The 60,948-nt window shown below is 38.6% G+C and overlaps 3 protein-coding genes across 10 annotated transcripts; 1 reads left to right on the top strand and 2 right to left on the bottom strand.

Moving 5' to 3' along the window:
- Positions 1 to 1,143: 1,143 nt before the first annotated feature.
- RWDD2B (RWD domain containing 2B) lies at positions 1,144 to 12,472 on the bottom strand. 2 transcript variants are annotated; one of them, XM_029215057.1, is made up of 6 exons: positions 12,351 to 12,472; positions 7,877 to 8,051; positions 2,800 to 3,026; positions 2,610 to 2,677; positions 2,122 to 2,484; positions 1,144 to 1,548 (listed from the first exon to the last, which is right to left on the bottom strand). In XM_029215057.1, exons 3-6 carry the CDS (start codon positions 3,004 to 3,006, stop codon positions 1,302 to 1,304), a joined length of 885 nt encoding a protein of 294 aa, XP_029070890.1. In that variant the 5' UTR covers positions 3,007 to 3,026; positions 7,877 to 8,051; positions 12,351 to 12,472; the 3' UTR covers positions 1,144 to 1,301. The 2 variants fall into 2 exon arrangements, with proteins under 2 accessions (XP_029070890.1, XP_029070892.1); XM_029215059.1 differs by having other exon boundaries at positions 2,803 to 3,026.
- A 132-nt stretch (positions 12,473 to 12,604) lies between these two features.
- On the top strand, positions 12,605 to 43,238 carry USP16 (ubiquitin specific peptidase 16). 7 transcript variants are annotated; one of them, XM_029214547.1, is made up of 18 exons: positions 15,765 to 15,924; positions 19,495 to 19,596; positions 21,252 to 21,430; positions 24,576 to 24,679; positions 25,450 to 25,553; positions 26,460 to 26,644; positions 27,209 to 27,304; positions 27,889 to 28,019; positions 28,330 to 28,417; positions 29,464 to 29,542; positions 30,892 to 30,983; positions 31,336 to 31,392; positions 32,307 to 32,483; positions 34,627 to 35,287; positions 36,930 to 37,024; positions 38,192 to 38,278; positions 42,120 to 42,276; positions 42,393 to 42,824. In XM_029214547.1, exons 2-18 carry the CDS (start codon positions 19,536 to 19,538, stop codon positions 42,515 to 42,517), a joined length of 2,478 nt encoding a protein of 825 aa, XP_029070380.1. In that variant the 5' UTR covers positions 15,765 to 15,924; positions 19,495 to 19,535; the 3' UTR covers positions 42,518 to 42,824. The 7 variants fall into 7 exon arrangements, with proteins under 7 accessions (XP_029070384.1, XP_029070380.1, XP_029070378.1 ...); XM_029214545.1 differs by having other exon boundaries at positions 15,799 to 15,924; positions 26,457 to 26,644; positions 42,393 to 43,237; XM_029214550.1 differs by lacking the exon at positions 15,765 to 15,924 and adding an exon at positions 20,041 to 20,093 and having other exon boundaries at positions 19,550 to 19,596; positions 26,457 to 26,644; positions 42,393 to 43,236.
- A 732-nt stretch (positions 43,239 to 43,970) lies between these two features.
- On the bottom strand, positions 43,971 to 58,260 carry CCT8 (chaperonin containing TCP1 subunit 8). The gene is made up of 15 exons (XM_029215449.1): positions 58,119 to 58,260; positions 55,639 to 55,729; positions 54,831 to 54,910; positions 53,236 to 53,385; positions 52,592 to 52,772; positions 52,418 to 52,479; positions 51,370 to 51,507; positions 50,038 to 50,216; positions 49,250 to 49,316; positions 49,085 to 49,172; positions 48,880 to 48,995; positions 48,023 to 48,094; positions 47,779 to 47,943; positions 47,347 to 47,466; positions 43,971 to 44,198 (listed from the first exon to the last, which is right to left on the bottom strand). The coding sequence occupies exons 1-15, from the start codon at positions 58,176 to 58,178 to the stop codon at positions 44,121 to 44,123; spliced, it is 1,647 nt and encodes a 548-aa protein (XP_029071282.1). The 5' UTR covers positions 58,179 to 58,260; the 3' UTR covers positions 43,971 to 44,120.
- Positions 58,261 to 60,948: the final 2,688 nt, after the last annotated feature.

Raw genomic sequence — 60,948 nt, 5'->3', positions numbered from 1 at the left:
GTGCTAGCAATTAGTAAATATTTAATAAACACTTTGGAAACTGATTTATGGAGGGCCTCAAAATCCAGAGAGTGTGTTTATTTGACTCTAAGTCAATTTGCTGAAAATAAATATACAGAAAGCTACTTCCAGAGAGAAAAATTTGTCAAAATCCAATTTTCCAAAAACAAATGCTCTAAATTACCAGTTTGATGAATAGTTGAGGCCTATTAAAAAGTCTGAGCTCTGCTCGTGCTTCAAAGCCTTCTGTGAGGTGAGCCAAGGAGCAGAGGCAGAGCATGAGTATACAAAAATAGAGATGAACTGAAAACTCCGTTTAAGAAAAATTTCACTAATCTTTGTATCAAGTGCCTGGGGCAGATGCAAAACTAATGCTTTGAAAAAAATCTATTTGGCAAACTCGCTTTTAACTGCTAGTAACAGACACAGAAATATAAATAAAACTGGTTTTATTTCATAATAAGCTGTCTAGAGATAGGCAGCGGCTAGTGTCCGATCAGTAGTTTAACAGCTTAAGGACTGGCATCTCTGTGGCTCTTTTGGCCCATCCTTCCCTCGTGGTTGAAAGGACTACTGCAGCTCCAGCCATCACTTTGGTATTTCGGACAGAAAGAGAGGGAAGAGGTGCCCTAGCTGCATCTATCATTTTAATCAGGGAAGCAAAAGTTTTCCCAAAGGTTCCCTGGCCACCCCACCAGCTGCAAGAGAGCCTGGAGAGAGTGAGCATTAAGCTTTCCCAGGTTCTTAGTGGAGGCAGATAAAGGGGAAGGGGATTGGGAATAAGTGGCAAGTTAACACCAACTCTATTGTCCTCAAATATAATTAACTTCTCTTTCAAAATAGGTAGTTTATATGTCAAGACATGTCTATCAACACTTTTAAGATTATAATTTAAAACTCAGTTCTGGGCTTCCCTGGTGGTGCAGTGGTTGAGAGTACGCCTGCCGATGCAGGGGACACGGGCTCGTGCCCTGGTCCAGGAAGACCCCACATGCCGCGGAGTGGCTGGGCCCGTGAGCCATGGCCACTGAGCCTGCGCGTCCGGAGCCTGTGCTCCGCAACAGGAGAGGCCACAACAGTGAGAAGCCCGCGTACCGCAAAACAAACAAACAAACAAAAAAAACCAAACTCAGTTCTGCATTCAATCATGAATATTTTTAACAGATGCATTTCAGCTATACTACTTTTCCTCTTTTTCTCCCCCTTAACATTTTAGAATGGGACTAAAGGGAAATTACTTAATCTTTCAAGAAAGAGTCGGGGAGAAAGTCAAAAGACCAACAGTAGCAAAACACTTTCAACTACTCTTCTGCTCCTTGTCCTTCCACACCAAAGAGCATCTGGAAAACATCCCCACATCCTTTGGCATTTAAAAACTGATACAGTTGACCAAAGTCCATGTGGTTTCCTCTGGCTCCATTAACACTGAATACTTTTTCTTCAAAAACTGAAAATTTTCTTTGTCTTTCCATTTCCTCATTTGTACCATCAAAAGCAATGTCTTCTCGATGGCGAATTAAAATTCTCTTCCAGTTTAATTTTCTGAGTCTGAAAGAAATTTTCAGAGTAGAAATTTTGAAAATGTGTTGTGTATTCTAAGGCACTGAAAATAGAAGTTATGAAACAGATTTCTCAGTGCCTTTTCCTAGAAGTAAAGAAATCTACTTTTATCTCACATGGATTTTATTTTAATCAAATATGATTCTGGTTATAATCCCACCCCCAAACTCACTTATTGCCATTATCACTGCCTTGTATTAGCATTTTAGAAATGTGGAAATTGCTGAATCTCGACCTCCCAAAGGGACTTCTCAGAAATGAGAAGATTAGAAACCCCCTTGTTTCACAGGGTTCACACAATTTACAGCATCACTAAGATGAGGGGAGAATCAGATCCATAGACATGGAGGGGACAGTAGACACCATTTTGGGCCGGGGCTCGATTTAACATCTATCTACAGAACATCTTCTTTGTGCCCTGTATCAGGTGAAGGGAGTGATGCTGATCATATGTGAGTGCTGTTTTAGACTGAGTCCCCATACATACTGATTTCCACATCTCTAGTATCGTGTTTAGTACTAAAATTATTGACAAGGCATACAAAAGTTGTGAAAGCCAACCTTGACCAGAATTCTTCACAGGCACTTTGTGGGCCTTCCACACAAACAACACCAGGTTTCCCAGGCATGCTAAACCCAGATAGGGAAAGCTCCTTTGCCCACTCTAGAATGTTCTTTCTTTTGCATTTGTTGTAGATGTGATGGCTGTAGATCCAGAGTCTTGTGAGAATGAGGTCAACTGGCTGGACTGTACTTCCTGGAACAGGGGAAGGTGTGTTGTCTTTGCTGACATAGTCAGAAGCGTGTTCTCTAACCCACTCTGTGGCATTCAATATACAGACATCTCCAAGACAATTCTTTTGTAGGTATGTGGTCAGATCTGTATTCAGCTGAGCCTGCTGGGATCTACTTAATAATACTGATCTGATGGAAAAGATACGGGATTAAAAAATTAAATCAATTTTCTTGGAACAGAAAACAAACTTGAGAATTGCTTTTATTCTCAGATTAGTTTTGACCTCTAGAATTGGCCAGTTTCTGTAACATACCTGACAGTAATTTCAGGCAGAACTGCAGGGTATTTAAAGGGAAGAACACAGGCCAGAGAAAACATCACCTGATAAAAAAAAAAAAAAAAGAGAGAGAGAGAGAAAAAAAAATGCCGTAAGGGCTGTTTTAAGTTGAGACATGTTTCAAAAGTAAACATGAAACATGCTTCCAAAAGTAAAACTGAATTACCACTGCTTCCTCAGATATGTCCAGGTTCATAGTGATAGTAAAGTAAACTTTTGAAGATCGTCCTTCCATTGTCCTCTTTTCAATACAATCTTTTAGTTCTGCTAAAGCCAGCTGGTCATTCACTATGAGCTCATTCACACCTGGGAACATACTGGCTAGCAGGTCTAACTCAGAGAGCTGGGCCTCTGCCTGTTCAATCTCAATCATTTTTGGATATCTGTAGGGTTCTAGGAAGATAGGATAATAGAGACATTTACAAGTATTATACAATCTTGGGAGAACTCAATATGGGTACTTACTGAATATGGAAACTTATTGAAAATTTGATTTCTTCATAAAATATGAAAGTTAATCAGAATACCTTCTGGCTATTCTACTTTCAGATGTAATATGCTAAGGACCCAAAGAACAGGACAATCCAATGAGAGCCATAAAACTCTAATAATAAGCAGGCACCAAATTCTTCTGTTTCTAGATAGTTGATGTGGCATCTTGAGCTGCCACAATGAGCAATTACATTGAAGTAAACTAATTATGTAGTCAAACGCCATATCAATGATATAACAAGGATAGAGGCTCTGACTGGTTACCTTGGAAAATTAGAATGAAAAGAATAAGTAAGAGAGTTAGTTATGTGGACGGTTAATTTTTCCTTCTTAACTTAATATTCGTTAGTTTTTTTAAAAAGTAGAAGAATGTGAAAAAGGGAGAATAAAGGCTAATTATCCCACAGCTCAAGTAACCCATGTTAACATTACAAAAAAAAAGTACAAGATTATAAAATTCAAATGGCAGAGAAAGGTTATAAAATGAAGATACAGTTTGCTGCTGGTGACTGCTTCCCCTATCTGTCCAAGTCCCCGATCCAAGGCAGAGTTTTAGGTGTTTCAGAAACAGAAAACATTTTAGGCATTATACATATATAGAAAACACATGTTGGTATAATGTGTAAATAAATGTAGAGAATTAAATATATAATTAAAATGTATCTACAGGGATCATATATACACATCTTTTTTCCTTACTTCCTATCCCTCTTCCCCCCAAATATATTTTGCAGATCTATTCACTGTCAGCACATATTGTTTTATCTCATTCTTTCTAGTGGTTGACTGTCATACTGAATCATGTAGATATGTCATAATTTATTGCGTCTGTTATCTACTGATGGGCACTTGGGTTGCTTCCAGATTTTTTCTATTATGAATACTTCTATAATGGTAGTTTATATATATATATATGTGCATGTTGAACTGTGAATACTGTATATTCAAGAATCAGTCTGTAGAGGTGGCTGGTTGGTACAGCATTTAAAAATTTTGGTAGATATTGCCAAGTTGCCTTCCAGAAAGTTGCTACATGGAAGTTTAAAATTTTTACACAGTCCCCTCCTTTAAAAAAAATTCTTAATACATAGTCTTTTTATGGTGTTTTGTGTCTGTGTGTGCCATTCATGAGTTTTTATTTTTAAGGAGGCAAACTCACCAGCCTTTTCTTTTACAGATTCTGGACTTTGAATCTTTGTTAGAAAAGTCTTCCCCACTCCAAGGTTATAAAGGTTACCAATCTGCTAATCAAAATATGATTTAAAAAATTTTTTTAGAATTTGATAAATTGATTTTAATTTCATTTGCAAGACAAAGTGTGGGGCTTTCTAATAAAACACGAAGGCTGAGCACATGTATTTATTTCTCTTTCTCTATTTTTCCCCCATTTAAACTAGAGTAAAGGAACAGATTCTTAAAGACAAAGGGAGAGGAAATAATAGATAAAAGCTGTCAACAAAATTCTGGAAGATGGAAAGGGGTGAATGAATTATAACTGACAGATTTCAGCTTTCTTCCCTCTGTTAACTTCTTGGTCAGGTGGGGAAGGGAGCTGTAGAACTTCAGAAAGGCTCAGTACTGTCAACACCAGCTACCTTGGAAAGCAGCAGTGTGTATGCAGTAGAAAACATGAATTTGTTGAAAGTCTTGGGTCTAGACTTTAGTTCAGCATCTCTTAATATTGGCACTATTGACATTTTGGATGAGATAACTCTGTGTGTATGTGGGCGGCAATCTCTATCTTTTAATTATAGTATTTAGACATTTACATTTAATGCAATATTAATATGTTATGTCTTAAGTCAACCATTTTGTTTTCTATTTCTTTGGCGTTTTTTTCCTGCCTTTTTGAAAATATTTTGCAATTCCATTTTGGTTAATCTATAATGTTTTTGCCTGTATTTCTTTTTATAGCTTTTTTAGTGGTTACTCTAAATTATATATATATAATATTATATATATATAATTACACACATATGTATATACAAATTATAACAGTCTACTGGTATCATATTTTACCAGTGTCAGTAAAATACAGAAACCTTATGTCACTTTTACTTTTACCTTCCTCCGTTAATAATATAGTGATCTTAGGGAGGGAGGGAGATGCAAGAGGGAGGAGATATGGGAACATATGTATATGTATGACTGATTCACTTTGTTATAAAGCAGAAACTAACACACCATTGTAAAGCAATTATACCCCAATAAAGATGTTAAAAAAATAATAATATAGTGATCTTAAATTTTTCTTCTACATATATTTAGAACAACAGTGTAATAATTGTAAAGCAATTATACCCCAATAAAGATGTTAAAAAATAATAATATAGTGATCTTAAATTTTTCTTCTACATATATTTAGAACAACAGTGTAATAATTTTTGATTCAGCCATCAAATATGATGTAGAAAACTCAAGGAAAATCCATTTTATTCATTTATATTTTTGCTCAGTCATGATATTTCCTCCATAATTCCTTTATTTTTCTTTTCTGTTTAGAAAACTTACTTTAGCCATTCTTTTAGGGTAAGTCTTACAAATTCTCTTAGTTTTCCTTTATCATAGAATGTCTTGATTTCTCCTTCATTCCTGAAGCATATTTTCACTGGATATAAGTATTCTGGGATGATAGTTCTTTACTTTCAGTATTTGAACAGTATTATGCCTCTTCCTTCTGGTCTCCATAGTTTCTGATGAAAAATGCTCTGTTATTTGAATTGTTTACCCTTATAGCTAAGGTTCATTTTGCTCTTGCTGCTTTCAAGATATCTTTCTTTTAGTTTTTGGAACTTTGACTATGATGTGTCTTGATGTGGATTTCTTTGGGTTCATCTTGCTTGACATTAATCTGGTCTCTTGAGTCTGTTTATACCTTTTGACAAATTTGGGGAATTTTCAGCCATTATTTCTTCAAGTACATTTTCAGTTCTGTCCTCTTTCTCCTCTCCTGGGATGACATGAATGTCAGATCTTTTGTTATAGTCTCACATGTCCCTAAAACTCTATTTATTTTTGGTCTATTTTCTCTCTGTTATTCAGATTGGGTAATTTTTGTTGTAACTTCCAGTTTGCTGATTCTTTCCTTTGCTCCTTTCCTTCTGGTGTTGATTCTATCTACTGTGTTTTTAATTCTGGTTGTTATATTTTTCATTTCTAACATTTCTTTTTAGTTCTTCTTTCTATCTTCTGTTTCTCTACTGAGACTCTATTTTTTTCATTTGCTTCAAGTGTGTTTGTAATTGCCTGTTGAAAATTTTTATGATAGGGGTTTTAAAATCTTTGTCAGATAATTCTCCCATCTCTGTCATTCTAGTATTGGCATCTATTGATTTTCTTTTTTCATTTAGTTTGAGATTGTCATTGTCCTTGGTATGATGAGCGATTTTGATTGAAACTTGGACATTTGGGGTATTAAGAGACTCTGGATATTATTTAAATCTTCCAATTTAGCATGCTTTACCTGATAATGCTTCAGGAGGGGAAGAGGTGGGTGCTGCTTCATTACTACCAAGTGTGATAGAAATCCAGGTTCCCTACTCAGCTTTTATTGACATCTAAGGTAAGTAGGGGAGTGGAGAGAGTTCTTCATTACTGCTGGGTGAGGATGGGAGTTCTAGTGCCACTGTAGGCCTCTAAGGATACCCCCCTGGTTGGGAGTGATAGGAGTGCCTCATTATTGCTCCCCAGGTGGCCTCCACTAACACCAGGGTTAGGGGTGGCTTTGTTAATGGTAGGTGGTGTTGAGAGCTCTGACTTTCCACTAGACCTCTCTGACAACACCCCAGAAGGGGATAAAAGAGGGTCCCTTGTTATTGCTGCATCACGCAGACATACAAACTCTTCATGTGGTCTGACATGGACCTGACATGGGGCTGACACTGACACTGTAGTGCAGTCCTTGTTACTGCCTAGCAGGGAGGAAAGTCCTGGGTCCCAACTCAGACATTTTTGGCACCTTTCTGACAAGGGGTGGGCATTAGGTGCTTATTACAGCTCAGTGAAGATGGAATCTGGGCTCCCTTTGCTGGTGTTAGTAGGGGAGAGGTCACAGTGTTTTTGTGGGATTTGCCTGGTATACAGTATTTATTATTTAGATGTTTTCTGTCTTGCTAGACTGTACTTTTCTTGATACCTTATTAGATAGAGAAGGTTTTTGTTAGGGCTTAAATTTTTCTTTTTTTTTTTCCGGTTGGTACCCTTGGATTTCTGGATACCAATCCAAAGATGACAGAGAGACACAAAGTGAGCAAATGCTGTTGGAAAAATGGCACCAATAGATGTGCTCAACGGTTGCCACAAACCTTCAATTTGTAAAAATCACAGTATCTGCAAAGTGCAATAAAATGAGGTATGCCTGTATATTCAAACAGTAGAATACTATGAGATAATTTTAAAAATGGATGTTAACATTGATGTTCATTTTATATGGTTACCTAAAATAGTAGATTGTAGAGCAATATACATAATCTTAATCAATAAATAATGATATTACTATTCATTCTTATACCATCACACATACTTGAAAAAAAATCACAAAGAGAATTCACCAAACTATTAACAGTTGGCTAAATGTGGGTAGAGGGAAGAAGAGAAGGATTTTCACTTTTCAGTTTGTGTGCTTCTATATTGTTTGACGTTTTATGATTAGCATGTAGTACTTCTAAATTCACCAGAAAAAAAATAAGGTTACTCTTCCGAATGGAAAAGAAGAGCTCAATCCCACTGTTGCACAGGCAAACATGGCTTACCTTCTCAATGAGAATTTACTCCGTGAAATCAAACACCATTATTTCAGCTACTGGTGTCTTCATGGAATTCCTTTTAATCTTTGGTAAAGGTTTATCAAGCAGCTACTATATGTAGAGCTTCATCCTTCACTCCTTCTTGGAACTTTCTATTTGGTTCAAAGATCAGGACTTATATCTAATAAAATATAGAACAATGAAGGTAAAAAGGCCAAGTGCTTAATGACCAGTATAGGTATTATCACGAGGATTAAGATAAGAGCATAATCAATGAAATAGGTCATCAGGAAAGATTTGAGGAAGGCAGCAAGATATGAGTTGAGCCTTGAAGGAAGGGTAAGACTTAGACAAGGGAGGAGGAGGCATAGTGGGGAGAGAAAACAGGTGTGCCAGGCAGGAAAGCACAAGAAAAACAGCATAGGCCTGAACCTGTCCCTTCTTCACAAGCCCAACTACCAAGGTCTAATTCAGGGACACATCATTTGGAATATTTCTTCTTGTGCTGGTTACTTTCTTATTATCCTCTAAATCCATTGTTGGCCCTTCTTTTCCCTGCCCTGGACTCTGGACAGCTGACCTCTATAGCCTATAGCACCCAAGTCTTCTGCCTTCCTTGTGGTTGGGTTCAGCCAATGTTCCGGCAGGAAGTGGGAGGATGGGAGGAGAAAGAGGCTAGGGTATTTCCTCACTACTCCTTCCTTGCTTTGGTGGTATTCTGACAATGGCTGTGACCCTCTATGACCAAGCTTCTGCAGGCAGCCCTTCTTTAGCTCCAGCAGAACTTTCAGCCAAGGGATAGTCATAGTTCCTTTAAACGTGGCCACACCTCTGTAAATAGCCCCTTTATGAAACAGCCTATTCAAAGTTTCAAAATTGAGTGTGCATCTATTTCCTTCCAGAACCATGACTCCTCTTACCTGGCCTCTGCCTCTAATCTCTCCATCAACCATCAATTCACACTCCATATTGTCATTATACTGATTGTATGCAGTGTCTGATAGAAATATACTGAAACAAGCAAGAGGGCGCCAACTATCTATTAGGGAAAAGTTCACATAATCGGTGATTGGGCAACAGTGTTGTGGTCTGGGAGAATGGGGTGGAGGTGTGCTAGGTTCCCGGCGGGTGGGGGGAAAGGCATACTGGCTAACGACCCTGACAGCTACCCAATAGAGTTGAGACAGGCTGGGACCTGGGACTTTTTGCTGCAGTGCCTGCACGCGGACAAATGTCTCCTCGAGCAAAAAAATACAAAGAAACTATAAGGGACTAAAAATTCGACTACATGCAGGCGCAACTGGGGCAAATTATGAACAACATACAAAAAGACCAAAAAGCCACACAGCACCACCAAGGGGGTGGGCAGACCACCCCAACCCCTGGACCCACCCCTATCCTCACCCCATATAAGGAAACGGCTCCCCCTGCCCCCGGAGTGAGCAAGGGAACTTGTTACTTGTTTTCACTCCCTCCTGCTGCAGCAGGAGTTCCAATAAAGCCCTGCCTGAATTTCTTGTCTGGCCTCTTATCAATTTCTATTGATTAAGGAAGCCAAGAACCCTGGTCAGTAACAGAGTGAATTTATACCAGTTCACCATCTGGCTGTTAGTTTCAAAGACACAGTATCACAAAATGCCAGCGTATTGAGAGCGGATCCACTTCCCAAAGGGTGTCTTGCATGATCCATTATAAGCCCTCTAAGAACATGTCTATTAATTCAAGTCTTCTTTATTTCATCCAATATAGTTGGGTCATTTCTTTAACATCAGAAAATGGTACTTGGCCAACAATTTAGCTAGTTCACTCTATGGTACTTTTAAAGAGCAAAAAAAGTTCTTCCACTTAAAAAGAAATGCAAACTACTCAGAGGTGTCAGGTCAGTAGCTGCAATGGGTCCTGTCAAAAACAACACCAAAGATTATGGGAATGATTAATGTGGTGGGGTGTTGACTTCATTAGGATTAACTGGACACGAATCAGGAAAATATGAAAATAATGTCTTGTATACTATAGGCAGTCTCCACAGATCAGAGTATAAACCAATGCCAACACCACCTAATCATTCCCAATCCCAGTGGTTTTCAACTCATGTCCTTAAAACGCCTTACCAGGGTGTCAATGCCATGCTGGGGAAAAAAAATACATAAAGCATTGTGTTCTTAAATAAGTTCTTGAAATGCTGAATGACACAAAGCTCAATAGGTTTCTCTAGGGTGACCATGGGTCATCTTCTTGTCCTGACTGGTTTAGTATTTATCCTAGACAAAAGTGACCCCATTTGTACAATAAACTCTTTTTTTTTTTTTTTTTTTGGCCACACCTCGCTACATGTGGAACTTCCCCAACCTGGGACTGAACCCGTGCCTCCTGCATTGGAAGCATGGAGTCTTAACCACTGGATCACCAGAGAAGTCTAGGACAATAAATTATACGGCACACTTTTTGTGTGTGATTTCTCAGAGTCTTTATTGTTAGATGCCAATATGCACCATGAATTTCTAACAAGAGGGTTTAGTATGCATAGTATCCCAAACCTATCTGACCCCCAAACATTTTTTCCAGACCTAATGATATTTGCTCTTCTCTACACAGTTAGAACTGCACATGCCTCCCTCCTTTAAATATGTTTGCTTTACTCTCTAGAGACTTTGTATATATATATATATATTTGTGTGTGTGTGTGTGTGTGTGTGGTACACGGGCCTCTCACTGTTGTGGCCTCTCCCGTTGCGAAGCACAGGCTCCGGACGCGCAGGCTCAGTGGCCATGGCTCACGGGCCCAGTTGCTCCGCGGAATCCTCCCAGACCACGGCTCGAACCCGTGTCCCCTGCATTAACAGACAGATTCTCAACCACTGCGCCACCAGGGAAGCCCCAACAAATGTTTCCTGAGCACCTATTGTGTGTCAAGCACTAAGACTATAACAATGGATAAACGTAACAAAAAAAACTCCGCTCTCAGAGATTTAATCTAGTGGGAGAAGACCATAACAACAAAACCCACACATATATGTATGTCCAGTGAATAACGGTTATGAAGAAGATAAAGAAGATAAGGCTCAAGTTGCAGGGTAGGTGGTTGAATTTTACACGGGGTGGTCAGGGACAGCCTCTCTGCTAAGGTGACTGCAGGGAAGAGACCTGAAGGCACTGAAGAAGAAAGCCATGTGTTTAGCTGGGCAAAAAGTTTTCCATGCAAAAGGAACAGCATGCCCAAAGTCCATCAAAGAGGATGGTGCTACACCAGGCGGCTGGGGCCGAATGAGCCAGGGGCAGGGTTTTATAAGGACACAAGGTTAGAAAGGAAATATGGGGCAGTTCATGTTGGAACTCATAGGGATGGCTAGGATTTGGGATTTTATCCTGACTGATATGGAAGGCCACTGGAGGGGTTTGACTTACTTATGAAGAGGCCCGCACTCACTGCTGGCAAGAGGGTAGGGGAACAAGGATGGAAGCAGGGTGACCAGGTAGGCACTACAATGATAGGAGGAGAGATGATGGTGGCTTGGATTAAGGTATGGCGATGGAGGTGGTAAGCAACTGTTCATGTTCTGGACATAGATTTCGTATAGAACCAATAGGATTATTGATGAATTATATGCGATATGTAAGAATAACTCCAAGGCTTTAAGAAACTGGAACAATGGATCTGCCATTTACTTAGACGGGGAAGATGATGGAAATCTGAAGTTTGGTTTTAGACATACTAGGTAATGAAGTGCCGATCAGGACACCTGTTAAGCAGAGATGTCCAGCAGGCAGTTAGATGTACAATTATGAGATCCGGCTGAAGATATAATTTGGGGAGTAATCGACATTTATTTAAAGGCACGTTTGTTTACTCAGTCAGGGAGTGAGTGAATTTGGGAGGAGGCCTCATTGAGTTTGGAGGTCTGGAAGATGAAATGGAACCAGCAAAGTTTGGGACTAATAGACCTACGGGTAGACAGCTACGGGAGTGATGTCACAATAAGTGATTTGTCAAATTATTTTCGTAGATAAGATTTCAGTCCCAGAAACACCCTTATGAGAAGTTTCTGACTCGAGGTTTTAATGAATGTTGTAAGAACGCAGAATGAACCTTGAGTTTCCTGAGCGGAATCCTTTTCACCCCCCCCCCCAGGTTTTTGTTTTTTTTTTTTAAGGGAGGAGCGCGTCTCGCTGCCCGAGTCCTAACCGTCTCATAAAGTTGCCAGGGCCACTACCGAAGCGTGATACGCAGGCACCCTCGCCCCTAACGACTGACCAGGCCGGGGGCGGGGGTGCGGGGAAGGGCGAGGGTAGCGGGGTGGCGCGGGGAGGGTAAAGGGGTGGGCGGGGCCATGAAACCCTGAAGCCAGCTCTAACCAATGAGCGGTGAGAAGGTCGTGGGAAGGGGGTGCCAGCAGGTAGCCAATTTCCCGGGACGTGGAAGGGGCCGCTGCAGCGAGGGACCCCCTCCAATCCCGCTGAGCACCAGTGGACAGGGACTCACCTCGAGCCATGGACCCCTTCGGTGCTGTAACCCCGAGTGTCCTGGCTGTACGGACAGCTCAATTCTCATCCAGAGGGAGCCTCAAAATTCTAGGGCTAGGCAACCGGAAGTCTACGAACCGCTCTGGCCCGGCAGCCTGGGAGACCGAGACCGAGTCATCCGGGGCTGGCGCATGCGCACTCGTAGGCCCGCTCTTCCCGGAAGCCCGAGCAGAGACCAGTGGGATTCCTGGGCCCAGCTTCCTTTTTCTCGGTCGCGGAGTGTTTGTTCTCCCGGATTGGCGTTTCCCAGCTGCTGCCACTGTTAGTGAGAAGCATAGCCGGCAAGTTTCCTGAGTCAGGAAATGGTCCTTTAAAATAACGCTCTTCAAATTTGAACTTGCAGCGGAATCTTTCGGGGATCTTGGTATATAATGCAGCTCGGGATTCGGTAGGTAGTGGTGGGGTCCCACTTTCTGCATTCCTAAGGTCTTCCCAAGCAGTAACGATCCTCTTGGTCCCTGAAGGACGCTGAGTAGCAAGGCAATAGGAACAGTTGAGCGTGGATGCTGGCCTTGGCGACCTTAGGAAGGACCCTGTGCATGCACAGAAACTTGTCCCGGCTAATAAAAGGACAGTTTGAACGCGACTCCAACACGAGAGTAATTAAAAATGTTTTTCTTCACGAACTAAATATACACAATGCACTTTTTCCTTTATGTTACATATTCATTGTAGAAATCTCATAAATGAGGTTTGTAAACTGATATCCATTGATGTCAGGTACTACTGAAACTGCTAGGTGGCGTTTTCTTTTTTTTGGGGGGGGGCGCTCCCAGGAGCTCTGCTCCTTTATGTCTCAGGGCAGAAAGAATTCAGCCAGAGGCAAAGTGATGGATAAGAAGTGACTTATTAGAATAGGACGCTTGTGAGGCATACAGGCGGGCAGGCGAGTGTTGTGCTGCCCCGAGTACTTCGTGGGTTACATTTTTATAATCAAAGGAAAAGTGGGGAGGGGGAAAAGACCACCTTCTTCCTCATTCTTGAGTAGATGTCATGTTTCCATCATCAGCTCCTCCTCCAGGTTGGGCAGGGGAGTTTTTCTTGTCCTTACATGGTCAAGCCGGGACTGTCATGGCACTATGGAAAAATTATTTTAGGTCTCAGTACAATGAGGGTCTTTCACTTTGAAGTGTCACCTTTCCATAAATTATTGTTTTTTATGTGTACAGAGAGCATGTCCTAGGAGTCATTAACTTACTGAGCTCACTGGGCAGGATGTGAGTCTCATGCTACCATTGTTTTATTGTTTTGAGGCATGCCTCATACTTCTGTTGTATGGTTTTGTGGTTAGGCAAACCTGCATTCTTGAGCGAACATTAACTTACTGTGGTCTCCCAAAGCCCCCTAAAGTTCCCTCTTTATCTACAATCCCCTAATGGGATTTCTGAGCTATTTGATTATCCTACTCTATCCCTATCAGTTTTTTCTTTTGAAGTAAAAATGAAATGAACATCTTAAATGTATATTTGCTGAGTTTTGACAAACGCAAACACCTTTGTAACTCAAATCCTATTGAGATATAGAACATTACCAGCACCCCAGAAAGTTCCTAAATGCTCCTTCCCAGTCAGTCCCCACCCAACCCAAGAGGCAACCACTACTCTGATTTTTTCTCCCACCACAATTAGTTTTGTCTGTTCCAAAACTTCATATGGATGGAATTATACAGTAGGTACATTTGTGTAAGGCTTCTTTCAGTATAAAGATTCATCCATGTTTTTGTGTGTATCAGTAATTTCTTTTTTTTGCTTAGTTGTATTCCACTGTGACTATACCACAGTGACTGCCGTAGCCCACTGTGACTATACCACAGTTCTTCCATTCCTCTTTTGATGGAGATGTGGGCTGTTTGCAGTTTTTAAACTGTTATGAATAAGGCTGCTATGAACATTCTTGTACAAGCATTTCTCATGACTATATTTCTTCAGTAAGTATTTATTAAGCACTGTGTTCCAAACACTTCCAGGTATTAGAGATACAGCTATGAACAAGACAAAGATGTCCCATTTCTCAAAGAGCTTATATCTCCTTGTTTCTGTGTATCTATGGAGGCAAGGGGATAGGCTGGGGGAGGAGGTAAATGTAGGTAACTATGAAAGAAAAATACCAGATAGTGATAATTGCTGGGTAGAGAAGTAAATAAGGTGATGTGAGTGATCGGGTAGCTATGTTTCCTAGATTGCGCAGCCAATTTCTTTGTGAGGAAGTGACTTTTAAAGTGTGAACAAAATTAGAATAAGATCAAAAGGGAACAGCATTCTAGGAAGAGGAAGCAGGTGGTACAATGGCCCTAAGCCTGTTTTAGGATAGAAAAAAAAAAAAAAAAAAGCCTATGTGCTGAATGAAGAAAACTTAAATTATATCAGCAGTAAAGAGCAAGAGAGCCAGTTTCCCCCAAAATTTAACCATCGTTACTCTGGCCGATTGGACAGATTAGGATGCCACTTTCTTTTTATTTATTTTTTTTGGCTGTGTTGGGTCTTCTTGCTGCGCACAGGCTTTCTCTAGTTGCAACGAGCAGGGGCTACTTTTCGTTTCAGTGCGTGGGCTTCTCATTGCGGTGGCTTCTCTTGTTGTGGAGCCCGGGCTCTAGGTACGCGGGCTTCAGTAGTTGTGGTTCACAGGTTCTAGAGCGCAGGCTCAGTAGTTGTGGCTCATGGGCTTAGTTGCTCCGCGGCATGTGGGATCCTCCCAGACCAGGGATCGAACCCGTGTCCCCTGTATTGGCAGGCGGATTCTTAGCCACTGCGCCACCAGGGAAGTACCTAGGATGCCACTTTAACCTAGTTTTATCAGATTACTAATAAGGATGAATATTTCTTCATATCATGCTCTTTTATTGTGAATTACCTGTTTATATCCCTTGCCTGCTTTTCTATTGCCACCTGCATCTTTTTTTCCTAGCAATTATTTTGTCTTCTGCATAAGACTATATAGTCCAGGGCGATGAGGCCTATGTTTATTTCACTTTACAGAGGGCTTGGCACTTACCTATTTCTAACGAGTAAACAGTAAATATTTGTAAATTTTACCCTGTGTCGGCAAGGTTAGTTCAAGACTATTTACATATTCAACTTTAGAAGTCGACTGGACAGAATTAGGGAAAAAAGCGTGAACTTTAAATGTCCCCTCTTAGCCAGCCTTCAGATGCGATGTGTTTGAGTAAGGTATCTATCCAGGAGACTCCAAATGTCTGACCACCACCACCTGGTACCCATACTTTAGAAGTATTTCAATAACCCCAGAGTCACACGCGAGCGGGAAATACTCATTGACAGCCAAGCTTCCAGGGGCTGCCGCGTTCAGACTTCCGGTGTGAGCCCCGCGCAGGCGCTGATTAACTGTCGTCAGTGCCGCCGGACCCTGGGGCCAAAGCCACTTCCCATAATGCTGCGTAGCGGAAGTTGTTGCTTTCTAGGGGTCACGCTGGCTTCCGCTTTGTCGCTCTCAATTCGTCACCCGGAGGAAGACGGAGCAGGCTGCCCAGCCCGAGGGCCCATTAAGGGATGCAGTTATGGGCGCTGTCGCCGTGGGTGAGTTCTGCTCCCACTGCCTCGCAGTCACCGCTCGCACGACTTCCTGCGCGCCGGGAGTCCGAATTTCCTGCCCGACTTCGTTCTCCTCTTGAAGGCCCTCGTTCTTAAGCACGTTCCCTGGCCTCGGCCCGGTACCGCGTTCTCATTGGCCTCATGTCCTGTCCGTTCCAGGAGCTGACCAATGAGTTGTTGGTGCTGGCGCCCTCCTCGACCCGGTGGACCCCGAGGTTCCCCAGTGGGTGTGGAGCAGTTGGAAGGGAAAGGGAGATGTGGCGAGCGCTGCGCGGCTAGGGGCACCTTATGGGTTGGGGCTGAGTTGGCTGCCGCGTCCGTGTGTTGGTTAGTAGGATAGGCAGCATCTGTCACCTAACCAATTCAGTGCTCCCAGGGTAGGATAAATGTACGCAAAACTTGAAAGCCGTGTTCTAGTCTTGCAAAGTTTTCCAGACGCTTGCATTTTTAATGGAACCGAGGGAAGACTGGGAGGGCGGAGAGGGAAGGGAACTGGATAATATCAGAGCCGGCAAAACCAGCTCTGATTTAAATTTTGTGTGGAGTCCTGCAAAAAGTAACGCTCATCTGAAGACTCGTCTGAAAAATTGTATAGATTTATTGATGTATTATAGCTGATGGTACTCACAGTACTCTCTTCTCACGACTCATTAGATGCCCTTTATAGTTGTCAAAAATTTATTGGAGGGGCTTCCTTGGTGGCGCAGTGGTTAAGAATCCGCCTGCCAATGCCGGGGACGTGGGTTCGAGCCCTGGTCCGGGAAGATCCCACATGCCGCGGAGCAGCTAAGCCGGTGCACCACAGCTACTGAGCCTGCGCTCTAGAGCCTGCGCTCTAGAGCCTGCGCTCTAGAGCCCGCGAGCCACAACTACTGAGGCCACGTGCCATAACTACTGAAGCCTGCGCGCCTAGAGCCCGTGCTCCGCAACAGGAGAAGCCACTGCAGTGAGAAGCCCGCGCACCACACGGAACGTAGTCCCCGCTCGCCGCAACTAGAGAGAGCCCGCACACAGCAACGAATACCCAACACAGCCAAAAAATAAAAATAAATAAAATAAATTAAAAATAATTTATTGGAGCTTTTCCACATCATTGAAGCAACCCCCTTACTGTCCTCTGCCTGCAGCAATTACAGTTCGTCTTTCAAGTTTTACTTTGGAGTCTGGGCTACTGCAGTCCTCAAACCAGATTTGCTAGTGCTGTCTTCACTACTGCAGATTTCTTCATTCTTTACCTTTCTCTTTTTCACTGGAACTTGTGTGCTTCATTCTTATGTACCTACCTTTGCACCTTATAATCATTCTTAATTCCTCAGGTACTATTATCTTTTTCTATTTCAATGCAAGAAGTATTTCTTGACCTACTATGTACTAACACTATGCTAAATGCTATAGGCGATTCAGAAGTAACACTGAAAACCATTTCTTGCTTCTAGAACTTTAGATTCCAGATAGGGAAATAACACATGTCCAGGTTAAAGATTTAAGAAGCAGCCCACTTATGTATCTGATTAGGGTACAAGATGAATAGTGCACACTAGCTGGGGAAGTAGAATTGAGTGGTTCATTTAGAGTAGAATGGTTGCCTAAGGCTCCATTGAAGTGGAAGTCTTGGAGAAATTGGGAAGATTTGGATAGATGGAGAAAACTATCTGGAGATCAAAGGCTTAGAGGTAGGGGCAGGGTGTTTTGGAGTGAAGGATACGGAAGAGACTGTCTTGATTCTGTGTTGGAACCAAAATATCGGCGTTTTAGTTCCATCTCTGCCACCCTGTGATCTTTCATCGTTTTGCTTGAGTTTCCTTCTTTAGCGAAATGCTCCATTTAAAGGGTTTTGTGAAAATCAAATGAGATAATACGAAAAGGCTTTGAAGATCAGAAGCACTATATGATCAAACATTAGTGGTTCTTTGTTGAGAAGTAATGAGAATAAGGATTACCACAGCGGTGCGAACAATTTATAAGGGACCATGAGTGCACAGCATAGGAGGGTGGGTTGAAAAACTGATAAATACTTTGAATCAACAGGATGATATGATGGGGCTTCCCTGGTGGCGAAGTGGTTGAGAGTCCACCTGCCGATGCAGGGGACACGGGTTCATGCCCCGGTCTGGGAAGATCCCACATGCCGCGGAGCGGTTAGGCCCGTGAGCCATGGCCACTGAGCCTGCGCGTCCGGAGCCTGTGCTCCGCAACAGGAGAGGCCACAACAGTGAGAGGCTCGCGTACCCCGCAAAAAAAAAAAAAAGGGTGATATGAGGAAAATGGCATTATTGGAAGATATGTCTGGTACTGGAATGCAGCACAGATTAGAGGGAGTTGGATTGGAGGCAAGAACTTGGATGCTGTTTTTTTTCCCCTAAAATCTGCAATTCTAGATAAGAGAAATTATGTTAAATATTATCTTGGGGTGAGAAAATTACATAAAATATACGCTCATTTTATATATACCCATACAGTTGTGTTCTTTTGTTAGTAGTTAATTTATTTTGTAAACATGAAACTTTGTTACGTTTTATATTATCTTTGAAAAGGTTAACAGTTATTTAATTTGCCACTCATTCTTCATACAAACCTTTTGGAATTACCTTTAGTTACCCTAACCCATTAAGAGCTAAAGGAGGAATACTTCTAATACTCTAAGCCAGAGCACGATGACAGCTAAGTATCAATTAATTGGCAAGTGTTTTAAAAACGTATGTCCCAGGTCCTACTTTCCATTTATGCAATCAGAATTTTAATAAGCATCCCAGGTAAAATAATTATTTTAGTCATTTAAGTGATTTTGACACTAAGTTATTCTAATGTATGTAAAATATACTTTTCAAAACCGCTATTAGGTAGACCTGTATGTACTTTCAGTATTTTTCATGTTTTCTAATTTTTAATTGTTGACTAAGGAGGTGATTTGATATGAACTAGATTTATCATAGTAGTCCAAACTGATTTTGTCAAGAATATAATGTAAATGGTTGAGAATGCAGATGTAATCGATTTTCAGCTAACATCCATAGGAAATCCTGGTGTGGAAAAATGCAGAACCGTGTGTCGCTTTTTATATTTGGCTTTGAATTATTTTGTGAATTTTCTAACTCCCTCTAGGAGATTGTTTTCAGAATTATTTTTAATTTTCTTTGAGAAATATCGATCAAATTGCATTCCCTGCAGGAGCTAAGAAAGATGGCTTTGAAGGACGAGAAATTATCTTGTTTCAAAGTGCCACCACCATTCCACATTTATCTAGTGAGAAGTTGAATTCCTAATAATATAAGGGGCTGAGACTTTTCAAGATCTGTGTAAGAAGGTGTAGGTTCTCTCCTGACCTTTACATTTATTGAAAACCTTTTAACCTTACTAAGAATCAGATTCCTAGGCTATGAAAAACAGAGGTAATACCCTACTTCAGGGTTCTTACTGAAAACTGGATGATACATGTGAATGGTTTTTGTAACTTAATAGACACACAAAATTATGTGGTTTAGTTATGTTACTGTCTCCAATAGAACTGTAAAACATACTTTTTTTTGGTCAAGCTAACTTTATCTTGTTTTCTAGATTGTTATTTTGTGTCAGTAAGTAATCCATAAAGTGCCAACATGGGAAAGAAACGGACAAAGGGAAAAACTGTTCCAATTGATGATTCTTCTGAATCTTTAGGTATATTTCACCAACTAAATCTTTAAAGTACTGTTTGTATCCCTAAATGGACATCTATTTTAATATGTAAAAATGGGATCAAAGTGTACATTATTCTGTAATTTGCATTTTAACTTAATCTTTGTATAGACATGTCATTTAATAGCACAACATTTTTAATGGCGTGATGTTTATTCCATTGATGTAAAAGACCATGGTTGCACATTTCATAATTTATTTAGGTAATCCCCTACTGTTACAAATGTAGATAAATCTTTAACTTTTCAGTGTTATGAATAGAGTCATAGTAAACATTTTTGTAGCTAAAACTGTGCACACCTGGTTATCTTCTTCTTGGTACAGATCCTAGAATTAGAATTGCTGAATTAAGTGGTATAAACATGTTCAAGGCTCTTTTGGATCTATTGCCAAATTGCCCTTCAGAAATGTTTTACTAATTTACAGGCCCCCTTGCAGCGTAACAAAGTGCCCATTTCTCTGAACCTTTATTGACACAGGTTAGTATCATTTGTAAAAATCTTTTCCTGATTTGCTAGTTGAAAAAGAGTATTTTCTTTTTCCAGTCTGTGTTTCTTTGATGACTTACTGGGATTTAGTAGTTTTTCATATGATCTCACTTGCATTTATATTCTCTTGGTGCACATTCATTGGACATAAAGCTAATTGTGTCACTTGATGAGTTTCTAAATCTCCAGGGGCCCTCAAAGAACTGAAGCCCTTTAGAGTGGCGTGTGAAGCCTGTTAGTGATCTAGCCCCAGCGGGGGTTTTCAGTTTCAGGTCCAGCAGCTCGTTTTTAAACATGCGTGACTGCCATTCTCAGGAGACCGCATGCACTTTTACATTTTACGCCGCCATCCCTTTGTTCATGAGATGTGGCCTTTTCAGATTGTTCTTTACTCCATGAGGTCATAGTTTAAAGTACGAGCGTGAAATAAGAAAGACTTGAATCCAAATTCTGGCATAGCTGTTAAGTAGTTATGTGACCTTAGGCACTAACTTTGAGGTTCCTCATCAGTCATTGGGGATAGTAGAGTCTTCCTTCTGGGGTGGTTGTGTGGATTAAATGAGATAATGTAGCACAGTGTCACACTCATAGTTAAGTGCTTAATTAATATGAGTTTTTGTTACTGTAAATATCTTCCAAGATTATACAGACATTACCTCCCCTGTGAAACTTTCGTTGACATCAACCTTCTCGTGCTGCTATAGCATGTTTCAGAGATTCTTGTACATTTATTTATTTATTTGCTTCTCCTGCCAGAATGTGTGCTGCTTAAAGAAAGAGCTGTGAGTTGGTCACTTTTTAGGTTCCGTGGCATCTGTCACAGTGCCAGGTGTGCAGTAGTTGTATTGTTGACTGAATGAGGGACCTTCTCTACAAACCTTTCAAAATAAAGAGAATAATAGATGTGATAAATAAATTGAAGTGATTTGGGGTGGCGGTAGTTATACCAAGGACTTCAAAATTTGTATAACATCCCTTTCTTACGTAATCGTCTTATAATCAAATATCAAACAAAAATTTAACTTTTCAGGTTATCTAAAAATTTGTTTATAAATTCATTTTTGAAGTTCAAATCAAGTGTAAGTTTTGAGATTAACTGAAGAAAGACATATTTTACCTCACGTACTCCTTTATTATTTGTTTTAATAGAACCTATGTGCAGACACATTAGAAAAGGATTGGAACAAGGTAATTTGAAAAAGGCTTTAGTGAATGTGGAATGGAACATTTGCCAAGATTGTAAGACAGACAATAAAGTAAAAGATAAATCTGAAGAAGAAACAGAAGAAAATCCTTCAGTTTGGCTGTGTCTTAAATGTGGCCATCAGGTATGCTTAGATTTTGATTGATATGGAATTTTATTATTTAAGTATGAACTTACAAATTTATATAAGTATGAACTTCTTTTAGAAGATATTACCTAAAAGTACAGTATGGGTGACCAGAATGCTAGCTGGCATAGGTCATGTTCCCTGGGGAACAGATTCTGAGAATGAGATTTGTGTGTAGGTGGTTTATTGGGGGGTGTTCTCAGGTACCACCCAAGGAAAACAGTGAGGGAAGCAAGTTTAGGCAGAGGGAGAGCAAAGAGGCAGTGCTACGGGGTCTCAGCTGATCCCACAGTGAACTCTGGCCTTCAGAGAGGTCCTGAATTGAGGCAAGAGGCCAGGCCTTTGTACTTGTGCATAGACCAGCCATTGGATATGGGCTGACCCTGGGGAGGGGAACTAACCTTGGGCAAGGCGGCTTCCTTCCACTGAGGATAATTCTTGGGGGTGGACGGACTGAGCTGTGAGCTGTCGCCAGGCCACATTTCTGGCTGCTGGGGGAATGAATACCTTGGGGTTGGGTGGTATCTGGGTTGCAGAACAGCTCACAGGTATTACCTTGGTACTAGAGGTCAGGAGAGCCTCTTAGTCAGCCTTAGTGGTGGTAAGTTTATATGTTAGGAAACTGGACTACTGGGCAGTGGTAACATTTTATAAAACTATAGTATAATATCACAACCAGGATACTAACATTGATGCAATCCATCAGTCTTCATCAGGTCTCCCCAGTTTTACTTCTCTTCGTTTGTGTGTGGGTATATGTGTGTTGTGCATGTGAGTATGTGTGTACTAAGTTCTGTACAGTTTGTCACCTATGTAGTTTCATGTATCCACCACCACCACAGTCAAGGTATTGAATAGTTCCAACATTACATGGACCTCGTGTTGCGTTTCTAAAATCATACTCACTTCTCTACTGCCATCCCTCCTCCCAGCCCCTCGCAACCACTAGTCTGTTCTCTGTTTCTAAAATTTTGTCATTTTAAAAATGTTACATAAATGGAATCATGCAATATACAACATTTTAGGATTGGCTTTTTTCACTTAGCCTAATTACCTGAGGGTTTACCCAAGTTGTGTGTATCAATAGTTTGTTCTTTTTTATTGCTGAGTGGTATTACATGGTATGGGCGTACCACACTTTAACTGTTCACCTGTTGAAGGACATTGGGGCTTATCTCACTTTTCAGGTGATTATGAATAAAGCTGCTATGAACATTTGTGTACACGTTTTTGCGTGAACTTAAGATTGCATTTCTCTGGGGACAATGTCCAAGAGTGCAATTGCTGGGTAATATAATAATTAAATGTTTAGTTTTTTGGGTTGTTTTGGCTGCCCCACGTAGCATGTGATCCTAGTTCCTGGACCAGGGACTGAACCCATGCCCCCCGCAGTGGAAGTGCAGAGTCCCAACCACTGGACCACCAGGGAAATCCCCTTAAATGTTTAGTTTTTAAGAAACTCCCAGACTTTTCCAGAATGGCTGTACCATTTTATATCCCTACCAGTAGCATGTGTGATCCACTTTCTCCACATCCTTGCCAGCATTTAGTATTGTCACAGTTTTTTATTTTAAACATTCTGATAGGTGGTACCTTATTGTGGTCAGACAGTTAAAAAAATTTTATATGCTAGTAAAGAACATATTTATTGTTTATTTATATTTGAAAAGTTTTCATTTAACCTGTTAGATACATATGATGAGGGTGAATATATTTTACTACTTCAAATTTTCCACAATACATTTCTTATTATAAATTTTATCTATTTTGCTATCTTTTTAATTCCTAAGGGTAAGACAATGTCAGTATTAACTGTTAACTTTTATCCCAGTAGAGTTATCTTTTGCAGTGTTAGCAAGGGATTCTCACCTGTTGTCTTATGATAACTCATGTCATGTTTAAGTTTCAGATAATCTCAAATGGTGTTAAAATTTTCAAAATTAATATCAAATGTTAGTTTATTTTAGATTTAAATGTTGAGCAGGATAAATTGAGTTAGTAGGTTTGATATCATAGTTGAAGGATTAGAAGCCATTGATAAATATTTCTCCTCTGAAGGATATTTTTAGTAGCTACAATAGAAACAGGACCACTTATTGTAGTGCTATCCAAGAGAGTTGGAAGCCTGGTTCAGATAGATACACAGTGAAGATGTATTTCTTAGCTGTGATTTAATCACCTGGAGACACACAATATGGTCGTGTTCTTTTATGAATATGCCTATGCAGATGTAGGTGAAAATCTCCCATTTACTTGTTCAATTAATGCTTATTGACCTCCTTCACTTTGCTAGGTTTTTGGTAATAGGTTAATTTTGTTTTTCATGCCTTCAGGATTTACACTCCAGGGGAGGAAGGATATCAACATTAACAACTTTAATATAAGGTAGAAAATAAGGAATGCCACCAGGAATTTATACCATGTTTTGTAGGAGTGTGTTTAGAGGAAGAATATAGTGTTTTCTTATCTTGAAGGATAAGCACAGGCTTCTGAGAGGAAGTGACCTTTGAGCAAGATCCTGAAGACTGGGTGGGATTTGATCAGTGGCAGTAACAGTAAAGAATTTCAAGGCAAATGGAATAATGTGAACAAAATTGTATTGTGGAAGGGCTGTGGTTTTAGCTGGTAGATGATATTCAAATAGGAGATTATGGGGGCTAATCCTGAAAAGGTGGATTGGGATCAGAGGGTATCAGGTTTGGTGAGTAGGAGTTTAAGAGCAATTCATCACTTTTGAATTGAGTATGTGAACAGAGCTTTGTTTTAGGAATATTAAACTAAAAAAATATGTATATGAAGAAAGGTTGAAGTTAGGAAAATACTTAGGAAGATGTTAAGGAGTCTAAACTAGAACTAGTGAATGACTACATTAGCATGGTTTAGTTGGGACTGGAAATGACAAGTTGGAGTGGAAGAGTCCTTCTAGTGCTTGGGTTTATAAATACCTTCTTCCTTAAATGTCCTCAGCTGCCTATTCATATTTAAGTTTTAACAAAATCTGGACTCTCTAGAGTCTGAAGTTTTATTTTCAATATTATAAGAATGGCAGAATTTCTTGACCCACTTCCTTATTCATTGTAGATTATGAATTCTCTCCTGGTGAATTTTTGTGGCTTTGAGGTTTATGATTATGATTCTCTAGGGCTGCGGCAGAAATTCTCAGGAGCAGCATGCCTTGAAGCACTATATGACGCCGAGATCTGAACCTCATTGTCTGGTTCTTAGTTTGGACAACTGGAGTGTATGGTGAGTTTCAACTCCTGTGCCCATTTGCTGGAAATCATTTGAAATGTTGGAGAATGGAGGTGTTTGAAATGTTTAAAGAGAAAGAAAGTTAAAATTTTTGTAGTATTTGTTTACGTACCATCACTTTCAGAAGGCTAGAGAATGTGATGGTATGAGACGCTTTTGCTTAGTATTGTACAAACAAAAATTATAGCATGGAGAAGACATAGGAATTTTCACACTTGTTTTTCTTTCTTGTGATATTACAAAGTGTATGGTAGATTATTTTTAGTTTAAAAATTGGGACACTAAGAACAAATTCCAAATAAACTGAGAATATAGTAAATTTTGGCAATGATTTTGCACGAAAATGTCAGGCTGGTATTTCTTTTAACCTCATTAAAATAAAATTTTACATCTTTAAAAACCATTTACATAGCAGTGTTCACTGAACATTTGTCAGTTGTAAAATTTGTTAATTTTGATGATGTAGGTCTGTGATTTGAAATATTAGAAAAAACTTTCACTTTAATGTTATAAATAGCCATTTCAGTAAAATATTTGGAGTATTTTCACAGTATTTATATGTAGCTATAATTCAGGCTAACCTTATTTAACAGTAAACCAGAGTTAATATGTATAGTCTCCTTCAAAACATAGAATTTTCATTTTCAGTTTCTTTAGTAGAATAATTTGAGGGTTACACACTTTGGGTTCCATGAATTAAAATTAGTGCCCTTCTGTGGTTGTCAGTTTGTTACTTTTCTTCTCTGGGATCTTTTGGGACACAGGTGTTACCTATGTGATGATGAGGTCCAGTATTGTAATTCAAACCGATTGGGTCAGGTGGTTGATTATGTTAGAAAACAAGCCGGTATTACAGCTCCAAAATCAGGTAAAATCATTTGTTTCTTAATATATACTGTAATGTTGATTTATATAACCTGCTGATATTTAGTTTAGCACACCATAGCATTACATGTAGCTGAATAACATTAATTATGATTGATTTCAAACTATTTTTGGTTAAGAACGTAAAACAGTGAGAATATAGATAATTATAAGGAGTTAGAATTAGAAGGGAATCTGAGAAATAATATAGTCAAAATGTGATGTAGAGTCTGGACTAAGTAATGGGCAGTAACACCCTATTCCCATACCTTGCCACAGGGGCTTAAGGGAGACCTGCCTTATAATGAATGTATTTTGTTACATTTGTTTGGATGATGTGAAAGTAAAGTGCCTGTAACTCCTTCAAAAGGCCAGATACTTCTCAGGTTTTTTTCATACATAATTAAATTAATTGGGTTGGCTTTCATCATTTGCTTTAAAAGCTTGTTTACATTTTTACTGTCACAGTGGTATCTTTTGTGGAGCCAGAATTGTTTGTTCCTAACTTCAGGATTGGTTTTTGACCCTCAGACTTCATTTAAAAATTTATTTCATGTCCACATTCTTTATTTGATTGCTTTATACTCTGATTTCACAGGGTAAGATATGCTCATTTGTAGAAAACATTTGTGCATTAAAAAGGGATTTATATTGAAGCATATACTGTTTGGTTTCATTTGTCAAAGTAATGCTTACATCAGTTCTGAATATTTTTTGTTTATTGATTTTTCTCTCTTGATGGTAATTTACTTATATTTGTAAGAAAACATTTAAAATCAAACAGGTGGCAAATCATGTTATTAGGTAAAATTCACAAATTCTGGTCCCCAGTATAACTTTGCATTTGGTATGGCTGTGTTATACATTTTGCTAATAAGTCTTTTCTTCTTCTTTTTTTTTTTTAAAGCAGCAAAAGATAGTGGTAATATTGAACTTGAAAATAAAAAACTAGAAAAGGAGAGTAAAAATGAACAAGAGAGAGAAAAAAAGGAAAACATGGCTAAAGAAAATCCTTCCATGAATTCTACTTCCCAAATAACTGTGAAAGGACTCAGTAATTTGGGAAATACATGTTTCTTCAATGCAGTTATGCAGGTGCCAATATTAATTTTTCCCCCTTTAAGGAAATCTAGTGTTTTCCTCATAGGGTGTTTTTGCATATTTGCTACTTGTAGGCTTGAGCTTTTCCCTTGTAGGTAGTTTATTTCTATGTTTTCAAAAAAAAACTCAAGGGAATGTTTACTTTGCATGACAGTAAAACACTGTGCTAAGCACTGGGGTGCAATAGGGCTCAAAACAAACATGGCCCTTGCCCTCAAAGAACTTTCACTTGGCTGGGGAAAACAGGAAAACCAAGTACAGAAACAAACGCCTAGTTGCACGTAGTGGTAAGTAGTGGCGGTGGTAGGGTAGCTACTTCATATTGGGTGGTTGGGAGAATGACCTTCTGAGGTGATGAAGCAGCTCAGAACTGAAGTATTTATGAACCAATTAGAGTGGGGGGAAGAACATGAAGTTACTTTTTGTTTGACAGTCGCAATAAAAATTGCAGTGATGATAACGATTTTCTGTTTTGGTAGAATAGGCACTTAAAAAACATTTGAATGAATTGGTTTGCCTTTAAATAATTTTCCCTTTCTTTTCCATACTACATTCCAGAATTTGTCACAAACACCCGTGCTTAGAGAACTACTAAAAGAAGTAAAAATGTCTGGAACAATTGTAAAAATTGAACCACCTGATTTGGCATTAACAGTACGTACTTTAAAATTTTCTTTTATTCAGTACTTTTCCTCTCTGAATAGTAGCATTTTAAATTATTTTTAAGAATTGATGTTCATTTTCACCTCTTTTGTTTATTTGGTTTTAAGCTACCAAGTTAAGGATTTTCAGGCTAGTGGAAATTTATAAGGGGCCTTTACATTTATTTGCTCTTTGTATGCCATGTACTGCTGTGCTGAGTGTTTGGCTTCTTTCTTGGGAACGCTGTTGATGTTTGTGAAGCCCTAGGCATGCATTCTTATTTTTAACATCTTTTCAGGTGACTTAAATGCTATAGAGCCAAATGAATTTTACCTTATCCATTTTTATTATTTACATTTTGCTTTGGCTCTTTCAGTTCCTAGGTAGTAAGTTCCTGATAATCTAAAACAGTAGAACTGAATTCTTTATCAAAGTCTGTGACCAGAAGCCTTCTCCATCTTTTGATGTACATTTTGAGAATTTAATTGGGACAGCTCTGTCAGGAACATAGGAATAAAGGTTGACTAGTTACATTTTGATAAAATAAATGATTCCAAAATTTGACTGAAGAAAGTAATTTTTATTCCCATATTCAGGAACCCTTAGAAATAAACCTTGAGCCTCCAGGCCCTCTTACTTTAGCCATGAGCCGGTTTCTTAATGAGATGCAAGAGACCAAAAAGGGAATCGTGACACCTAGAGAACTCTTTTCTCAGGTCTGTAAAAAGTGAGTATCTGTTTTGATTGTGCTTTCAGTGCATCAGTAGGATGCTGGGAAATAATATGAAAAAATTATGAGCTTTAGAGTTAATTCAGTAGATATATTAAAGCATGGTTTATTTCATTTGGATTAAAAAATACGTACTTTGTATGAAAATTAAATCTACTAAGGATGTTGTTGGACTAAACAAACTTTTGAGAAACTAGTGAACACTCCAAGATTTGGGATATGATCCTGAGATTTTATAAAAAAATAGTTTCATTTTAGTAGACTCACCATTGTTTTTCTTTTTTCTTTCTTTTTCTTTTTTCTGTAGAGCAGTGCGATTTAAAGGCTATCAGCAGCAAGACAGCCAGGAGCTGCTTCGCTATTTATTGGATGGAATGAGAGCAGAAGAACGTCAAGTTAGCATATTTTGACCAGTGTATTTTATAATCTGATCTTCATTAACTTCTTTGTCATTTGATGTCTTAAGAGTTATTAGAGCAGTGAAAACTAGTTGAGGCCATTATATTAAAAAATTTTTTTTCTTCACCAGCCTTTTCAACCAGTATATTTTAATTATTAGAATGAATGAAGGGAATTAGAAATGAGTCCCCTTTTCATAATGCTCTACTTTGCTTGATGTTTACAGTGTTATTGTTCTTTAAGGGTTCTATTGTACTAGCCTATACCAGGAGAGCTATAAGGTACTGGAAAATGTGTGTCCCCCAAACGATTCCCAGTTGCAGCGCACCCTTACTCTTAATTCTGAGTGTGATTTAACACTGCTTTTTGAATCTAAGAAGTATTTTTATTTTGTAAGAGTCAGGGAACATTTGTATTTTAATTTTTTTGTTAATTACCAGGATATAAAGTAATTTGGGGGGATGTGGATATAATTAATAATAGTAATAACACAGTGATAACAACTAATATTTATGTTGCTCTTATTTTTTGTCAAGCACTGTTCTCAGTATTTTGTAAGCATTACCTTACTCAGTCCTCACAACCATTCTGTGAGTCATTTTCTCACTTCATAGATTATGAAACTAGGGTATAGAGAAGTTCAGTGCCTGGTTCAAGGTCATCCAGTAGTGATGGAGCTAGACTTTGAGCACTGGAGTTTGTCCTGTAGCTCTCATTATCCACTCTGCTTCTAGGACATGGTATTTCAGTGGTCTTTTCAAAGGAGGTGGGCATGTTCTGAAAAGCTTTGGTTTGAGTAGGTTAAAATCTTGAAATGATAAGATGGTGCCTTTGCTCAGGGGTTAGTGATTGTTTTTTTAAGTATAATTCTTTTTAGCTCCTGGAATTAATTTTGAAAATGTGATTTTAGAAATATTAAGTTTTATTCAGTAAGTTTGGAGAGCTAATTAATTCTTGATCACTTTCTTGACTTGATTACATACTTTCTAAGGAAAATAACTATAAAATTTAATGGTATATATATCTATTTTATTACTTTTAGAGAGTGAGTAAAGGAATTCTTAAAGCATTTGGTAATTCTACTGAAAAATTGGATGAAGAGCTAAAAAATAAAGTTAAAGGTAATGTCTGAATTTTTGAACTAAAGCACTATAGTTGAATTCCTCTGTACTTTAGGACAAGATTGCTAACACATGTATTTCAAATCCACAGTTATTAATAATTTATATTATTATCCACAGTTATTATAATTTCTCTTTATCTTCGTTGATTTAAAACAATTATTCAGTACTCCAAAGGTAAATACTTTAGAAAAATTTAACTTCTGGTGTATTCTTTTTATGCAATATTATGGTAAAATTTATAAACATAGAGCTAAGATGACATCACAGTTTTATTTTTCAAAAAGTTAGACTTTATTTATTTATTTGGCCGCGCCACATGGCTTGTGGGATCTTAGTCGGAACAGCTAGTTCTCCGACTAGGGATTGAACCCGGGCCCTGGCAGTGAAAGCGCCTCGTCCTAACCACTGGACCACCAGGGAATTCCCTCAAAAGCTTAGACTTTAATTAGCAGTGATTGTCTTTGAGAGTTGTCAGCTCGTTTATTAATCATGGAGATAACTTTTTTCTTATTATGTGACCCTTGAAATGTGACTGGTGCAACTGAGGAGCTAAATTTTATTTTCATTTAATTCTAACTAATTTAAATGTAGGTGGCCCCAATGACTAGCAACTACTGTATTGTAAAGCACAGTTCAGAATCAACACATAGCAACTGTTTACCTCCTTGGTGCCCTTGGTGCTGGCCTGGCCAGCAACAGAGAGGGAATCAAGCCTGTTTGCACTGTCTGTCATAAAATGTGTTTCTGTATAAATGACACCTGTCATTTGAATAAGGCCTACACATTTCATGTAATTAGAAAGTTGGACTACTAGGTAGTTAAATTATGTCACCTTATGCTAAACTTATCAAGGTTATTTCTGGGAACATAGAAAAATAAAAGGAGGATTTTGTCTGAAATACTCTCCTGAGGGCTTTTTGTTTTTGTTTTAAGTGGAGTTCACAAAGCAAGTTACTCCCAAACTTGCTGCCGGTGTTAGAATTTTAGAGCTAGAAGCGAGCTAAAATAGCATTCTGTGTGTAGCTCGATCTGCTTGTTTTACTAGGTAAGATACTGATATACAGAAAGTCTCACTGACTCGCAAAATTTATTTTCCACTGACTAGATCTTGGATAAGAACTTTTTTTTTCTTTTTCACAAGATGTGATTATGTTAAAATGTGTTATGTTTAGAAGTGCAGTATACGCTGCTGACTGTAGCATAAAAATAAAATTGTGGTAATTATGAATAGAGAAAAGTCAGTAAGATAGGAAATTAAAATTAAATTTTAGGGTTAGATAGGTAAGTAGTTTCGATTTATTTCATTAATTATATAAGGATAATTGATAGACTTTTTCCCCTTATAGATTATGAAAAGAAAAAATCAGTACCAAGTTTTGTGGACCGAGTATTTGGTGGTGAACTAACTAGTACAATCATGTGTGATGAATGCAGAACTGTAAGTAGATGTAGTACAGACTGGATTTATGCATTAATATTAATAATGTACAGTTTATCAATTGTTTCTTTCAAAACCAGAAATGTCTAGTTAGTTTTATAAGATATTCTTTTTGAACTGTCCAAGTATGCATAGTTTTTTGCTGGAACTATGAGCACTCCTTATATCAGGAAGAAGTTATTTAATATTTTAATTGATTTCCCCTAACCCAGAGTCCTCAACACTGTGTAATTTTTCATTTCATTTTCCTAAGCCTTTATTTTAAAATTTAGCACCCCCCCATGATTTTACTATATAATGTTTAAAATGAATCTTTTCCTCCTTTTTACGTTTTCTTTTTTGGTTGGTTAAGGTCTCCTTGGTTCATGAATCGTTCCTTGATTTGTCTCTACCGGTTTTAGACGATCAGGTAAGACTTACATTTATTTAAGTAGATTTTTTTCTTTCCTGTGCTAGATTTATGGGGGAGGGCTTGCTACCTTTTCCAAGCTGTACATTACTAGGCCAAGCATGGAGAAATTTTTCTTAGTGTATATGAGACAGAAGAATTTTAAAGATTTGAAAAGAGAATGGGATAAATATATATATATATATTTAAAGAGTGTGTCTGGAATTATTTATAGATAATGAACTTGATTAGTTTACATATCAGGAAATATTTACTTAATATAAATTACTATTTATTTTCATTATTTAAGATTAGCCACAAATCCCTTATAGATTTAAGTTTATAAATGTTAAGAGAGTATCTCAGTTTTAAGCGATATTAATTTAGTTCCTATCAAGTAGTCTTAGGAAAAAGAGAACATATTATGAGTATTGGATAAATCGTTTTTCAACTTAATATGAATTGGGGGTCCCTTTAAATCACTGTTACTTAGTGATTAAAGTCTTACTAAACTTACTCTTTTTTCTTTCTTTAAAACTGTCATTTGCATTCAAAGAAAGAAAAGAATGAAAAGGAATACCTGTAGTGGAACATGTAAATCACTTACCAACAGAGAGTGCATTTAGAAATAGACGTAATTACAGCATGATACAGCATGTGTCTAATACAACTCATTAAATTCCTTTCTATTACACTCATATGTTAAGTTGCCTTTTTTTTACTGTTTTACTTGTTTGTTTGCTTGTTTTCTCAGTATGTGAAGATTGCTTTCTGGTGTTTGAGATGAATGAATTTTGTCCTGGACATGTTTCCAAATATTGTGAAAAATAAATCTGGTGTAAAATAGGAGTAGAAAACTATTTAGGTAACATGAAATCTCTTCACCAACAGTAGTAAAGTTTTATTTTTGGCCCATATTCTCTCCATATTTTAAGAGTGGTAAGAAAAGTATAAATGATAAAAATCTGAAAAAAACCATGGATGATGAAGATAAAGAAAGTGAGGAAGAAAAAGATAATGACAGTTACATAAAGGAGAGAAATGATATTCTTTCAGGAACAAGTAAGCACTTACAGAAAAAAGCAAAGAAGCAAGCTAAAAAGCAAGCCAAGGTAGGTAATTAGGAAAACCATACTTTTCTCATTTTAATTTTTTGAACTATTGAGTTTAAAGTCTGAGTGACATTGGTAGACATGTCTGTTATTTTATATACAGCACTTTCATTGGGCAATTACAGAATTAGCTCATTTAGTATTCTCTGCAGTGAAGTTTCTCTGAGTGTATGTGAAGAAAATGTGCTTTTTAAAAAAAATTCTGCATTACTTGTGACAACTTTAAAAAAAACTTTAGTTCATTTTCAATAACTTTTTGAGTTGCTAATACATTGACATTCAAAAATTCTCCCTCCTTGTATGACATAGATACTACTTTCATTAGTTTCTTATGTGTTCTCTAGGTTTTTTGGAAAATATGATCAAGTACAATACTAATATGTAGTCTTGTTTTTCACTTCTTTTAAAAATTATGCACAGTGTTCTGGACCTTGCTTTTTGTTTGTTTCTGCTTAGATTGTTGGAGATCTTTACATTTCAGGACACAAAGATTCCTTTTTTAACCGCTGTATGGTATTCTATTTTAGTAGTAAACATACTACTAAATATAGTATAATAGATGTGCTATAGTTCATCTAACCATTTCTCTTTTGATTTAGGTATACGAACACCTATAGTTTTTTGCTATGATGGCCAGTGCTGCTGTGAATCACCCTATACATATGTCATCGATTGGGCACATTTTGAGAAGAGGGATTGTATTTGTGGTTTGATAAATTAATTGCCCTCCACAAAAGTTGTACCAATTTATATTCCCACCAGCAACATATGAGACTTGCTGTTTCTCCTTATCCTTGACAGCAGAATATTATCAAACTTTTAGATTTCTGCCAGTCTGATAGATGGAAAATAGTATCTCAGTGCAGTTTTATTTTCCATTTATTTTAATGTAAGTGAAGTTAAGCATGTTTTTATGTTTAAGGGCTGTTTGTATTTCCTTTCCTTTGAAGTATTTGCTTATATCCTTCCCCCATTTTTCTTTCCTGTGTACTATTTTTAACTGAAGCATATCAGAAAATTTTTGTATCCAGAGCCCTGTGTGCTGCCCTTCAGCTTTCTGGTATTATGAATTAGCCTCACAGGGACTATCCTTTTAGTGACAACTCAAAATGCTAACCCCTTGAGTCTTTAGGCATTCCAGTAACAGAAATCTAGATAAAATGCAACCCCCCCACCCCGCACTTGGACATAGGCAGCAAATGGCAAAGAAGGTGATTTAAGTGGGTAGAGTATTTTATTATCCTCTGTATATGTGGCTTCCTTGCTTCTCTAGTTTCGGGCCATTTGTTTCCCAGAATGTTTTCCTCCATCCCTCTGCTCATCCTTGAATTTTTGGTTTGTTTTTATACATCCTTGAGTTTTCAGTTTATTTTTATTTTATTATTTTTATTATAACTCACATGGATATATCCCTTCCTGGTGTGTAGACACTCGCCCCCTGCTTTAATACATGGCTACTTGGGTTCAACAGCCTTACTGCTCTGTCTAGATCAGAGACCATGTCTTGCACATTTTTATTTGCCCCCGTGTGACAATTTTTTGATGATTGGTGATGTTTTATCCCTGCTTTCAATCAAAGAACTTTTCTTTTAAATGTATTTATTAAATTTATTTATTTTTGGCTACGTTGGGTCTTCCTTGCTGTACATGGGCTTTCTCTAGTTGCAACGAGCAGGGGCTAGGCTGCTCTTCATTGCGGTGCACGGGCTTTTCATTGTGGTGACTTCTCTTGTTGCAGAGCGCAGGCTCTAGGCATGTAGGCTTCAGTAGTTGTGGCATGTGGGCTCAGTAATTGTGGCTCGCGGGCTCTAGAGCACAGGCTCAGTAGTTGTGGCACACGGGCTTAGTTGCTCCGCGGCATGTGCGATCTTCCCGGACCAGGGCTCGAACCTGTGTCCCCTGCATTGGCAGGTAGATTCTTAACCGTTGCACCACCAGGGAAGCCCCAAAGAACTTTTCTCTATAATTTATTTGATCCCTGATAGTAAAGGAACTTTTAGGGTTGGAATTCTGGGAGTGAACTCTTCCTTATTAACTTATTTATTTTTGATTGATAAACAGGAAAACCTGATGTGATACGTGTACGCTTTTTCTCTTCCTCTCTCTCGTTTTTTTTTTTTAATGTTTTGTACTTTTTACACAGAACCAACGAAGGCAACAAAAAATTCAAGGAAAAGTTCTTTATTTAAATGATATCTGTGCCATTGACCATCCTGAAGGTAATGAATGTGAAGTTGAAATGTCACTTCAGCGAGAAGTGGATATTAAATCCAACCATATTTCACAAGAGGAAGTTATACATAAAGAATATTGTGTTAATCAGAAAGATTTGAATGGCCATGAAAAAATGATAGAAAGTATAACTGACAATCAAAAATCCACAGAGGAAGTAGATATGAAAAATGTCAACATGGATAATGATCTGAAGGTTTTGGCATCTCCTGCTGAATGTACTAGGAATTTAAATGGTGCCTACATGAAGGAAGGGAGCAGTGGAGAAGTGGACATTTCCAGTGGATTTAAGAACCTTAACTTGAATGCTGCTCTTCAACCTGACGAAATAAATTTAGAGATTCTGAATGACGATCATACTCCCGGGATGAAAGTATATGAGGTTGTAAACGAAGATCCAGAAACTGCTTTCTCTACTCTTGCAAACAGGGAAGCTTTCAGTACTGATGAATGTTCAATCCAACATTGTTTATATCAGTTCACCCGAAATGAGAAACTTCGAGATGCTAATAAACTGCTTTGTGAAGTGTGCACACGGAGACAGTATAGTGGACCAAAGGCAAATATAAAAGGTATTCAGATTCTTTCACAGAAAGTAAAATTAATGTTTAGGGGTACATTTTGCACTGTATCAGTAGAGTACTACTGTTTTAATTGTATCAGGGTTTGGATGGTGTCAATAAGTTCCCTTTTCCCAAAATACTGTGTAAATTTTTTTGTTTTTTTTAGAAGATGTTGGGGGTAGGAGTTTATTAATTAAGTTATTTTTGCTGTGTTGGGTCTTCGTTTCTGTGCGAGGGCTTTCTCTAGTTGTGGCAAGCGGGGGCCACTCTTCATCGCGGTGCGCGGGCCTCTCACTATCGCGGCCTCTCGTTGCGGAGCACAGGCTCCAGACGCGCAGGCTCAGTAGTTATGGCTCATGGGCCTAGTTGCTCTGCGGCATGTGGGATCCTCCCAGAACAGGGCTTGAACCCATGTCCTCTTCATTAGCAGGCAGATTCCCAACCACTGCGCCACCAGGGAAGCCCTCTGTGTAAATATTTTAATAGAAGGATGGATAAGCAGAACTTTGTTGATGTGGCTAGTACTCTGTGGCATCCCAGCAGCAGTTAAAGTGGGGCAGTTTGCTCTCTGATACCACTCCCTGTAGGGAAATCATCCCAGTGAGATGTTATCACAGCAGGCTCCTTAACAGATAGGGGCTGTTTCTTTGTATCCTCAGTTTCCTGTCATTTGTGATGAGCCTCATCTCTCTTGCATCCAGAAAACCACACTTTAATTCTTCAGCGTGCTGAAGTGACGTGCCCAGTGCAAGGTACTGGGAGGACAGTGCTTTCTTACCATCTTCTTCAAATACAGAACAGAAAGATATTAATAATCCCCCTCCTACCCCTGCCCCCACCTTGTTTTGTTTTTTGATCTTGGGTAAGTGGGATAGGGAGGCATCATAGATTCCTAAGGATTCTTGCTAGAATTGTTGAAACATTTAGAAAGTCTAGTTTTTTATTTATTTACTTGTTGATACAAAAAGTAAATCGTGTTGATTTTATAGCATTTCTGTTTGCTTTAGAGCCAGTGTACGTGAACTGTGGTTTGCAGGCTAAATTTGGCCTGCTTCTTGTTTTTGTGTGATCTCCGAGCTAAAAATATTTTTTACAGATGAACATTTGAAAATGATTTTATAGTAGAAAACATGAACTTTGAACCCTAATTGTTACCTCTCCAAAAATGATTCCATTCTTCTTTTCAGTAGACTGCAATCATACTCAATTATTTTATTATAGTTTGAATTCTATAAAATTTGTGTATTAATACGTACAAAATATCCTTGATTTTGCCTCTTGGTCCAAAAAGCCTAAAATATTTATTATTTGGTTCTTTCCAGAAAGCGTCCTGATCCTTGCTTTAGATGTTTGGAATGATTTTTTTTTTTTTTTTGCTGTACGCGGGCCTCTCACTGCTGTGGCCTCTCCTGTTGCGGAGCACAGGCTCTGGACGTGCAGGCTCAGCAGCCGTGGCTCACGGGCCCAGCCGCTCCGTGGCATGTCGGATCCTCCCGGACCGGGGCACGAACCTGTGTCCCCTGCATCGGCAGGCAGACTCTCAACCACTGCGCCACCAGGGAAGCCCCTGAAATGATTTTATAGCAGATGTGAATGCTATATAGAGGTCTAAAATGATCCTCACACTGCTAAAATTGCTTTCTTTCTGTAGGTGAGAAGAAACACGTTTACACCAATGCTAAGAAGCAGATGCTAATTTCCCTTGCTCCTCCTGTTCTTACTCTTCACTTAAAGAGATTTCAGCAGGTACCCCTTGTTCGTTACCTAAAATTTGTTTTATATGTGACACCTGCTTTATTTGTTATTGTCTCAACATATTACTGTGTTTTTTTTGGCTTTCTGTTATTTCTTAATTCTAACTTCAGAGAAGTAGGAAAGTAAAATAATACATATGTTTATGTTACCACACAAAAGGGGTTTGATGAAGATGCATGTCAAGGTGGAAGAGAAATTTAGGCACAATCACACCTCAGTTTTACTAGAACTCATGTTGCTCTTTTTAGATATATTAGCATTTTACTTTAATCTTATTTTCAGGTTTAGAGAAAGAAGACCAGTTTACTAGTTATTTCTCACACTTGGGAAATTTAGTGATCTGTGTGGTATCTTATTTTTACTGACCCTTGATAAAAAGGCATTGATTGGTACCTTGGCTTTTCATCATTTTGGTGACTCCATCTTTTCTGGAAGACTTTTTCCTATGAGCAGTACAAGTTGTAAATTCAGTTCGAGTCCCAAAGTACCTTCGTAGTGTTTTCTCTTCTGTATGAGTTTGACTAATTGGGTGGGTGTCTATGAACAGTTCACCAAGCTTGGTTAGAAAGTGAGGCTGAAAGTGTATGCTTCACAGAAGAGTATTCTGCTGTTGCCGAGTTGGTTTTTTTTTTTTATGTTTATTTTTTATTTATTTGTTTTATTTTTGGCTGCTTCGGGTCTTAGTTGTGGCACATGGGCCCTGTAGTTGTGGCATGCGGACTTAGTTGCCCCATGGCTTATGGGATCTTAGTTCCCCGACCAGGAATGGAACCTGCGTCCCCTGCATTAGAAGGCAGATTCTTAACCACTGGACCACCAGGGAAGTTCCTGCTATTGCTGAGTTTTAAGCACTCAAAACCTGTTGTCTAATCTGGCTTTTCCAGATGCCTAAAGCAGGAACATTGAGAGTTTTCTTATAGGAGCAGCTATCTCAATGTGTTGGACTGTGTGTGTGTGTGTGTGTGTGTGTGTCTGTTGCACTTAGCAAAAACAAATCAACTGGAAATCAATTAGTAGTCAGAGGGATAGAGTCTTCTAAGCAGATTGAACTAGGGCTAGATGTTGGTGTTCTTCTGGGCATTGGGGTGGGACTATAGTTTACATAACATGTACAGCTTTTCCAGGAAGAGAACTTAATGTATTATCCTTCTTTTATAGGCTGGTTTTAACCTACGCAAAGTTAACAGACACATAAAATTTCCAGAAATCTTAGATTTGGCTCCTTTTTGTACCCTTAAATGTAAGGTAGGTGGAACTTGCCTTTTGGGGAAAATCCTTTAAAGGGAAATCATAGCTTATTACCAAATACTCCAACAGCAACTCACATATGTTTGAAGTTGATAGGAACTACTGAGTAGACTGGGTCTTTGATCTTTGTACCTTTATAATGTCAAGATCTGTGATGAATCATGTTGAACATTAGGTTATTTCAGTTCAACATTTTTTTGAACCCCCATTATTGTGGCAGACGTCTTGGGAGCTGAGGGCATATAACTAAAGATGAGCAGATATATTAATGGATAATCTCAATTTAATATGGTTGAGTGATAGGATTGGTATACACAGAGCAGGGGTGATATGCACTTAATCCAGCATGTTGGTGGTTCAGGGAAGGCTCTGGAGGCTCTGCCTCAACTGCTACTTCAAGGAGTAAGACTTAGTGTAATGAATCAAGAGGAAGCACGTTTTCCAGGCAGAGGGGACAGCAGGAGCAAAGGCAGGGCATGTAAAGTGGCACAGCGGGTGCCAGGGACTGTCTGTATAAGCAGGTCTAGAGCTTACAGTACAAGGTCTGGGAACGTTAGGAGATGAAGCCAGAGAAGTGAGAGAGGAATGAGGTTTTGGAAGATTATCGTGATGAGAAACTTGGGCTTTATTAGGTATGCAGTGGGGAGCCACTGAAGAACTTAAAGCAACAGGGTGACACAGCCAGGTCTGTATATTACATAGGTTACTTGCTGAAGCAAAGGAGGCTGGATTTTAGGAGGACAAGAGTAGAGGCAGGGAAGTTAGGAGGCTGTTGAGTTAATTGTCAGTAAATGATGACAGCCTAAACTAGGGCTGGAGATGGGGAGATTGAAGGAATATTTCAGGAGGTAAAATTAAGACTTTTGATCTCTTGCCTCTGGAAGATGAGGCAGAGGCCTTTAAATGGATGCTGAGGGTGCTACAGAAGGAGTTGAGTATGATTCCCAGGGCCTGATTTGAGTGTCTGGGCAGTTGGGAGTGCCATAAATTGAGGTAAGAAACACAGGAAGAAGAGCAGGTTGGGAGGCGGAGAAAGGAATAATAATAAGTTCAGTTTTGGAAACATTGAGTTTCAGATAGTTTTGAGATATTCATGTGGCTATGTTTAGAAAACATGTGGATGTACATGTCTGAGGGCCAGAATAGAGGGGTTAGGGCTGGAGATAAGGATTCGGAAATCAATACATAGGTGGTGGTTAAAACTATGAGAGGATAGGATCTCTTGTGTAAACAAGGAGAGAGAAAGAAGAGATGCTTAATGACAGAACTCTGGCAAGCATCAGAGTGTAAGAGGTGTAGGTGGAAGAAGACACCACCGAGGATATCAGCGAATCTCCATGTTGAAGAATTTGGAGAATAAAAGAAGCTATACTGTTGTTCTTTATTCAGATTTTAAATACTTCAGTGAATTGTCATTCCTTTTATGTTACTACCATAGGCCAGGGCCACTTTTGCTGGTATATGCATACTTCAGATATTTTGGCTTCCGTTCCAGACCACAATAAAGCAAATATTGCAATAAAGCAAGTCATACGAATTTCTTGGTTTAGTGCATATAAAAGCTATGCTTACACTGTATTGCAACCTGTTAACTGTGTAATAGCATTGTGTCTAAAAAAACAGTGTGCATATCTTAGTTAAAAAATACTTTATTGCTAAAAAATGCTAACCATCATCTCAGCCTTCAGTGAGTTGTAAGCTTTTTGCTGGTGGAGGGTTTGAAATATTTTGAGAATTATCTGTGACACCGAGACACCAGGTGAGCAAATGCTATTAAAAAAATTGGCACCGATAGACTTACTCAGTGCAGGATTGCCGCAGACCTTCAATTTATTAAAAAACGCAGTCTCTGTGAAGCACAATAAAGCAAAGTACAATAAAATGAGATATACCTGTAAATAGAAATAGCTCTGGTTGGATTAGTTTTGAATATAGGGTAGTCAGGAATCCATCTTTTGCCTAAAATGCCATTGTCCTGTGTTCAGGTTTCAAGGAAAGGATTAAGTGGCCTCAGTGTCACAATATCAGAGAAAAAAACTAGAAAGTGTTAGACAGTATAGAGGTCATGGTAAATTTTTTAAGAAGTGTTGGTAACTTCAGTAGGTTGAGAAATGAATGAGAATATTGGAGATAGAGCATATAGATACATTAGAGCTTTTGCTGAAAAGGAAACGTGGTGCATCAATGAAGATTTTTTTTTTTAATACTAGGAGACTTAATTAGGTTTGTAGGCAAAGAGGAAAATCTAGAAGTAAAAGATACAGAAAAGAGAGATAACTGAGCAAAGATCCTGGAGAAGACCAGAAAGGCTGGGATAAGGACAGGAAGTTGGAGAATCTCTGAACCAAAGGGAGAGGAGACTTCACGTTCCTGAGAGCGGGCAACGTGCAGCTGGGTGGGTGGTGTCTCAGTTTTCCTGAAGTGGGAGGTGAGGTCACCTCTAAGGAGAGGCTACAGGTGAGCGGTGGAAGTTTGGTCTAGTTGCTGTGAAGGACATCCATGGAAGAGGCAGCTAACTGAGGACACATTATAAATTATACAGTCACATCGAGGACCTGGTGAGGTAGAAAATCATGAATTTTCGAGGCTGCATGGTTACAGAATTGTTTCCTAGCAATGGCAGCTGTCTGTGTATGGGGTCGGGGAAGGTGCGTCGTGGAATTCAGAGCTGGGTTATGTGATGAGCTGGATGTGGTGGGTGTTGAGAGGTTGTCTGTAAGAATGACATGTGCATGTGAATCACATGGAAATCAGTAGGTGTGAGGCGGGGTCTGAGACTCTGCCTTCCAGTAAGCTCTCAGGTAATGTGATGTTGCTGTTCCATTACATATGGAGAAGTGAAGAGACTTTTTTTGGGAATGAGGCCAAAAGAGGCCTCATAGGCCAGGAGAAAACGAGGGTTGGAGGATCCTGTTAGGTTGACTAGTATAGATGAGGTGAGAGTTGGAAGAATGGAATTGTAGACTGAGACTAGAAAATTAGTAAGATTTTTGAAGTTAAAGGGTTCTGAGTGATGACCGATTCCAGAATGTAGTCCTGGCTGTGGTTGGTTAAAATGGAATGGCAGGGAAAACCCTGTGAGGTTCATTGGCCACTGAAATCCCTGAGGAAGCTGACAGGATTTGGGGTGATGTAATAAGAGTTCTTTAGCAAATAGGGAGACAAAGATTAGAGAGTGTAGTGACAGTACTGTTGAAGGGCAGTGATGCTTGTTCAGGAAGACTTTTTACAAGAGAACGCAAGTGGAGTAATTGTCTGCGAGTGGCCCCCAGCTGGAACACCTGTCCCTGTTGCTGACCAGCCCTATGGCACATGTGATCTTAAAATAAGCAGCCTCCATGTTAGATGGGGAAAGTGAGCTCCTGAGAGGTCACATGTCCTTCTCACCAAATCTGCAGGGGGTATTTGAAAATGTTAAGGGGTGGTCTTGGGTGTGACCTAAATGCTATCCTCTTGCTGTTAAAGGCGTACATTTTGGGCTGGAAATAGGATGATGAGTTGTTGAGGTATTAATTATCTGATCCCAGACTCCTAAAGAAGCTTTGGCAAGTTCAGTTATTTAAGTATCTGGGCCAGGAAACTGTGATTTAGCAGGTAGACCCTGGTTTATGGTTCTTCCAGCAGGGCAAGAGCAATGGCAACTTTCTAGTAAAAACATAAGCGTGCTACCACTCAGTAGGCTGAGAAAAGGTAGGGAGAAAATAATAGTCCATTTCACACTCAGGACTTCTGCATTCTTGAAGGTTAGAGACCCTCTGCATAGTTTAAAATTGTCTTGTCGATGGCATCTGTATAAATGGGACTAGAACTAACTTTTGATTCCTGTTCATTTTTAAAGAATGTTGCTGAAGAAAATACAAGGGTACTATATTCCTTATATGGAGTCGTTGAACACAGTGGTACCATGAGGTCGGGGCATTACACTGCCTATGCCAAGGCAAGATCTGCAAACAGTCATCTCTCTAATCTTGTTCTCCACGGTGATATTCTACAGGGTAAGAAAGAGGTCTTACAGAATTCTGGTATTCAGCAGATATTTACGGCAAAACCAAAAAAGGATGAACTTGAATCTTTCCATTTATATATTTAATTTTACATTTCCTCCTGACAGATTTTGAAATGGAATCAACCAAAGGACAGTGGTTTCACATCAGCGACACACATGTGCAAGCTGTGCCTACAACTAAAGTACTAAATTCACAGGCTTACCTCCTATTTTATGAGAGAATACTGTAACAATTTCAAAAAGTGCTTTCTCTGGAAACATGTTTATGGCTTTTATAATGGCTGTAGTAATAAAAAAGTAAAGACTAACTGTAAGTCATGTTAACTTAAAATTAAATACATGCCAGAAGAAATCATGTTTATTGAAATACTGAAGGGAAAATACCTAAAAATTTACAATGGTTTTGTATTGTCACAGTGGTTTTTATTCCTGCTTCCAGTTTCTGGAAAGGATTCTGAATTACTTAAGTCCTCTGTGCTTATTAATACGTCTGGGTGGTGGTTTGCAACACATCAATAAAATGAATTACCCCCAAAACTTGTTTTATTACTTAGAAGATTTTAAGTTGTACTGACATACACTACTAGAAAACATTTAGAAGAAAAAGTTTCAAACTAAAACTTCAAGTGTGTTCGTTAAAGCAAAAAAGTGTTAATTTTATAAGCATAGGTGTTTGACCTTGGTGGTAACATATATAATGCTTCTGATGCCATGCAGTGTGCATAAGCTGGGGTGTAAACTGAACTCTGCACTTGTTCTGTGCAATTGTTAATCGACCCAAGGAAGACATTCATTGAAATCCCCTTAATGCCAGCCTCTGGCCAGAAAGTCTGTGAACTGTCCTAATAAATTCCTTTTTTTTACCCAAGGCAGCCACTGTTTCCAAGTTGTAAACAACCCTAAGAGCCTTAAGAATACCAAACCTGTCTAAACTTCCTGTAAGGTTCTCTATTAGGAATTCCTTGATGAGTTTACCTAAGACCCAGTCAGCCATACTGCATCCAAATTCCTTTGAAATACCAAAAACAGTATAAAATTTCAAAATGTTACTCAAAGACCTTATATAACCAAAACATAGTAGCACATGTTCTGTAAAATAAGTTAAATTAACTTTTTACTATGGTCTTTGCTTTTTCAAAACTCCACTGTATAAAAACTGACTTGCTTCATTTATATGTCAGGAGGCATGTTTTCGGCTGCATCACAAGTATCTTTGTTCTTTGCTACCAGAATATATGTGTTTTAAGTCAGCTATTTAACACATCATTTAATGTTACTGAAACAAGTCACCTCAGTCTTAGGGATTTTCAGAGCTGTGAAAAAATACTCACATCTAGTCCAGTGACTGACAGACTTCCTATAGGTAGTAAATGTCTTAGGCCTAAGTAAATGTCAAGGCCTACATGTGTTAGGCCTTGAAGGCCACTTGGTCTCTGTCACAGCTATGCAACTCTGCCATTCCCTTGTAAAAAGCAGCCATAGGCAATATATAAATATACCTGATCATGGCTGTGTTCCAATAAAACTTACGTATAAAAACAGGCAGCAGGCCAGATTTATATTGCCAACAGGCCCCTCATAACTTAGGTGACTTGCCTTAAGTGCCACAGTTCATTTCATTAACAAGGCTGAGACAAAACAGGTCAACCAGATCCAAGAACAGTGGTCCTCAGACAAAGAGGCTTTGACAGTAACAACATGTTTATTGTATCATCCAGCCGAGAATACAAGATACACAAAACACGTCTTAATTTAGGAGAATATGAAAACATCAGGCAATTCCTAGAGTACTACTACAAACACAGCCTTCACCTACAGTAAAAATCTAGCCATTCAATCATTTTGGTCATCATCCCAGTCTTTCTTCCCACTTGGAGGCTTGGGCCCACCGGCTGGTTTTGCCATGATGATCTACAAAACAAAATCCACAAGAGTATACTTACAAACTCAAGCTCCAGAGTGAAGAGAAAGAATATTTCTCTATTACCCTGCTTCATTATTAGGCAATCATCACCAATGAGCAATCTGTTATTACACTGCATATGAAACACTAGCATATTGTTAATTGTCCAGCAGGTGAGTTTTCCACTTTTGTGGACATTAATAGCAACAAAATTCACACACATTAGCGAGGGGCATTCTAAGACATGCACTTCAACAACCCAATGCTCGGAATGTGAAAAATATCTGCATGCATCACTGGCATAAATCAGTCCGTTTGGCACCTGATTTGCTATTTATATATGAGATTCGTCTTGCCAACCATCTTTATCCCAATTTCCTTGTGGTTTAGAAGCTTTAGGTCCACCTGCCAGTTTTGCCATTATAATCTAAAGTGGTTGATACGTAAAATATATATAAAGTTCAACAATGACATTTTCTAGTACCTATAAGTGAGAGCCATTCAAATACAGGAAATGTGTGTTCATAAACGAAAAAATCCAAGCACCTAGTTGCCTGGAAACATGCTAGAAGCCTCATTTATCTAGAATGCACTAATCCAGCATTTTCCAAGTATAATCATATAGCATTTTTAAAGGATTTATGTTTGGGCAAAAAAAAAAAAAAAGGTGTTGGGGGTGCGTGGTAGCTTTGGGCTCAAATAAATATGGGAGAAGTTAAAGTCAGTTGGCTTTCCCCACAGTAGAACTGTAAAACTCTGATATACATTCTAAATCTCAAAATTGGATACAGTATTCACTGCTTCCCAAATTTATAATTAAGAGATCTTTCTGTATAACATCAAGGGGTTTGGCTTGAGTCTCATGCAACACAAACCATAAAATATCTTCTCTACCACCTTCAATAGATTTCCCACCCCTTTTCAGAAGCTGCTTTCATAAAGAAACCTAACTTGAAATTCTTGGAGGAACATTTTACCAAATGAGGATAAATTCAGATTGAATTAAAGGCAGTAAGTATAATTTTAGAACCCAAGTATAGTTTAAGAAAAAAGTACCTAAAAACAGTTCTCAAACTTTAGAGGGCATCACAATCACCTGAAAGGCTTATTTAAAACAGACTGATGGGCCTCTTTCCAGAGTTTCACTCAGTGGGTCTGGGAATTTGTATTTTTATTAAGTTCTTCAGTGATGTTGATGCTATTGACTAGGAGGCAATTTGAGAACTAGTGAAATAAACACTTGAACAAGATTAATCCAGCCCTACTACATTTTCCAATGCTTAAAACTTGATTTACAAGTCCTTTTCCAGAATATGTACTATGCAAAATAGGTACAACTATATTGAAGAGTGTTCATTAGACAGTTGGATGGGTTCTTCAGATACATATTTCATGTAGAGTGCTAAGGGCACATAACAATGAACATCCTCCCCTAGGGTAAAACAAAACACAGCCTTCCCAGTTTAAAACCGAAATTCAGAAGTACCTGTGTGAGCAAGGCACTTACTTGTGTTATTAACATTACTGTCTTGCTTGGACACTGACATTCAAAAAGTTCCTTAGGAACTTCTACTATTAGAATTTCTGCTTACCTCATGCTTCAGTCTACTTAGCTTCTCCTGTCCCCTTATACTTTTGGTCCTCCTATTTATTCTTAGCCACATGTTAACTTATAGAACAAACATTTCCTTAAGGCATTTAAACATTATCTTTGTTTAAAAACTCCAAAAACATATTCTTCCACTAAAAACTATTTGAGGCACTGATACAAAAATACACTATTAATAAATCCAGTACATAGATATCCAGTCTCTGATTATTTTCAGTGTGTTGAAACTGGATCTCCAGGTTCCATTTTTGGTCATCTTACCTAAGAAAAAGTTCTTCCTTTACCGAAGTGAAATTTGTTTTGCTATAATTACAACCAACCGATCTGAGAATCAGTCTAATTTCCTTTCCATTTCTACCTAAAACTTGCTTCTCCCACGACTAATTTGGCATGATTTTCATTTAATGGATTTATACTGTGCCCCTAGCAATTAAAATTTTCTACTCAGTATTTAAAAATTATTCATTGGTTAATAATCACTTCTAGAATTTTGTAGGAAAATACATTTCATTAAGTTTAGAAAACACCTTTTTGAAAAACTATGAATTCTGGTTTATCTGTGAATCCAAAGTAGTCTTCACCACTTTTCTTCTCTGCCATAATTCCTCAAAAATATTGGCAGAAATACAATGATTTTTTACACCTTAAGATTTTAGTACCCCAAGACATAATCTGTCACAAAAGAAAAATATTTAAATGCCAGGTCCTATCATCTCCACACTTCCTTGAAGGTGGTACAGTAGTTCCCCCTTAGATGCCTTCCAAGAATCCCAGTGGATGCCTGAAACTGAGCATAGTAATGAACCCTGTATCTGTGCTTTTTCCCATACATACATACCTATGATAAAATATATAAATTAGGCACAATAAGAGAATATCTGATTGGTAGCATCACTACTCTTGCACTTTGGGACCAGTAAGTAAAATATGTTGACCTGATTGATAATCGAAGTGGCTAACAGACAGTGCACACAGCATGGATATGCTGGACGAAGAGATGATTCACGTCCTGGACCAGGACAGTGTGAGATTTCATCACACAGTATACTTATAATGGCACACAATTTAAAATTTATGAATTACTTATTTCTAGGATTTTCTTTCTTATATTCTAGGATTGCAGGTGACTTGTGGGTAAACTGAAACCACAGAAAGTAAAACTGCATATAAGGGAGGGAATACTGTAGTCTGCAATATCCGCCTCAGATCTTTATGGCCCTTCCATATTCCATATTAAACTTCCTCTCTAGATTATGTGTACAAAGGGGTTCTTAGTCTAAAAAGTCTTGAAAACTATGAATCTATATCAGATTTTACCCACTCCAGTTCCCAAATGGCAAAGGATTCTTTCACTGGCAAAATCTTCATTTTAAATTAGCTGAAATACATTCAAAACAATTTAAAACTGTAATAGAATTAAAACAATTTTTGAGGGGGGGTACTTTGAATAGAATGAGAACTGTGCTATGTTCTAGTTCCATGAAAATATACTTCCAACTATATAAAAATTAGTATTTTTAAAGATCAAAATTTCACTTCTCACTCACCTGATCCACTCTAAGTACAGTGACAGCAGCATTAGTAGCCAGTTTGATAGCCCAGTATTTTCCCAGGTAAGTATCTAGAACACCAGCTTCCAACATGTCCTTTACAGCAGGAACTTCAGCCTGTCAACACAAAACTTTTTATTCTTTCACTTTAAATGTTTATGTGAAAATATTTGTACTCAATAGAAACATGGCTACTTAAATAAAACTAGAATAAGTAGCTAGGAAAAAGTACTACCTCATCTACACTATAAAACAAATTTTAACAAAATACTAAATTCTCTATCAGATAAACTATGAAAAAGCTAACTGTTATGAAAATCATTTGTTCACAAATCAGAACATTTTCTGATTTTCCTTTTAAACTTAATACGTCTTTTTAGGTTGCGCATTCACAAAATAAAACAAGTTCATAGTGTTTTTTTCAAATACCTCAATATCTAATCCAACATTTTTATTTCCTTCTTGATGTACTGCATAAAGTTTAGAGATTACTTCATTGGCCTTAACTCCAGAGTTTTCCGCCAGTGCCCGGGGAATAGCTTCAAATGCCTCAGCAAACTTCTTAATGGCATACTGTTCAAGTCCAGGACATGTCTAAAACAAAAATGTGCTTATTACTCAATTTATTCAAACGACGACAAGAAAGTCAGTTTGTACATAGAAAGCCATATACCTCTCCATACGATGTGATCTGTTTGGCTAACTCAACTTCTGTTGCTCCACCTCCGGGTACAAGACGTTTATCCTATAATGCGTAGTTTAAAAAAAAAAAAAAAAAGTCACCAAGAAGCAATTTCCAGTTTTCTAAATCTTTTCAGATTCCAGTACTCCACCAGACTAGAGGTTTTAATCAGATTCAATTACAAGTTTTATAAAATTCAAATTCCAATTATGAATGTCATAAAAATAGCGTGATTTGAACAAATTACCTTACTACACCATAGTGTCTGGTATACGAAAAAGGACCAAAGTTAAGAAAGGGAACATCACTATGTGGTTATCTGTATTTCCAAATATAGCACTAAGAATAGTGCTGAAGCAACTGAAGGTATATTATAATTGAAAACCACCATAAACCATCTCTTTAAAACAGTTATATACATAAAGAAAAAGCTTTGGGCTTCCCTGGTGGCGCAGTGGTTGAGTCTGCCTGCCGATGCAGGGGATGCAGGTTCATGCCCCAGTCCGAGAGGATCCTGCATGCCGCGGAGCAGCTGGGCCTGTGGGCCGTGGCCGCTGGGCCTGCGCGTCTGGAGCCTGTGCTCCGCGGCAGGAGAGGCCACAACAGTGAGAGGCCACAACAGTGAGAGGCCCGTGCCCCAAAAAAAAAAAAAAAAAAAAAAAAGCCTTGATTTGCTATTTACTTCTTTTCATTTCATTTTAGAAAATTCATCAGCAACAAATACTTAAGTGGAGTCTTAAGGAGGAAGATGCTTTGCTTTACACAAGCCATTCAAGTTCTCAGAATGTCTGCCAACTGTGTTTTTGAGGACTTACAAATACTAAATTAAGATGAATGCTGATACTGACCCTTGTGAGAACTTTGAAAGTATTAACACCATCATCTACTGCCCTCTCTATATCATCCATCAGATTGTCTGTAGAGCCTCGAAGCACTATGGTAGAAATGGCACCATCTTCCTTTTCTGTCAATAAATTAAATATATTTGGGGATTAGTAAAAGGAAATGAACTCCCCACACTTCACATACATATAGTTTACCACTACTGCTTACCATGCTTAAAAACCACCACCTGCGTATCTCCAACCTCTGAGAGGTAAACACTGTCACAATGTCCCATTTCTTCAAGGACAGGAGGAGTCTGCGAAAAAACGACTCTTGTAATAAAAATAATTCAAATAGGTTCAACTCTCTTTTAATATTGTCCAAAATACATACCAATCTAGGAAGAGCTGTAGCACCAACTGTTTTACATAATCTTCTGAGATCCCATTTTGAGTTCAGCCTTTAAAAAACAAAACAAAGACCTTAACAGAAGTTTTAATTCCATGAGATACCATAGTAAAACACAAGAGATTAAACAGGAAACTGTACATTGGGCCTCAGGTCACCTTCTTTTGACCCTGAAGGTTCAAGCTCAGAATGGGTCTGGACTGCACTGTGCAATCCAGTCACAGGTGTTTAGGGCATTATTCTAGAACTGGGAGAGCTCCAGTCTCCTTAGGATGTCAAGGGTTCATAGTTCTGAAATACTAAGGAAGCCCTGGTACACAGAAAACTTTTGCTTTACTTTGGGCAACTACATGTTCTGTGAGGAGAAGAGTGATTTACTCTGCACGTTATATTAGGTGCTCGGAGAGGTGGGAACGGGTGGGTGAACTGTCTAGTGTAAGCCACAAACGTGTTCATGAATTTAAAGCTATGTTCCTGACCCCACGCTCCAGCTGGCAGTGTGTACCAGGTCTGTGTCTGGTCTCTTAAGCTCCTCCCTCTCCCTCTTCAATTAACATCTGCTAACTGGTCCTTCAGCTCTCGGCCTAAAGGTAAGTTTTCTCAGAGGTGCTTCCTGTTCCCCTAGATCAAGTTAAGTCCTCTTGCCATGCAATCTAATACCTCATACTTTCCCCCTTTTAACAGTCTTCATGGTGTGTTGAATTTATCTGCTTGGTGTTTCACCACTCAAAGCCATTTACAATCCAGGTTAATAGAATGCAGTCCCCTCTTACCTCACCAACATGATATTGTATTTGTTTGCATAATGAAGAGCCATGTCTGCCACTTTGCCACCTGTTACGACGACATTTGCACCACTACCAGCAATAGCTCTGACTTGCGTATCCATGAGGTTTTCTTCTCCCTTACTAAAATTCATCAATTCTTCAGCAGTCTTTATCAATACCGTTCCCTAGCAAAAGAAGTGAGGATTTTCTTTAAAACCATTTCACCACGTTGCTGTTCAAAGTCACAGAAAAACACTTTATTGAAGAAATAATTTAAAGATTTGGGAGAAAAATATGAAGATAAACACAAACGTGAAGCAGAATACAAAATTTGTATGAAATTAACAGAAATTCAGCTTGTTCCTAGACCAATGCCCCTGCCCCCAACACTGATGCATTTGCTCTTTGACAGGCACTTTGATGGAAAAATTGGAGAAATACACTGTACTTTTAGATGTTAGACAGGTATCCTGACATCTGTCTTCTGATGAATGTCAACCAAAAGAACGTTGTGGTTCTCAAACTTTTTCTAAAACGTGGACTAAGTGACCAGCCCCACCCCACCCCTGCAAAACTTCAAAAACCGTCCGCAACTCAGATTTCAAGAATTCTAGGGATGCAATCAACAGCGACCTATAAACATATACTTCAAACTTCTTAACATGTATTTTTAAAAACAAACTTCAGGGACTTCCCTGGTGGCGTAAGGGTTAAGAATCCGCCTGCCAATGCAGGGGACACGGGTTCCAGCCCTGGTCCGGGAAGATCCCACATGCCAAGGAGCAACTAAGCCTGTGAACCACAACTACTGAGCCTGCGCCCTAGAGCCCGGGAGCTGCAACTACTGAGCCCACGCGCCTAGAGCCCATGCTCCGCAACGAGGGAAGCCACCGCAATGAGAGGCCTGCGCACCACAACGAAGAGAAGCCCCCGCTCGCCGCAAGTAGAGAAAGCCCGCACGCAGCAATGAAGACCCAACACAGCCAAAAATAAAAATAAATTTGTTATTAAAAAAATTTTAATGAACAGCACACACTCATTTTCTTCACTGAACATTTAACCTGCTGAATTGTGTAAGTTCTACTAGAAGTCAAGAGCTGTTTATTAGAATATAAACAATACTGTCACCATCTAATGTTCCAAGTTTTGTACTTAGTATTTGAATTAGATATTCAAATATAAGTCTGATTAAAAAATAAACATGACCCGGCAATTTTCAATAATTATGCAGTATTCACTGGATTAAGAGGAAACTCTACCTCAAAATTTTAGAATCATTAAAACTATCTGAAAGGATAACTGCAAATTTTTACCTTTAAGGTTCTGAAATCTACATACCTTAGTTTCTGTTATCATTCCATCAAAAGGACAAGAGTACACTGCTATTTTTGCATCTTTGACAGATGTTACATCACCTTCAGTTTCCTTCTTAAAAACCATGCCATGCAATACTGAAGAGGAATGGACACCAGAGCCCTAAGGAGTTGGATATCAAAATCACCAGTGATTTCATGAAAATAGCATCAGGGCTAACTTGTTGATTCTGCATGCACCAAAAATATTCATTTCTAAATAATATAATATACAAAGGCAGTGACTCCTGGGGATGAGTAGGGTGGTGGACATAAAGCATACCAGTCTGCTCAATGCAGGAATCACTGTGGCAACGAGCCACTGTTATGGACGGGGGTCCTTCAGTGTACTGGGAAGAATCAAAGAACAACTGCTCTAAGCCATTCACTCACTCTGTACCAATGTACCAGGCAGAATAGGGATCAAAGCCAAGTTTCTGATTTCACAAGCTTACCATGTAATGGCGAAGGGGAAGGCAGTGCATGGATAAAGTCAGAAAACACCCAGCACGTATATTAATACACACACATTTACAGCTAACACATGTACTAATGTAAGCTAAACTCAGCTACATTAACAATCACATGTGTAAAATCACTACAGTTATAGGTTTTACTGCATCAAGCACAATATTTTTATCAAATACATACTCTTTAAATATTAAAAGTATGAATTTTATTATTATAGAGCAACAGAAAAACTTGAACCTCATTCAAAATTGCCTTCTAAGCTCATTTTTATAAGTCAGCATATATCAAGATTGCAAATAATTAATATTTTGTTTATGCACTATTCTCAACCTTCCAGCTATCATGGAAAAATGATGACTTAAGAAGATAATATGTTGATATCCTTTTAAATTTAACAAGTCGTAGTATTACAATCTAGCAATATCCAAATGCTACAACAAAGGCAGGAAGTCCTAAGTGCCTAAAACCCACAAGATAAAATTTAGATTAACAGAAATTTTTTTTTTTTCGCAAAAAAAAAATCTGATCTATCTAGATAACATTAATGCATTTTCTAAACTTACCAGAATCTTACAAACTCTGATGTTATCAACATTGAAGTGGCCAGAGTCAGGAAAAATAGATACTGTTAAAAAAATGAGACATATCAAAAGATATATTGGGACAACAGAGAAAATATCTTAATCACATTAAGACATTTTAATTTTGGATCTTTTCATTTACTGATATTTACTCACCACATGCCTGAGCAATAAGTTTGGCCAGAAATGCTTCATTACCATATTGTTTACTCATTATGGAGGTATGAAGTAGAGATGACACTTCATCAACATCCTGAAGATTTTTTGCAGAACAACACACCAAGTCAGGAAGAATCTCATGGGCTTTTTTGCAGGCTATTTCATAACCTTCTATGACCTTAAATGTAAAAAGCAAAAATGTTTCTTCAAAAGATGTAATTTTGACATGACTTAAGGTAGCTTATTTTGGTAACCCAATGAATACCAATCTTTATTTTCAATAGAAAAAAACAAAGCACACTTCCAGAATAACATTCACAGCACGCCTACTATTTAAGCGTGCAGGCTTTGGTGAGAGCCCAAATTTGAATCCTAACTGCCATTACTAGCTACCTGCGCAAGGTTTTTCTAACTTAAGGCTCACTTTCCTTATCTGAAACAAAACAGGATTACTTCTAATAGGCCCCACTCATAGGGTTCTTGTAAGGATAGAGTGAGATACTGCATGTGAAGCATATGTACTACAATGCCTGGCACAGAGAAAACTGCTCAAAATCAGCTACTACTACTGACTTTTATTTAGTAGGTATATATACATAAGCAAATATGAAACAGAGGTAGATTATAAAATGAACACTCACCTCTGAAACTGACAGGCCGAGTCTCAGAAGCTCTTCAGCTAATTCTAGGAGAGCTCCAGCAAAAACCAGAACAAAGTTTGTGCCATCTCCAACCTCTTGCTCTTGCATGTGAGAGGCCATTACAATCATTTTTGCAGCAGGATGCTGTACCTGACAGAAGGGGTTTGAATTTGAATATCAAGCTAAAACATTTGATCCTTAAAGCAAAATAAAATTGTTCATTTCCATTTCTTCTTAAATTAATAGACTCCAATCTCCCTATGGGTGATACCTGTCAGACAGACAGGTAACTGTCTGACAAGTAACAGTTACCTGTCAGACAGGTAACTCATGTGATCACACTGCTACACACTACTTATAGTGTAGTCACAAGAAGACAATCCAAGTCCACCTAGGCCTATGAACACGAATGCATCACCATAAATGAAAATAACTTCATGGGCACTTTCTTTTAATGGTCAGTCACCCAGTATGTACACCTGCATACATAAGGTTCATAACTTTATTATATATTCAATAAATTAAAAAACAAAGTAATTCCAACCACTAAACCTAAGGCACTTTTAAAAAAGCCTTCAGAAGTGCTAAAATAGATGTCATTTAACTTCATCACAAGTCTCAATTTTTATGTATTCTTTTTGTAAGGGGTTATCAATTATGGTTTAAAAGGAGGGGAATATGAAACATTTCTTAAAAACAGCATATCAAAATTTTAAGTGATCGTTTCTTAGGATTTAGATGCTTTTTAAGAAATAAAGTAACAGCTGATAGCACTGAGAAAACTAAAAAGCTGACACTATAGTTTATTATGAGGACAGTATCCCCATCACACTTGAACAACTCCTGAGAACATCACAGAGTACAACATTCACATTCACAATAAGTCCCTCTATAAATATCTTGTGGAATTAAATTTGTTTTGTTCAATATTATTACTTCAAGACTATACTGTTATTTAAGAAGTTGAAGAAATGTTAACTTATCTATGGAGTTCTGTCTAAAAGCATTAAGCTCTGGTGCTTTAAGAGCTAAGTTCAAGAAAATTCCCTGAGATTGAACATATGCTTCAATCAGCAGCTGGCTGAGGAATGGTGCTCTATGGGTTCAGGTGCCAGGCTGTCCTCATACCTCAGCTGGCAGTATCTATTCTACAGATTCTATAACAGCAAAACTGCAGGTGAACAAAGCAAAATTCCACACACTGTTTCATCTTCACAAAGACAATTAAAAATAAAAACACACCACTATTTTCAAGTATCAGATGTTTCTACACTATGGAATAATTCACTTCAGTGTTACACTCTACAGAACAAGACAACATATTCAATTTGATATGATTATGAGCAAATATATTTTTTATCACAACCAATCATTCCATAAATTAATAATTTAGGAGATTTAAAATTTGAGTTGCTAAGATGTTAAACATAAAGAGGACTCTTTATAATTAGGAAAATCTGTATAATGAATTTTCAAGTTGGGAATAAAAAAATCCCTTATTATCCAATTTGAAATAAAGGTTCTTTTATGTTAAAATATACTGAATTTTTGATGTCACCAAAACATTTCTTGGCTTTTTTACAGAAATAACTTACTTCTAGCTCTCTTAAAACAGTTGCTGCATCATTTGTCACAAACAACTTCTCCAGGTGGTTGATAATCATTTTGTTCATTCCTCAAAAATAACAATTAGAAAAAGAAATCCATTATTACTCAAACCCTTCTCCAAATACTGGGAAAATCTAGTCAAGAAATATAAATTTATATCCATTCCTAAAAATAACTTTGTAAGAACTCAAAACATTACCTATTCTTTAAGGTTATCTCATAGCCCTATGGCTTTGCCTGACTGCAATCTGTACTCTTTCCTTTTTAATCTCTGATAATGTTTATTAGCGAGGATGCCAATTTTGTCATATTTTTGTTCAATCAACACAGCATATTAACATGTACAAAGACTAAAATAATCTATTTAAAAGTACACTTATTTTTTTGCTTATTCCATAAATCTGTATCAATTAATTCAGTCGATGGTAGGAGACAAGAGAGAATTTTTCTCCCTTAAATTATAATGTCACTCTATGTAAAAGATCTGTTCCACATCTACAACCGTGAACACTAGGTACTGCCTCAATGGTGAAAGCACTATAACTTTTCTATCCTCTCAATAGGACAAAACGTAACATTTGGATTCCAACTTTTCTAAAAAGATCTGAATTGCTGACTAAAGATTAGAAACACAGTACTGGTGTCACTGAGCTATGAAATAAATTTCAATGCCATACTATATTATGGCGAAAACTCTCTATTTACATATAATATCCTCAGAACAAGTTTGAAAGAGCTAGTACACAAAATTCTATTACAGTACTGTATCTTTTAAAACATGAATTTAGAAATTACCATTTGGTCCATATGCTGTACGAGTGGTCTGGGCAAGCTCCTTGCAAGCCTGTATGTTCCTGTACACAGCCTCTTCTAACCCTGAAAAATGCTGTCAAAAAAAACTTCTGATTAGGCAGGACAGTGAATCTCAATAATTTCTTCATCTGTAAAATGGGGTAATATAATAGTACCTGTTTCAGAGGATTGTTAAAACTATCAAGCAAGATTTATATATGTAAAGTATGATGCTTGGTATTCACAAATGATCCACAGATTTGTCCACTAGTTGAATGAATAAAGCAAGACATTTTTAGGGACCACAGGTACCTACTTACACATCAAAACATAAAACCTATAATTTTTAAAAAATGTAGTGAAAAGTGCAGGGAAGAGTGCTAAGATTGATTAGAGAAAGCAAATGAGCTCTTGCAGATAAAAATACCTTTTCAGAGTTTATCAGTACTTTCTAGAAGTTGAAATGTGGTCATGAATATTTATTGTGTTAAAACCTGAGCATTGTAAAACCAGCAGTTCTATGTTCACTGGGAATTAACATATCTGCCTCATAAATTTTTAGGAACCAAAGATACAGATTTTGAATGCTCATTTGAACTGCAATATAATTCCAACATGTACACATTGAAAACTGCTGAATTGGTCACAGTACTAAAATTCTCAAGTTTTACACCGGACTTCTTTTAGACTTGGAATTTACCTGTGGTCTCAGATAAATTTCAAGAGCCTACTGTTCATGTGAACATTTTTCTAGAGCTGCTTTGCCCAAGAGAGTAGCCACTTGCCACAAGTGGCTATTTAAATTTTAAGTAATTAATTAAAAATTCAGTCCCTCAATTGCACTAGGCACAACTCAAGTGCCCAGTAGCTACTTGTGACTAGTGGGTACCATACTGGACAGTCCTGATATAGAACACTTCCATCACAGCAGACAGACAATACTGTTCTAAAGATCTCCTGCCTTACATTCTTGTTTTTCCCCCATCCCCATTCTCTGAGGAACAGTCATCTCTGATCATAAATTAGATCCTGTCAAACCCTTTAATGACTTCCCATCACTTAGGGAAAAATGTAAAGCCCCTGTCAGGGATAAATGTGTAGGCACATTCTAACCCTTACCTACAACTCTTCTCAATTCATCTCTTACCGTTCCGTTGGTAAGCTTCAGCCCTATCACCTTTCTTGTTTTCTTTTAGCAGGTGACACTCATTCCATCCTCAGGGTCTTTGTACTCACTGGTCCCTCAGCCTGGAACACTTCTGCCTTTAATCTTGGCCACTAAGCACAGAGCTGAGAGTTCTTTCCTGAACATCTTAATTGTTCTATCTACCCCAACCCTTCCTTTTTAATTTTTTTTTTAGAGGCAGACTTTATTTCCTTTATCATTATTTGAAATTATCCTTTTTGTTCATTTGGCCATTTATTATTTCTGCCTCAGAAAAATAAAAACCATGGACGTTCTTCAGCCTTTTAAAAAAGTGAGCAATGTCATTTTCAGCGAAGCTCTTTCACCAATATTTACATTAAACCTTGATATTTACTATATTCACAACATCCCAAAAGTGCATCATGCCAACAAGAACCTAGTTCCCTAAACCTGTTACCATAAATGGAACCACACTATCTACATACCTTTAACTAAGAACAGAAAATATAGGGGACAAATAAAGGAACACTACCATTTGAACACAAGAGACACATTTATCAGTAGTGCTTTAAGATATTTTTAAAAAACTAAGCTTCTGAAATTACGTCCAAGATCTCGCCGTAAAACAAAGCAGTTTTATTTAGGCCAGGGTGTCACTTACCTTGTGGGTTACAACTGTGATCGTTACAACCCTTTTCGTCCAAACTGCTCAATTTAATAATGAGAAAAGCAAGACCCAGAGGGATAAGTTTTACATCAAGCTAGCTAACCTAAGTTGCGACCAGAATCCATTCGCATTGTAACCACTGTTTATCCTACTATAACGCACTGCTTCTGCGAACTAATGGGGAGCCTGCTGTTTCTCATTTAGAAAAAAGTTGCCAAGACAGGCCTTTGTCCCTCTCTTAACCGCACCACCCACTCCCCGAACTGTAGTAATCGGCTTCGCAGTTCCCAAAGCAATTTCACCTACGTTGTTTCACCTGTGTCGCCTTCTAGAGACTCATCACCCCCGTTTTACGGATGGCGGGAAAATGCAGGAGCGGCCTTACATCTGTCCGACAACCAAGTACAGAACGCGGTGTCTGCGGCCTCGTCCCCCAGTCGCCGTCTCTGCCCGCTCGACACTCCCCGGCGTCCGTAAAGAACCAAAATGCCCGCGGGCCTCCGCGGCAGAGCCCTCCCGAGAACACCTCCCTTTCTGGAATCTTCTCTCCCTCCGACCGCTGTGTCGGGGTAGCACGCCCGGCTCGTTAGTACGCCCTTCTCCTTCGCTGCGGCCGCCGCTGCCCTACGCCGACTCTCCCACCTCACTCCTCCTTCCTCCTTTCCTTACCTTCGCTCCCTCCTTGAGCATCTGGGCAAAGCCCGGGGCCTTGGGGACGTGGAGAGCCATGGCCACTACGCAGGGAGCAGTTCACGAGCCCACTCAGACTACCCCGGAGGAAGCGAGGAGCGCGCACAGCCTCCTGGGAACGCAGCGTGCGGCGGCTTCACGCTCCTCCTCTCTCTCCAGCCGGGTCCGCCCCTTCCCCCAGGAGCCTGGTCTGAAGCCTCGCGAGAAGGAGCACTTTGCGCAGTCAGAACTGACTTGACGATCCTCGATCTGGTCGATCGATCGGGCGGGTCGCGGAGCTCGCCATCTGTCTTCCGGCCGACGCACGCGCAGCCAGCCGGGCCGTTGTGGCACGCTGGCGATTTTTCGCTTTGACTAGGCTCGGTGCTCTGGACGTTTGAATTCTGCTGGTTCTGACCTGGAAGCCACACCTTCCGAGATTACCTTACTTGTAATCTTGCAGACCCTCGCATAACATCGGGGCAGGTGTGCGCCGCCCCACCCCCCTCCTTTTTTTTAACCAAGGCAGGGCACCTACCTTCATCCCCAAAATCTATTCGTTGAGCGTGTGCTCTGACTTGGGTGCTGTAGCAGCTCTGGGGACTTGAAGGTGATAATTAAAATCTGTAAGGATAACTGTATACTGAGTACTCCTATGTGCCAGGCTCTGTTACTTGTTTTATGTGCGGTATCTTAGCTAATGGTCAATCTTACGAGTTAATTCTTATTATTTACATTTGGTAGAAGGGGAATTTGCAATTTACAAACGGTAATTTGTACAAGATCACAGCGCTAGTAATGTTAAAGCTAGGATTCCTACCCAGATCAGATTGACTGCAAAATGCACGTTGTTAACCAACTACCTTCCTCTTTCCTGCTTTTTCTTGGAAATATAACTCCCTTTTACTCTCCCAGAATCCTTTGAAACCTGACCTCTATGTCATCCCACATCAGCACGTGACTGATTTCAAAAGAATTGAATGGTAATAGAATAAAGAATAATTTCACACGGTGAAAGTAATCCACTCTCCTTGTAGAAAATATGGAAAACTTGAGCAGAACGTTTGACTTGTCTTTTGTTCTTTGATTGGACACTTGCAAATGACTTATTTTCCTTAACTTGGGACAGATTTAATGTGTCTTAAGGAATAATCACGTGTCAAATGTATTATAACATTCTAATGAGCACTTAAAATACATAATTATTGAAAAATACTTTTGCCACCTCAAAGCAAGTGGTATGTGAACCACCTGTTGGGAAACATTACAAGGGATCAGTGATTCTCAAAGTGCGGTCCAGGGACAATACAAGATTTTCTCATGGATTAGCTAAGAAATAAATAAAAACTCATTCATCTAACTCAAAGAGAGCATTGCTTATAAATATAACCAACAACAATAACAACAAAAACTGAAAGGGATTAAAGATGACACTTGATGAAATTTTAATAAAAATGATTGTCTCAAGTCTTGATAAGGACCATTGAAGATAACTTGAGGATAAAACTATTGATGAATCGAGTTTCCATGGAAAATTTATAATAAAAATGGATCTTAATTTTAGTAAATTAAAAAGGAAATGGAAATCTGTATGGTAATTTATCAAGAATGAAATTGATTTAATTGCTAAGAAGACTGCTTTTTAGATAAAAATTCATTTATTTTGTATTATTTGGGTTGGATGGTGTATTCATAATTACAGAATCAAAACACCAAGGGCAAAATTTTCACTGGCTCCAAATAGTAGGTCAAATATTCCTCACCCAGAATAGAAAATAAACACAAATCCTCAATGTGGCTTCAAGGACTAGGTTCTGGTCCCTGCTTTCAGCACATGTATCTTTGCCCTCTTGGCCTTCCTCTCTGTCTTCTGGCTGCAATAGCCTGAATACTTTATCCTGTCTGCTTTACCTCTTCTGCTTCAGGGTCTTAGCCTCTGCTGTTCTCTACCTAGAAAGCTCTTCTGGTCCCTTTTGTCTGAGTTAGTTCTACTTCAGTAAACAAACACTTAGGTTAGAAAGCCTTTGATGACTCCCAAGACATTCCCTGTTAGTCATCCTCACAGCTTCTGTGCTTCTTCTTCAGAGCACTTACCATAGTTATAATGACAAAATTAGTTGCAATCTTTCCCAGCTGGTAGGTAGGTGCTGTATTGCCAGCATCTATCACTGGGCATTGCATGAAGTGGAGACTTAACGGATGACTAAATGGGTGTCCGAAAAGAAGACCAAAGAACTGGGAGATGAGGTCTCTATTCATCCCTTCCAGATGTACTTGCTATAAAATCAGGGAACAACACAAAGCAATCAAGATGGTTTGCCCAGGAGTTTGCAAAAGGCCAAGGAGACACAGTTCATCCCTCGTATTCTCCATGCTCATAGTAGCTTTTTTGTCCTGATTAATTTATCTGATAAATCGATGAGATCTGCCTTGATGAATGTATTACCCTTATCCGATCACCCACTGTCTGCTTAGGTGTTGGACCACATTTCTGTCATTTGGGGAATTTATTCTGTGAATCCCATAGCAGGAAGAACCATTTAAACACCTGGTCAGTTAAAGAACAGATGAAGACTTTCCTTAAACCTCAAAGCACCAAATGACAGATTTACCTTCCCATGAGCCACTTCTATGGGGATTTGTTGAATGGTAAATTCCTCACCAACTTCATTTGCATACAGAGACTGCTCATTCGAATGGGATAAACCTGGAGAGTTCACTTCCCTCTACTCTGGGAATAGTGGTATATGAGTTAGGATCATTGAGGTTGCAAGGAAAAGAAATGCTGAGATCACTTTAGAGGGTGTGGTTTATTAAGGGTCACAAAAAA

This window comes from Monodon monoceros, unplaced genomic scaffold (genome assembly GCF_005190385.1).
Source record: "Monodon monoceros isolate NGI ecotype Baffin Bay Population unplaced genomic scaffold, NGI_Narwhal_1 Super_Scaffold_11, whole genome shotgun sequence".
Taxonomy (NCBI): Eukaryota; Metazoa; Chordata; class Mammalia; order Artiodactyla; family Monodontidae; genus Monodon; species Monodon monoceros.
The sequence above is the reverse complement of the archived record's forward strand: the minus strand, read 5'-3'. Positions and strand labels throughout refer to the sequence as shown.

Coding starts and splice junctions, on each gene's coding strand:
- USP16 (XM_029214545.1), top strand. CDS start 19,536: ATGGGAAAGAAACGGACAAAGGGAAAAACTGTTCCAATTGATGATTCT. Junction 24,680..25,449: donor TTGGACAACTGGAGTGTATG/GTGAGTTTCAAC, acceptor TTTGGGACACAG/GTGTTACCTATGTGATGATG. Junction 30,984..31,335: donor TGTGTGATGAATGCAGAACT/GTAAGTAGATGT, acceptor TGGTTGGTTAAG/GTCTCCTTGGTTCATGAATC.
- RWDD2B (XM_029215057.1), bottom strand. CDS start 3,006: ATGATTGAGATTGAACAGGCAGAGGCCCAGCTCTCTGAGTTAGACCTG. Junction 2,485..2,609: donor CTGCCTGAAATTACTGTCAG/GTATGTTACAGA, acceptor CTTTTCCATCAG/ATCAGTATTATTAAGTAGAT. Junction 1,549..2,121: donor TGTGAAGAATTCTGGTCAAG/GTTGGCTTTCAC, acceptor AATTTCTTTCAG/ACTCAGAAAATTAAACTGGA.
- CCT8 (XM_029215449.1), bottom strand. CDS start 58,178: ATGGCTCTCCACGTCCCCAAGGCCCCGGGCTTTGCCCAGATGCTCAAG. Junction 51,508..52,417: donor TCAGAGTTTGTAAGATTCTG/GTAAGTTTAGAA, acceptor CCAACTCCTTAG/GGCTCTGGTGTCCATTCCTC. Junction 49,173..49,249: donor CTACAGCTCTTCCTAGATTG/GTATGTATTTTG, acceptor GTTTTTTCGCAG/ACTCCTCCTGTCCTTGAAGA.